General features: G+C 33.7%; 2 protein-coding genes across 2 annotated transcripts; both read left to right on the top strand.

The window, feature by feature from the left end:
- Window positions 1-12688: 12688 nt before the first annotated feature.
- On the top strand, window positions 12689-15872 carry LOC139885820 (ABC transporter G family member 1-like). Its single transcript, XM_071869573.1, has 7 exons — window positions 12689-12880; window positions 13038-13117; window positions 13191-13655; window positions 13738-13824; window positions 13931-14044; window positions 14143-14337; window positions 15020-15872. The coding sequence occupies exons 1-7, from the start codon at window positions 12820-12822 to the stop codon at window positions 15764-15766; spliced, it is 1749 nt and encodes a 582-aa protein (XP_071725674.1). The 5' UTR covers window positions 12689-12819; the 3' UTR covers window positions 15767-15872.
- A 30181-nt stretch (window positions 15873-46053) lies between these two features.
- On the top strand, window positions 46054-46509 carry LOC139850043 (uncharacterized). Its single transcript, XM_071839641.1, has one exon. The coding sequence runs from the start codon at window positions 46054-46056 to the stop codon at window positions 46507-46509; it is 456 nt and encodes a 151-aa protein (XP_071695742.1).
- The last annotated feature ends 25580 nt before the right edge of the window (window positions 46510-72089 follow it).

The following is a 72089-nucleotide window of genomic DNA, read 5'->3' on the forward strand; positions in this document are numbered from 1 at the left end:
CACTTGTTGCAAAATTTGGTGCAGAACCCCGAGTGATACTTTTCACACCTTTGGCATAGCTGCTTCTGATTGTTGTTGCTGTTGCGGTTGTTATTGTTGTTGGGATGAATGTTGTAGTTGCTGTTGTTGTTGTTGTTGTTGTTGTTGTTGTTATTGTTGTTGTTGTTGTTGTTGTTGTTGTTGTTGTTGTTGTTGTTGTTGTTGTTGTTGTTGGGCCGTTTGTTGTAGTTGCGATTGATGTTGCGATTGTTGGGATAATTGTTGCGATTATTGTTGTAATTGTTGTTGTTGTTGTATTGGTGATTCTTATCACCGTTTTCCTCCCACTTTCTTTTGACTTGCTTTACATTGGCCTCTTCAGCAGTCTGTTCTTTAATTCTTTCTTCAATCTGGTTCACTAGTTTGTGAGCCATTCTACATGCCTGTTGTATGGAGGCGGGCTCGTGTGAACTTATATCTTCTTGGATTCTTTCCGGTAATCCTTTTACAAACGCGTCGATCTTCTCTTCCTCATCTTCGAACGCTCCCGGACACAATAGGCATAATCTTGTGAATCGTCTTTCGTACGTGGTAATATCAAATCTTTGGGTTCGTAACCCTCTAAGTTCTATCTTGAGCTTATTGACCTCGGTTCTGGGACGGTACTTCTCGTTCATCAAGTGCTTGAATGCTGACCACGGTAGTGCGTAAGCATCATCTTGTCCCACTTGCTCTAGATAGGTATTCCACCATGTTAACGCAGAACCTGTGAAGGTATGTGTAGCGTACTTCACTTTGTCCTCTTCAGTACACTTACTTATGTCAAACACCGATTCGACCTTCTCGGTCCACCGTTTCAATCCGATCGGTCCTTCGGTTCCATCAAATTCTAAAGGTTTGCAGGCAGTGAATTCTTTGTAGGTGCATCCTACACGATTTCCTGTACTGCTAGATCCAAGGTTATTGTTGGTATGTAGCGCAGCCTGTACTGCGGCTATGTTTGAAGCTATAAAAGTACAGAATTCCTCTTCATTCATATTCACGGTGTGTCGAGTAGTCGGTGCCATTTCCTTCAAAATAGTCAAATGGAACAAGTTAATCATACAGAATATTAAGAGTAGTTAATAGTATTTCATAGCATAATATGAACTCATTTATAAAAGCTTTTTCTTCATATTAGCGTTTTATAAGTTTAAATTCGGGTAGTACCTACCCGTTAAGTTCATACTTAGTAGCTAATATACAATTCAACTACTACAATTCTATATGAAAAACTGATTATAATAATATTTCGCGTTCAAACTTTTATACAATATTTTACAAACTTACAATACCGCTTATTTTACATAAAGCATGAAATATAGCACACAATAACTTTGATACAAGATAGTTGTGAAGATAATTCTAGCTAGTACACAAGTCGTTCAGCAAAGGCAATAAAGACACGTAATTCATACGTCCAGAAACAAGTCATGCATTCTGGTTTTACTAGGACTACTTCCCATCCTTGGTCTTGTGGAACATAACCGTTATGGTCGTTGATAAGACAGCGTGTTGTAACGTCGTCAAAGGGACGAGGGTTACGTAATGTCCAACAGTCCCGTAACAATCTAAAAACCTTGTTTCTCACCCCAACTACTGAGTCCGTTACTTGTGGAAATGTTTTGTTTAATAGTTGTAGCCCGATGTTCTTGTTCTCACTTTGGTGAGAAGCGAACACTACTAACCCGTAAGCATAACTTGCTTCTTTATGTTGCATGTTAGCCGCTTTTTCTAAATCATGACGTCCTATGTTCGGATACATTGAGTCAAAATAATTTCTTAACCCATTGCGTAAAATAGCACTTGGGTTCCCCGCAATATATGCGTCAAAGTAAACACATCGTAACTTATGGGTTTCCCAATGTGATATCCCCCATCTTTCAAACGAAAGTCTCTTATAAACCAAGGCATCCTTGGAACGCTCTTCGAATGTCTTACAAACTGATTTCACCGTAAATAGTTGTGCCGAAGAATTCTGACAGACTCTAGACAAGATTTCATCAATCATGTCTCCGGGTAGGTCTCTTAAAATATTGGGTTGTCTACCCATTTTGTGTTTTTATACTGTAAAATAGACAAGAGTTAGATTCATAAAAAAAATACTTATTAATACAAGCAATTTTTACATATATCATAAAGCATAAGCACACTATATTACATATATTACACCATACGAATACAACTATCTTATTCCGACTCACTCGTTTCTTCTTCTTCGGTTTTAGTTCGTTTTGCCAAGTTTCTAGGGATATATGATGTTCCCCTAATACTAGCTGTCGTTTTCCACAACGGTTTAGAAAAACCTGGTGGTTTAGAGGTTCCTGGGTCATTGTTACAACTTAAGGACTTCGGGGGTTGACGATACATATAAAGTTCATCAGGGTTGGAATTAGATTTCTCTATTTTTATGCCCTTTCCCTTATTATTTTCTTTTTCCTTTTTAAATTCAGTTGGGGTAATTTCTATAACATCATCGAAATTCTCGTCGGAATCCGATTCATCGGAGAATTGGTAATCCTCCCAATATTTTGCTTCCTTGGCGGAAACACCATTGACCATAATTAACCTTGGTCAGTTGGTTGAGGATTTTCTTTTACTTAACCATTTTATTATTTCCCCCACCGGTTCTATTTCCTCCTCCGGTTCCTCCTCTTCCAGTTCTGATTCTTCTTCCGGTTCTGATTCTTCTTCCGGTTCCTCTTCGGAAACTTCTGAATCAGTCCAATATATATTCGACTCTTCGTTATTATTAGGTGAGTCAATGGGATTTGTGCTAGAGGTAGACATCTATCACACAATATCAAACATGTTAAGAGATTAATATATCACATAATATATACATGTTAATAATATATAGTTTCCAACAAAAATGTTAAGCAATCATTTTTAAAGAAAACACGGTCGAAGTCCAGACTCACTAATGCATCCTAACAAACTCGATAAAACACACTAATGCAAATTTTCTGGTTCTCTAAGACCAACGCTCGGATACCAACTGAAATGTCCCGTTCTTATTGATTAAAAACGTTCCATATTAATTGATTTCGTTGCGAGGTTTTGACCTCTATATCAGACGTTTTTCAAAGACTGCATTCATTTAAAAAAAACCATAATCTTTATTTCATAAATAAAGGTTTAAAAAGCTTTACGTAGATTATCAAATAATGATAATCTAAAATATCCTGTTTACACACGACCATTACATAATGGTTTACAATACAAATATGTTACATCGAAATCAGTTTCTTGAATGCAGTTTTTACACAATATCATACAAACATGGACTCCAAATCTTGTCCTTATTTTAGTATGCAACAGCGGAAGCTCTTAGTATTCACCTGAGAATAAACATGCTTTAAACGTCAACAAAAATGTTGGAGAGTTATAGGTTTAACCTATATATATCAAATCGTAACAATACACCACAAGATTTCATATTTCAATACACATCCCATACATAGAGATAAAAATCATTCATATGGTGAACACCTGGTAACCGACATTAACAAGATGCATATATAAGAATATCCCCATCATTCCGGGACACCCTTCGGATATGATATAAATTTCGAAGTACTAAAGCATCCAGTACTTTGGATGGGGTTTATTAGGCCCAATAGATCTATCAACAGGATTCGCGTTTACACTACCCCATGTAAATAGTAGTTACCAAGTATAAAGAAATATGTCATAGTACAACTCAACGTAGAATGTATTTTTAAGTACTTGTGTCTATTTCGTAAAACATTTATAAAAGCAGCGCATGTATTCTCAGTCCCAAAAATATATATTGCAAAAGCAATTAAAAAGGGAGCAAATGAAACTCACTTTCATAGATTTTTACTTCGTCAGGAAGTAAGACTTGGCCACTGGTTGATTCACGAACCTATAACAATATATACATATATATCAAAGTATGTTCAAAATATATTTACAATACTTTTAATACATTTTGATGTTTTAAGTTTATTAAGTCAGCTGTCCTCGTTAGTAACCTACAACTAGTTGTTCACAGTTAGATGTACAGAAATAAATCGATAAATATTATCTTAAATCAATCCACGACCCAGTGTATACGTATCTCAGTATTGATCACAACTCAAACTATATATATATTTTGGAATCAACCTCAACCCTGTATAGCTAAGTCCAATATTCACATATAGAGTGTCTATGGTTGTTCCACAATATATATATATATATATGGGTCGACATGATAGGTCGAAACATTGTATACGTGTCTATGGTATCTCAAGATTACATAATATACAATATAAGTTGATTAGGTTATGGTTGGAATAGATTTATTACTAACTTTCACGTAGGTAAAATGAGTAGTTTTTATCAATCTTGTTTTACTCGCCATTTCTTCGTTCCTAATCCGTTTTGAGTGATTCCAGTGGCCACGGTTTCGTATTGAACTTAAATTTATGAATCTAAATAGAAAAAGTATAAGTTTATAGTCAGAAATACAAGTTACAAGTCGTTTTTGAAAGAGGTAGTCATTTCCGTCGAAAGAACGACATCTTGATGACCATTTTGAAAAACATACTTTCACTTTGAGTTTAACCATGATTTTTGGATATAGTTTCATATTCATAAGAAAAATCATTTTTACAGAAGTATAGCTTTTAAATCAAAGTTCTTCTTAGCTTTTAATTATCCCAACCAAAACAGCCCCCGGTTTTACTACGACGGCGTATATCCAGTTTTATGGTGTTTATCGTGTTTTCGGGTTTTAAATCATTAAGTTAGAATATCATATAGATATAGAACATGTGTTTAGTTGATTTTAAAAGTCTATTTAGAAGGATTAACTTTTTTTGCGAAAAAGTTTAGAATTAACTAAACTATGTTCTAGTGATTACAAGTATATAACGTTGAATAAGACAGCTTTTTATGTATGAATCGAATGATGTTATGAACATCATTACTACCTCAAGTTCCTTGGATAAACCTACTGGAAATGAGAAAAATGGATCTAGCTTCAAAGGATCCTTGGATGGCTTGAAAGTTCTTGAAGCAGAATCATGACACGAAAACAATTTCAAGTAAGATTTCCACTCGAAATAAGATTGTTATAGTTATAGAAATTGAATTAAAGTTTGAATATGATTCTTACCTCGTATTAGAAAGATAACCTATTGTAAGTAACAAAGGTTTCTTGATCTTGGATGATTACTTGGAATGGATTTAGAAAACTTGGAAGTAAACTTGCAATCTTGGAAGTATTCTTGATTTTATGAAACTAGAACTTTTGGAATTTATGAAGAACACTTAGAACTTGAAGATAGAACTTGAGAGAGATCAATTAGATGAAGAAAATTGAAGAATGAAAGTGTTTGTAGGTGTTTTTGGTCGTTGGTGTATGGATTAGATATAAAGGATATGTAATTTTGTTTTCATATAAATAAGTCATGAATGATTACTCATATTTTTGTAATTTTATGAGATATTTCATGCTAGTTGCCAAATGATGGTTCCCACATGTGTTAGGTGACTCACATGGGCTACTAAGAGCTGATCATTGGAGTGTATATACCAATAGTACATACATCTAAAAGCTGTGTATTGTACGAGTACGAATACGGGTGCATACGAGTAGAATTGTTGATGAAACTGAACGAGGATGTAATTGTAAGCATTTTTGTTAAGTAGAAGTATTTTGATAAGTGTCTTGAAGTCTTTCAAAAGTGTATGAATACATATTAAAACACTACATGTATATACATTTTAACTGAGTCGTTAAGTCATCGTTAGTCGTTACATGTAAGTGTTGTTTTGAAACCTTTAGGTTAACGACCTTGTTAAGTGTTGTTAACCCAATGTTTATAATATCAAATGAGATTTTAAATTATTATATTATTATGATATTATGATGTATAAATATATCTTAATATGATATATATACATTAAATGTCGTTACAACGATAATCGTTACATATATGTCTCGTTTCAAAATCATTAAGTTAGTAGTCTTGTTTTTACATATGTAGTTCATTGTTAATATACTTAATGATATGTTTACTTATCATAATATCATGTTAACTATATATATATCCATATATATGTCATCATATAGTTTTTACAAGTTTTAACGTTCGTGAATCACCGATCAACTTTGGTGGTCAATTGTCTATATGAAACCTATTTCAATTAATCAAGTCTTAACAAGTTTGATTGCTTAACATGTTGGAAACACTTAATCATGTAAATAACAATTTCATTTAATATATATATAAACATGGAAAAGTTCGGGTCACTACAAATTACACATTTCCCATTGTTTAATTAAAACTTCATTTGGTTTATCCTTTTTAACAGCACCATCAACAAAACCAAACTTATTTTTAGTTTTTAAAGCAAGAGTCATAGCACATTTCCAAACTCTAAAATTTTCAGTTTCAAGTAATTTGAAAGTAATAATAGGTGTACTAGTTATATCACTTGGATGTAAAAATAATGGATCATTGAAATCTATCTGATGTACTTACAGTACCCCCTCAATCACCCATTGAATAACAAACAAACAGAGATTATAAGAATTTAAAAAATAGAAAGATTCCTAATACACAACTGTGCTTGATCAGGTATTCACCAGTTTCAAGTACTGGGATCAAGAGTTGGGCACAGTTGATGTCTCTTCTACAAAGAAAACAAGTTAGTTCAATTCAATAGATAAAGAAGGGATAGAAGTAACTGAAGAAGCCTGAAGATTGTACACAAGAAAAGAAAAGAAGAAGCAGCAGTGTATCCAAACCCTAATTGTCGACTAGGGTTTTCAAATCCACCAACTATTCTATCCAGAAACACCTTCGAATCCACAAGAATACCACCCCAATCAACAAGAAGACTACAGAAAAGTAGAAAACCCCAATTTGTTGAAACCCTAACTTCAGATTTCAATAAACTCGCTAATCGATTTAGAAGAACAATTAGTAGATTCGATTCCGCTCTGATACCATGTACAAAATAACAATCTGATTACCGAATCTAGAAACAGAAACTTAACAAATTATATTAAACCAAGAATCAGTCGAATACACAGCAATCAATTGTTCAAGTTATGTTAAACAATTGTTGAGATTACACACAAGAACAAACAGATTGACAGTAGAATGGATTCAAGATGATTGAATCTATAAAATACAGAGATAATATGAAAACCCTAATTGTAAGATCAAGAATAGCAGATGTATGTGTGTATTTTAGAATGCTTCTAATGACTGAATGATCATCTGCTCTTGATAAGGGCCTTTTATACTCCTTTTATTACTTGAGCACCAATCTTGGGCTTTAACCTTGATAGACCATAGCTTTAAGCCCAAATGACCTTCAATCCAAAGCTTCAATCCAAGTGCAGAAGTCCAAATAATAAAAGCTTTAAGCCCAACACCAACATAGAACAATACATGCACTTTAATCTACAAATCTGCACAAAACTAAAATAAGTTACAAATAAGATTGAAAATATAATCATGCCTTTCAACATAGCAGTCAATTATACTAATAAATTTAAAATTTAGAGTGTTAATATATAATAAACACATAAACACGTGTTTCATGAAATGTCTTAATGACTTGTAATTATAATATGTTTGATGTTTGATTGTTCCAAATAGCTCAATCCGAATTTACATTATTGAAGTGGATAAGAAATTGGTTTCGTGTGAGATTTAGTGATTCATTGATGTCAAAATGTTTTAATTTATTAGAAAATAATAACATCCCAATAATGAATGATAACTGTTCTTTATAAATGATAAATATATCCCATGACTGATAACTATTTTAATAAATAATGAGTTTTATGAATGATAATTATTTTTTCATAGTTAGCGTGTTTTCAAGATATCGTGCTTATATCAAGTTCCAAACAACTTTTGTATTAAATAATTAGTATTTTTTAAATCTGTTAATCTATTTTTTAAGGTATCGTGCTTATTTTAAGTTCCAATTAAGGATATGTTGGTTTATTTTGGCTAGTAGAAGATATGTTTATCCCACATTGGTGGGAGGAAGATGTGAGGGGTGAGTGACTTGATTATATAAGAGGGGCTAAGTCTTCATTCCAAATCGCACCAATCAATACACTTTAAGTATTTGATTATTTCTTTCTTTCTTATCCTTGTTTGAGAGTTGTATTAGTTAAATATTTTGGAGAGTGTAGTTGGCTTAAGAGAGTCGTCTATATCATTGTAACAATTTGTGATATAGTGTATTTCTCTCTTTGGGGGCCGGTGGTTTTTTTCCTGTTTTGGAGTTTTCACGTTAAATCTTGTGTTGTGTATTGTTCTTATTTCTTTACTATTATTGTTGGGCTGGGTGGTGGGAATTAGTGAGGCCGTAATTTCCCAACAACTGGTATCAGAGCGTCAGGTTTGACGAGGGTCTCGGTTATAGGAGTCGGAGTATGCTCTGTGGTTGCCACGGGAGTGGATCGTCCACATCAGAAACGAGTTCTATCGATCGTATAGGGTATCTGGTTAGACAATATTTTTTCTGATTCGTAGTAATAGTTGGATTTGTTAGTGGCGAGTTGTGGATTTCCGATTTAAAGGGTCCTGGCTACCTGCTACATCTTTTGGCTATTCGAAACGTAAGCAAAATCAGAGAAAGTGTTGTTTATAGGATACGGATACGATGTCGAAGTTCAGTCCAATGAGGTTTGATGTAGAGAAATTTGATGGGAGGATCAATTTTGGCTTATGGCAGGTTCAAGTCAAGGATGTGTTGATTCAGTCCGGTTTACACAAGGCTTTGAAGGGTAAACCCACCCTTGTTCCTGGCAGTGATTCTAGCAGTAAGTTTGATGAAGAAGAATGGGATGATATGGATTTGAGGGCAGCAAGTGCGATTCGTTTGTGTCTTGCAAAGAACGTGCTTGCAAATGTGCACGGGTTATCAACGGCAAAGGAGCTTTGGGTTAAACTAGAGCAGTTGTACCAGGGCAAGGGCATCTCAAATCGGTTGTATCTTAAAGAACAATTTCATACTCTGCGTATGGATGGGGGTTCAAAGATTTCAGATCATCTAAGTATTCTTAACGGTATTGTTTCGGAACTGGAGGCTATTGGAGTTAAAACGGATGATGAAGATAAAGCTTTGAGGTTGATATTATCTTTATCATCGTCCTATGAGCACATGAAACCTATTCTAATGTACGGGAAAGAAACGTTGAAGTTTGAAGATGTTACTAGTAAGCTCCTATCCGAGGAGAAAAGATTGGAAGGTAACGGAGTCTCGTCATCAGAAGCTACGGTACTGTTGTGTTCGGATAGGTAGAAGAGAAACTCTAGAAAGAATCTGACATGCTGGAAGTGCGGGAAGACTGGACATGTAAGGGTTAATTGTCCCGGTGGAGCTAATCCGGCAAATGGCTCCAAAGACGCTAACATTGTCTCCGTTGTTACGGAGAGTGACGAATTCCTCTGAAGTCACGTCATCCTCATGGTGTGTCCGCGCCACCGTGGAAAGGGATGTTCGTTAGCGGTTCCACAATTACACATGGGCATTGGTTTGGCGTTGATGCAGGCTGTGTGGTGGAAACTGATGTTGTAGCTGATGGGACTTTCGGGAAAGTCAAACAGGGAAGTTGCACCATAAAGTTTCAGCTGGTTGTTCAACAACATGTGCCGAGGTGAAATGCTTGGAATGTGATATTCTAAGTGCTATACTCTTAATGGTGGAGTATGATAATTCTTGTTAAGAGTTATGATTGTCTGTGATGACAATGATTGTCGGTTTAGACGATGTTCGATGAAGATGCAAGTTTTGTCTCTTGGGAGATAATGTCAACGGCATGAAGATGAGGATCTTGAAGTTGTCGTCGAGGAAGCGTCTACATCGGTTATCCTTGCAATGTGGAAGCATGGTTATCTTCTTCTATCCAAAAGGTGGAGATTTGTTGGTTTATTTTGGCTAGTAGAAGATATGTTTATCCCACATTGGTGGGAGGAAGATGTGAGGGGTGAGTGACTTGGTTATATAAGAGGGGCTAAGTCTTCATTCCAAATCGCACCAATCAATACACTTTAAGTATTTGATTATTTCTTTCTTTCTTATCCTTGTTTGAGAGTTGTATTAGTTAAATATTTTGGAGAGTGTAGTTGGCTTAAGAGAGTCGTCTATATCATTGTAACAATTTGTGATATAGTGTATTTCTCTCTTTGGGGGCCGGTGGTTTTTCTCCTGTTTTGGAGTTTCCACGTTAAATCTTGTGTTGTGTATTGTTCTTATTTCTTTACTATTATTGTTGGGCTGGGTGGTGGGAATTAGTGAGACCGTAATTTCCCAACAGGATATACCTCATTTGTGGCCATATACTATCATGAACTTAATGATTTTTTTATAAATGTTTCGTCCTGATGAGGATGTCAAAAATTTAAGTATGGAAGTTTGTAACAAGTAATCTCACATCGGATATGAAAGAAGTTGTGAGTTCCTTATAAGCTGGGAGTAACTTATATCTCTTACCACGGCTTTTAGTTGAAACTTAGAGATTCTTGATTAGTTCACTGCTTTAGCTTGTGAGGGGCGACTATCTCTCTGATTGTGACGGGAACACGATTCGTGCATCTCTTGAGGCCGATTTGATGGTCACTTCAGACTTCGTAATGAGATCTACAAAATCTCATATCTTAATTTCTTCATTTATCATCCGATCGAAAATCAAAAATGTTGGTATTAATCATGAAAATCAAAATTCGAATCAATTTCTTGCTCTCTGAGACCTGAAATCAATTGGTGAGGGTTAGGAATAATATTTGGAACAATTCTAAAGTTTACATCCTTGCATGATGAAAACATCAATATTTTGATTTTAAGTTTTAAATCTAAAATCATGTAGATTGTGATGAATGTTATGAATGATAGCTCTTGATTACTAATTTCAGTTAATTCGTGCAATTAGTGTGAATGCATAGATTGGGGTTCATTCAAGTTATTGGACGTATTCGGAATTAATTAGATTGATTAACTTGAAATTTAGACTAATTAATCTATAATACACATTTAAGTTGTTTGATGAAATGTCTCAATGACTTTATAATTATATATGTTTTGAGTGTTCTAGATGACTAGATATTGAAGCCTCAATCCGAATTGACATTATTGTAGTGGATAAGAAATTAGTTCAGTGTGAGATTTGGTGATTCCTTGATATAATAATAATAATTAATGTTATGTTTCATAGAAAAATAATAACGTCCCGATGATGAATTATAATCATTTTTATGAATGATATCCGTTCTATAAATGATAGCTTATTTCAATGATAATTGTTTTCTTTATTTGCTTATTTTAGGTTTCGAATAACCTTTGTATTACTGTAATTTGTTAGTATTTTTTTCTTAGTTGTTACTCAATTTTTTTTTTTTTTTTTTTTTTTTTTTTTTTTTTTTGGTATTATGCTTATTTTAAGTTATAATTAATTATAGCTAATTTGTGGCCATATACTACCATGAACTTTTAGATATATAGCTTTTAGATTTGTTTGATAGAGTTGTAATCCATTAAATCCAATAATTTGCTTGAAATTCAAATGACCAATCAGAGCGCGACAATCACATGTGATTGAAAAAAAAAATTCAAAAAAAAAAAGTTTGTTTCGAAAAAAAAAATTAGTAATTTTTTTTTTGAAAAATATTTTTGTTTTCAATTTTTTTTAATCATATATGATTGGATTTGACATGCAGTAAATCACATGTGATTTTGCATGTCAAAACCAATCACATGTGATTGAAAAAAAATTCAAAATTTTTTTTCAAAAAGAACTTTTAACCGGAAACAGACTTTACTTCGGTGATTTGATCAAGTTTGTTAGCGTTTCGTGATCATATCCTCAAAATTTCATACTTTGATTCGGTGATTTGATTAAGTTTTGATCAAAAACTTGGTGTTTGAAGATTTTAGCACAAACTTACTGAAATTCGTCATTTTACTGATTTTTTTTAATCAAATGTGATTGAATTTGACATGCAGAATCACATGTGATTGGGTTTACAATCACATTTGATTGACATGCAGAATCACATGTGATTTACTGCATGTCAAACCCAATCACATGTGATTGAAAAAAAATTGAAAATTTTATTAATTTTTTTTTTTCCAATCATATGTGATTATCGCGCCGCGTGTCGCACTCTGATTGGTCATCTCAATTTAAAAATTGATTTCATTTAAATATTTATCTTATTTGATATCCTAACTTTTATTTATACTCCTTGAAGATATAATCAAAGTTATTACTCCGTATTTCTATGTAACAAGATAAACAAAATTAAATATTTAGCGACCGACACTGCATTCAATAACTATATGGTGTCCTCGATCCGTTCTTTGTTTGAGGAAAGGAACCTATATGGCAAGAACACGCAGTCATTGCTATAAGTGATGAATGAACACGTCAAGTGATGACATTTAATACATATTAAGGTTGACCTTTTCAATTCCTTTTGTTCTTTAGTTTCCTGACATCTATTTAATGAAAATCAAGCATTAGTCAATACGTAGTAATCTACCAACAACACTCTCTTTGCATTGTATGTGTATACTTATAATAATTACAGTAATATGGAACCTTATGCTTTTTCAATATCAATACAAAATCCACAAGAAGTGGAAAACATCACATCCCATCCATATGCACCATCGATATCATATCATACTAAGGCTCAAACCAATAATGATGGTGTATCCTTGACATGGAAAGACTTGTGGGCTGAGGTGCCCGATAAGAAAACGGGTGGTACCCGATCCATACTTGAAGGTGTTACCGGGTGTGCAAGGCCCGGGGAGATGTTAGCTATCATGGGTCCTTCTGGCTCTGGCAAATCCACACTCCTTGACGCTTTAGCAGGTTTGATCAATTTAAACATACTATTCTCATCTTTTAAATTATTACTCATTTTTTTACTACTAGCCAATTTACAAATGAAGAAACGTATTTTTAGTGTGAATTTACAAACTAAAACAATCCCTTTTACCCGATAAACATTCTGACTAATTTCGTGCAGGGAGACTAAACTCCAACGTTAAGCAGAGTGGTGATATTTTGGTTAATGGATTCAAGAAAACTCTAGCCTACGGAACATCAGTATGTTGATGAATTTCTTTAATTTCACCAATTTATTCATTAAATGACTTAATAACTGAAACATGTATGATAGGCTTATGTAACTCAAGATGACACACTGATTTCGTCACTTACGGCTCGAGAAAGTGTCTATTATTCCGCACAACTCCAACTACCAAATTCTATGTCAAAAGCCGAGAAGAAAGAGAGAGCGGAAACGACCTTAAGGGAGATGGGCCTTCAAGATTGCATGGACACAACGGTCGAAGGATGGGGATCGAAAGGCCTAAGTGGAGGCCAAAAGAGACGAGTTAGCATCTGTATCGAGATCCTAACTCATCCTAAACTTTTGTTCCTTGATGAACCAACAAGTGGCCTTGATAGTGCGGCCTCATACTACGTGATGAGTAGAATCGCAAAGCTTGATCGCCATGAAGGAAGGACCATCATTGCGTCCATTCACCAGCCTAGCGTCGAAGTGTTTGCTCTTTTTCATAATCTTTGCCTTCTTTCTTCTGGAAAAACAGTTTATTTTGGACACATCAGTTATGTGAATCAGGTCAGTCACTCATGTATCTAGTTAAAAAAAAATAAAAAAATCCTATGGATGATCATCTAAGTATGATCTTGTTTTTACGCAGTTTTTTGCTTCGAATGGCTTCCCTTGCCCCGCTTTTCAGAATCCATCTGATCACTATCTGCAAATAATAAACAAGGATTTTGATGAGGTAGAAACTTTTGCAAACTAAAACTAATTAACATCTATTTTTTACGTATTAGCTTCTTTGTTATATATGTAATTCTTATAAGATCTTCATTAATATTCATATGTAGCATATGGAAGGCTCAAGACCAACTGAAGAAGTGATAAGTATTTTAACTGATTCTTACATGTCATCAGCAATTTTTCAAGAAGTTCAAGATACAGTTGGTGAAATATGCAAGAAGGTGGGCTAATAGAATGACATATATCTTTGAATATATACTCGGATGATATATTGTAAAAGCTATGTACAAAGATAAATACTTTCATGGCATTTTTTCAGGAAGATGGAATACATGATAAAAAGAAAAATCATGCTAGTTTTTTAACTCAATGTTTTGTACTCACAAAGCGGTCTTCTGTCAATATGCATCGTGATCTTGGCTACTACTGGTTGCGCCTTGCTATCTATATCGCATTGTCCTTATGTATCGGAACACTTTTTTTCGATGTTGGCACAAATTTCACCTCGGTTCAGGTAAAAAACTAGATTCCATCATTATGGAACCATTGATTTAATAATAACATATAGATTGTTAGTGATTGTAGTGTCATTTAACAATCATTTTAGGTATAGTAATTGAGATTTACTTGAAAATAAAAGTTATCTAGTTATACTTAACAACGGTTTTGAAAGAGTGCGAACTACATGTCCATAAGAGATTATTACACATTGTCGCAAAAATAGTGGGGGTCAAGGGGCTCGCCCCCTTGTGGGGTTTAAGGGCAGCGGCATCGCACCGGCCCGAAAATTTTAGGTACTGTACATATATTACATATCGAAAAATTGCATCCCAACATATATTCCCGCCAAAAGCTACGACTTTCGTTAACAGTTTCCCTGCCAAAATGAAAGGTTACACATATTGACCGCCAAAGTTAACCGTTTCACCAATTCAAATTTGGCAATTTTGCTTTAATAACGAACTAACGGAAAATGCACATTCTTTAATACACCTTGAATTTGAATCTTCTTGCATGGAATTATATCTCATTTTTGTCTTATCTCAATTAGTATATCGTAAAATACGAGGCTTGTAGGGTCGAAATACTTTATTGAGAAAGTTATTTTACAATTCAATAACCAATTGGATTATCAGTTACAACTCTGTTTTCATACATGGATGATTCTTAATGTGTTTATTTAATCAATATTGCAGGCAAGAAGTTCAATACTTATGTTTGTGGTCACATTCTTAACATTCATGACAATTGGTGGCTTCCCCTCATTTGTGGAGGACATGAAAGTATTCGAACGTGAAAGATTAAATGGGCATTACTCAATCGGGGCTTTCATGATTTCCAACACGTTATCTTCAACGCCATATTTGTTTTTAGTTTCCGTGATTCCAGCAGTAATAACATATTACCTCACAGGACTCCGTGGAGGATTTGATCACTTTGCGTATTTCACAACCGTACTCTTTTCATGTATGATGTTGGTTGAGAGTTTAATGATGGTTGTTGCTAGTATCGTACCTAACTACTTAATGGGAATCATCGTTGGTGCGGGGATTCAAGGGATGATGATATTAGCTAGCGGTTACTTTCGATTACCTAATGATTTACCTAAACCGTTTTGGCGATACCCAATGTTTCACATTGCATTTCATAGGTATGCATTTCAAGGTTTCTACAAAAATGAGTTTCAAGGACAAGTTTATATGTATAATGAAGGGGGTGTGAGAAATGTAGAGTATGGGAATAATATATTAAGAGAGAAATGGCAAGTTGAAATGGGTCACTCAAAGTGGGTTGATTTGGGGACCCTATTAGGGATGGTGGTGGTTTATAGAGTTTTGTTTTGGGTTATAATCAAGATTGTTGAAACGGTTAAATCTGGTATGAAAAGTTTGAATTGCAAAGAGACCAATCATGTGATGGTGAATCCATTTTGCACACCTTAACTATGTCAAAATCTTTATAATTCTCGTTAAAGAATGTAAATAGTTTTATTGGCTAATTTCTATATGGGTGTAACTTTTATGTACGTTTGCAATTTCATTTGTAAGGTGTGAGTGTTTAATGTAAGTATTCGTTTCCGCTTTCATATTAAGTCGTGCACATAACAAACTGTATTCAAATTTATTTACCTTCACGATCTTACGTATTGTAGTTGTATTGTATGATAATTGATGACCCACGGTGTCCTTGTTGTCCATGTGGCCCATATAAAAAGGCCGGCCCTGTTGATGAGTAATGAAACCTTTTCGGATTTGGTCCAGAAAAAATTATTTAGCCCAGAACTTAAACCAAGCGAACCAACATTGGTCCGTCTAACATAACCTATTCAGTCGTTTTGATTTTTTTTTTCTACCGGTACTTTTCTCTTCAAATACTCTCATTTGCGACCCACACATGTTAGGTAGGAAACTCCAAAGATCATCCCGGGTTGCTCGGCAACTAATCGCGGGAACTGGGTTGCTTAGCAACTAATCGCAGTAAATCCTGGAGAAAACCACCCCCTCCTCGGAATCGAACCCGAGTTGCTAGGCAACTAATCGCGGGCCCGCCTTACTAAGGCATTGGATACCTTTGAAGCAATGCTTCGTTGGTTATTCAGCCATTTTGATTGATAATTGGACACATTATCGAAGTAACATAGGCAAACTATTTTTTCATACTTTTTCAATATGGACGGGACCATTTCTCAGTATTTTATCACTCATGAACTGAATAGTAAGTGGGGCTCAAAGATCCGGCCCACAAGAATAGCATAAAGATATACGGGTATATTTGCGTTTTAGTGAAAAATGATCCTGACAATCTTAATTTAACACCATCGAAACATTGTTTGCCATGGTGGTTAGAAAGAGATCTGAGGAAAATGTAAGTTTTTATATTGAGGAGCGAATTTATTTGTGGTGTTAAGTTGATTATAGCATAAATACCTGAATACCCGAAGAAAGGCATAACTTGGTTTGGAGTTATAAAGTCTAGATTTTTGGACTAGAATTAAAGTCCTCTTACCGTATCAGTCATCTGGTAAGAAATGATTTTTGGTTTAACAAGTAAAGGAACCTCGTGCATTGCGGCGAAGGTAGTAAGTTTTCTTTCGCATTTACCAAATTAACTCTCATAAATTAAATCTAAATTAATTGTCATAAATTAAATTCAAATTAATTGTCAAATGTAACAATAAAATAATAAATAGTTACAATACAGCTATAGCCAAAAATGGTGGTTAAAAAGTAATTTCTAAATCAGATGATTTAATAATGGTGTATAATAAATATCATATGATCGATATTTATTTTTGTAAAAAAAAAAAGTTATCTACTAAACAAAAAACAAATATGAAATATGTAATAAAAATGTCAAATCACACTATTAATAAAAAAAAAGTTCTTAAGTAAAATATATGTTACATTTTTTTAAAAAAATGGCAAAAAAAAATGTAAAATAAATATTAAAAAACAACAAGAAAACCAAAAAAAATATGTAACGATTAGAAAAGAAGTTAACCCAAAACAAAAGTTACATCAAATTGTATTCCAAAAATAAATAATAAAATAGCGGATTGAGATTCTCTAAGTTATATTATAACTTGATTCATGAAGTTGTGATTGTTCCATGAGTGATGAGATAAAAAAAAAAAAAAAAAATTGAATAAATTAAAATTAAAACAATTGCCCCTTATAATTTTCTTTAACGAAAATCATAAAATGACCTATCAAGTTATCTTATAAGATAACTTCAAAGGATTCTAATCTTTACATGTCCCACTATTGATATGATTGGTTAACAAAATAGAGGTGAAATTACTAAATGCTAATATATATATATATATATATGTATATGTTATAATTTTCAACTTATAACTACCAAATACAATTATATTTGTTTATGAAATATTAGTAAAGAGAGAATAAGTGTATTTCATATAATTCTATGAAATGGTGCAAGTTTACAAACATACCATCATGGTGTATTTATACTACTAAGAAATACTATGCAAGTGGTACAAAATTGACTATCCATATATGCATTATTATTTTAATTATCATAACACTCCCCCTTGGATAGAAATTTTGTTTTGGAGATCAACTATAAGTTACTACCTCGTTAAAAACCTTTGCTAAAGAAAATCCAGTGAAAAAAACTTTAGCTAAGGGAAAAAGAGTGCAGTATAGAGTTGTCTCCCCCTCAAGTAGACATCGTTGATCTTTTACATCTTTTGAACATGTCTCATTCCAATATTGTGAACGTGTGTTCTGAAAACAGCGGTTGACAGTGCTTTGGTATAAAGATCAGCAGAGTTGTTGATTGAACGTATCTAATTTTAATCTGGTTGTCTTTTATGAGATCTTGAGTATATGAGAAGAATCTGAGGTTTTCATATGAAACTGTATCATCTAAATCTTTTATGTACAAGTTTAGCCCTTGTGATTTGTCTACAGTCTCCTTCATGGTTTGCTCAAACCCTTTTTCCAATTCCTATTCCCTTTTAGTCTTTTCTGACCCTTACCAACATACCATTCTTTTCCATCAAACTTATGACCGTTAAGACCGTCTATGGCTTTGGCGCATCGTCAGCATTTATATTTTGTTCTGTCACTTTTGATACTCTTCTTTCATTTGTAATAAGCAAGCTGCATTATCTTCATATATAGTTGTTGGTGAAGATAGTTGTTGGTCTTTTATAGCGTTCTAGTCCATAAGAATCAATAATGATTTGTGTCATTGATCTCAACCAAACACATTTCCAAGTAGTTTCATATAATGCAATCACTTCGTCGTGATTTGATGATGTTGCAACAAGTGTTTGTTTAAAGAACGCCATGATTTTGTGGTACCTCCATTTAGGAATACATATCGAGTTTGAGATTTAGCTTTATGTGGATCAGATAAATAACCTGCATCTGCATAACCAACCAAATCTTGTTTTGATTCGTTAGAATAAAATAATCCTAAATTAGTAGTTCCTTGAAGGTATCGAAATATGTGTTTGATCCCATTCCAGTGTCTTTTGGTAGGAGCTGAGCTGAACCTTGCCAACAAATTAACTGTAAAAGAAATGTCCGGTCTTGTACAATTTGTAAGATACATAAGAGCTCCAATTGCACTAAGATATGGTACTTCTGGTCCCAGGATATCTTCATGATCTTCACATGGACGAAATGAATCAGTGTCAACATTAAGTGATCTAACAACCATAGGAGTACTTAATGGTTTTGCCTTGTCCATATTGAAACGTTTTAAAATATTTTCTGTATAAGTCGTTTGATGTACAAGTAAACCATTAGGCATATGCTCAATCTGCAAACCAAGGCAATACTTGGTTTTTCCGAGATCTTTCATTTCAAATTCTTTCTTTAGAAGTTGAATGGCTTCATGGATCTCTTTATTTGTACCTATGATGTTAAGATCATCGACATAAACGGCTATGATCACATATCCGGACGTTGTTTTCTTAATAAGAACACATGTTCAAATAAGATTATTTGTATACCCATTTTCTTATTAAGTAATCACTTAATTAGTTATACTATTGTATCAACCCATATAAAAATCTTTGTGATTCAATGGAATACATTTCTTTGGGTTTTGCATTAGATGCTTCTGATACCTTAAACCCTTCATGGATATTCATGTATATATCACTATCAAGTGATTCATTTGAATAAGTAGTAATAACATCCATGAGATGCATTTCTAATTTTTTAGAAACTGTTAGGCTGATTAAGTATCTAAAAGTAATTGCATCCATAACAGGAGAATAAGTTTTCCTCATAATCTATTCATGGTCTTTGAGAGAAATCTTGAGTTACAAGTCTAGCTTTACCTTGTAACTTCATTTTTTTCTTATTTCTTTTTCGGATAAAATTTCATTTTATATCTCATACGTTTCACATCTTTAAAAGTGATAACGATTGATCCGAAAACTTTTCTTTTATTGAGCGATTCTAATTCAGCTCGTATTGCTCCTTTCCATTGAGTCCAATCATGTCTATTTTGACATGCAGTGACAGATTTTGGTTCCAGATCATCATCTTTATTCATGATGTCATTGTAAGATTATATGAAAAATCAATATTTGTCATTTTGTTTCGGCTCCATAATATTGCATAATTTATTGCAATTTATGTATTTACATCGTCAATATTCTCTGCAGAAGGAATATTGATTTGTGGTTCTTCTTGAACACGTTCTTTTACCTCATTATTAGCTGATTTTCTTTTTCGAGGATTTTTATCTTTTGAACCAATTGGTCTCCCACGTTTCTGGCGTGGCAAAGACTCAAGAGTGACATTATTGCCAGCTTTTGGAATTTCAATTCGAGCTGGAGCATTTGGTGCTGGTATATATGATTTAGTCACTCTTTTTGTATCCGTAAATGCATCAGGCAATTTATTCGCAAGTTCTTGCATATGCATTATTTTTTGAACTTCGGTCTCGCATTCTTTTGTGCGAGGATCAAGATACATTAATTGAGGTTCACACCATGAAACATTATTTTCTTTCTTTTTTATTTCTCCCCCTAATCTAGGGAACAATATTTTATTAAAATGACAATCAGCAAAACGTGCTGTATAAACATCACCCGTCATGGGTTCAATATATCTTATGATTAAAGATGTTTCATATCTAACATATATTCTCATCCTTCTTTGAGGACCCATTTTAGTGCGTTGTGGTGGTGCGATAAGAACATAAATCGCACAACCAAATGTTCTAAGATGGAAAATATTTGGCTCTCGACCAAAATTAAGTTGGTAATGGAGAATACTTATGACTTGCACTTGGTTTAATGCGAATTAATATCGCATCATGTAAATTTACATGTCCCCATATAAATATTGAGAGTTTTGTACTCATTACCAATTGTCTAGTTATTAGCTGCAAGCGTTTATCTATTGATTCAGCTAAACCAATTTTGTGTATGCACATGAGCAACTGGATGTTCAACAACAATCCCTGTAGACATATAATAATCATTAAATGCTTGAGATGTTAACTCACCAGCATTATCAAGTCTCATCCTTTTAATAGTGTAATCAGAATAATGTGTTCTCAATTTAATAATTTGTGCAAGAAACTTTGCAAATGCCATATTATGGCTTGATAACACACAAACATGAGACCATCCGCTAGATGCGTCTATTAGAACCATGAAATATCAAAATGGTCCACATGGTGGATGAATTGGACCATATATATAACCTTGAATTCTTTCAAGAAACATTGGTGATTCTTTCTCAATATTCTTTTCATTAATCACCATATGTGCTTTTCATTAATCACCATATGTGCTTTTCATTAATCACCATATGTGCTTTTTCATTAATCACCATATGCGCTTTTCATCATATATCCTTTTTACCATATGCGCTTTTAATCATATGCGCTGTGCTTTTCATCATATGCACTTTTCATCATATGCGCTTTTAATCATATGCGCTGCGCTTTTCATCATATGCGCTTTTCATCATATGCGCTTTTAATCATATGCGCTGCGCTTTTCATCATATGCGCTTTTTGGTGCTACATAGATATTTCTCATTTTCGGTTATCATTGACTGATAATCATATCCATTATGATATATATCAGAGAAACTTAACAAATTTCTCTTTGATTTGTGAAACATCCCAACCCGTATTCCATACGATAAATTTTTTTTTTTTTTTTGTAAAGATACACATTTACGCGCCAATAAAATATGTAAACCAAACCACAAGTTCCATTTAAACGTTCAACAATTTAAATGTTTACAAAAGGCACGAAGGCCATTAATTAAGTTCAATACAAGTTTGACCCACTAGAACGATAGTTTATAATCCAAATGACCCTTTGAGCATGGTTTGAGACTAAACTACCCAAAACATTAGGCCAACTTTCAAACTTCAATAAAACATCATCAAAGGCCACCTAGTGCCCGATAACCTCTTTGCCCTTATCCGCACCTGCAACTAAAAAGATAAACAACGAGAGGGGTAAGCTAATGCTTAGTGAATGCAATAATTATACATGTTCATATATAACCTACTTACTTGCAATCACTTACACAATACCGCATACAAGCTAGCTATTCGACAAACATGCAAACATCATGCATAAACTACAATCCACAATCCACAAGGAGCTAGCAACCGACAATAGCATATAGTTCATAATTTAATATGCTAATTACACAATCACACAACCATGGTTAACCAATAGCAAAAAGGAATGGTACTCAAAATTCCCATCGGTGTTCATAACAATCGTTAGTGCACAACACATATATCACCAACCCTTGGACAACACATATCCGTTCATAAGATCATTAGTGTACAACACATATAACACCAATTTGGACAACACATATCCATTTAATAAACCGTTAGCATACAACACATATATTGCTAAATTAGACAACACATATCCGTTCATAAATCGTTAGTGTACAACACATATATCACTAACTAGGACAACACATATCCTTACGTATAAATAAGCACATCATATACGTACAAGTATACTTATTCCACTCACCTTGTCACAAGGATGGTGATTTAGCACTTCCGAGCTTCAATGCAATGTACCTAAATCATTAAGTGCACATTCAATTTCACAACTAGTGGGATTAACCACAATACTCCCACTTGAGCATTTAATGACCCAACTTGCATTAAATGACTCAACTACTCACAACCGCCCATAAATGGCCAAGACTCAACTTTAATCACTAAGACTAGTGAATTAAAGTCTATTAACTTCAATTAACACAAAACTTAGGGTAATCCATACCTATTTCATCTAATTAGGTCAACTAGTACATTTTGACCCATTTTATATTACTTAGACTCACAATCAAGTCAAACTTACCCATTTACACTTCTTTCATAAATCTTAAAGTGCATTCGTGACTAACAACACCAATTGACACTTACAACCTCAAATCACAAGGCCAAAACCCTAAATAGTGGCTATTAGGGTTTCCTTACAACAACATAACCCAAACTCACCCATTTTACCCTCAAATGGGTCATACAAATCTCAAGTAACCCAAACCCTAGCCATTAACCAATTAAAACTTAAAACATAAAGTTAGAACTTACCAAGACTATCTTCTTGTAGCTAGGAACAAGGAGAACAACTTTAAATCTCGCTCCTAGGTTTGATTCTCAAATCTCCAACTCCAAATCTCAAGATTAAACTAAGTGGGTTTTGTGTTTTGGGAGAGAAATTGGAAAGAAAATAGAAAAGGAAATGAAATAAATGAAGTAGTGGTGGAGGTTTAATGCACCCATCAGATCCACATATTAAATTACCAATTTGCCCCTTAAATTTATTTAATTTGAGCTAAAATCGGAGTCGGAACTGCAGAGGTGCCACGGCGCGGCCCATTTGTCGCGGCGCGACCTAACGAAGGAAAAATGACCCCTTTTAACTTGACTTCTGATCTGGAATTGCTTTATATGCCGCGGCGCGGACCCAATTGTCGCGACGCGGCCTAAGGCTGTAACTGGACAGTTCGACCGATTTAAACAATTTTCGATTTTATTTGATTTGTACATTCCAAACCCGCTTCCTATATTCACCTAGCCTTCAACAATGGTCTCACAAGACTTAACGCTAACCAAACCCATGATTAAACTTATACATGCACACATTATCAAGTATACATATATGTATGTATGTATGTATATATATATATATATATATATATATATATATATATATATATATTGTAACATCCCGCCTTTTTCCGTTTACTTTTCCGTTTAACTATTTTAAACTCCGTTATATGTTTTTAACATCTCCCGTTAATACGCGTTTTAAATTATCATGTCTAGGTAATTTAACGCACCCGCAACCGAACTCGAGGGACTAGTTCCGCCACAAAGCCAAAGAGGTGACTAGCTTTTGACTAGTCAACCCCCTTATCCTCCCCATTTTCATTTTCTTTCTTCTTTTCTTTTCATACTTCTCCATTTTTCTCAAATTCTCCAAAAAGCAAATCATCATCTAAAATCATTCAAGAAGGATTCATTCCAAACCGTTTACATATTTGAACTCCTCGTGATCTCCTCTTCGATTCCATACCAACCTCATCAAATTTGGGTAACTTTCTAAAATCACTAATCTTTGTGTTCTTGAGATTTTTAAGTTATAAGTTTGTTAATTAGTGTCTATGGCTCAAGTTTAGTTTGTTTATGTGATTTGTATGCTTGATTTCGATATTTTGAAGTAACTAGTTCATATGGAAAGTTAACATGTTTAATCTTGAATTTTAAGTGTTCATATGTTGTTAGATGCTAAGACTTCATGTTTTAATCATGTTCCTAGTGTTACTAGCTTCATTATGATGTAAAGATTGACCAAGGAAACCCCTTAAACTTGATTATGAAATTTGGTGATTTTTGGTTGGGGTTTCATGATCTAAGAATGAATCTTTGATGCATTAAATGACATGAATGTAAATTGTAAGTGTTAGGTTGTGTTGTATGCTTAATTACCTACGAAACGGCATATCGTTCATGTAATTTGGTTACCGAATCATTTAATTTCAATATTGACTTGAATGCATTGATTATGGAACATTAAATGCGATTTTTGTTTGTCATAAGTGCAAGCTTGATTGATGATATGTGTTTAGTTGCATTCCTTGTCAAAATACCTTTCCAACGATGTATGATAGGCGTTATAAGCGTTTGCGGGTCAAGAATTGTGTTAGAATTGGTTTTGGTTCGTGCACATTTAAAAAGCAGAAAAATAGCTGAAGCAGCAGGGTGGCGCGGCGCGCCATACCCCCCGCGCGGCGCGCCGATTGGGTCTGTCCAATTTGGTCAATTTTCGAATAATGTTTGGCATGCTACGCACCTCCGATTAACATGTAACTTGGCCAACATGCTCATATATGATTTCTAAGATTAGAAAAATAGTTCGGAACCCGACCCGAACGTGTTGACTTTCGTTGACTTTGACCGACCAAAGTTTGACTTTTTGTCAAACTTAACCAAATGATTATGCAACCTTCCTAACTTATTTATATACTTGTATCTTGCATGAAACTTGGCAATTTGATTTCACATGCTAAATAATCGAGTCGTAACGAGCCATAGGACTAATTGAACATCTTTGACCTATCGTGTTTACCGTTATTGATACAACCTATTGTTTAGGTCAAGACTAGCATTGTTCTTTGCACACGTTTACTTGTTGAAGTACTTTACTACTCGTGCACTCAAGGTGAGATCATAGTCCCACTTTTACTCTTTTTGAACTTATATTTGGGATGAGAAAACATAAACGATTCTTTTGAACTAAGTGAACACAAGTACAGGAAAACAAACATTCTACATACGAGTTTAGAACAAAATCCTCAATTCGATTATCATTAGTTACACTTGCCGGGTGTAAGCGAGAACTTATGTTGTATGGATCCATATGGGTTTGACAAACCCTCATTCAAACGGTTCGCTACCGTTTACGAATGAAATATATTTTCGAGAAACAGTGTATGTTCTAGCACTAAGTGATGGGGTTCAATGGAAGGAAACGTTAAGCATTGATAATTGGGTGCTCGTGAAACAAACTTTTGGAATGTATTACTATTATTTCATTGATGCAAATCTTGTGGTTCACTTGTACTTATTTACGTAAACCTATGATTTCACCAACGTTTTCGTTGACAGATTTCTATGTTTTTCTCAAGTCCTTGAACGATACATGATACATGCTTCCGCTCATTATTTGATACTTGCATTGGATGTCGAGTATATGTGCATTTCATGGAGCGTCTTTTGACTTTACTTTAAACCGTGTCGCCTAGATTTCATTCGTATTATAACGTTGTAACTTAACTATTGGTTGAACAATTCTTGTAAACTTTGGGAACAATCTTTATTTTGAAATGAAGGCGACATATCTTTTGGTCAAACGTTGTTTTAAAGACTTATGACCACGTAACGGGACCTAAGTAGACGGCGCCGTCAATGACGATTTGGGCGGGTCGCTACAGATGGTATCAGAGCGTTGGTTGTAGGGATTTAGAGTTCATTAGTGTCAACCCCGAGTCATAGGGTACATTGGTGAGTCTAGACTACAACCGGCATATAGACTTGAAGTAGGAATTACTTGACTACTTGTGCATTTATACTCGAACGTTTCTACTCATATCTACTCTTAGTTCATCTTAATCTCACGTTGTTTAATTTGATTGACACGCCACCTTGACTATATGAAATGATGTCGAATGCACATATGAATCAGGGTAATATAATTTCCGGGATTATATTACGGTGACTCGTATGAACGTTCCGACATTATGACATAAAGAATTTAAGGCGAGTCGAAAAAAAAAAAAAAAAAAAAAAAAAAAAAAAAAAAAAAAAACTTCTCTTTATCTTTATTCTATATCACGGTTAGTATTATTGAGAATACTAATCAATGATATTCTTGTGTCTTGAAGGAACAATGGCTCCTCGTCGTGTACGCCGCAATGAAACTCCCGAACAAGCTCTCGAACGGATGATAGCTACCGCCGTAGATGCGGCCATGGCCGGTCACTCATCCAACAACAATAATAATAACAACCACAACAACAACAACAACAACAACAATGGAGCCGGAAACTCAAACGAGGGATGCTCCTATAAAGCTTTCATGGGGTGCAAACCTCACACTTTTGATGGAACCGGGGGACCGGTCGTGCTCACCCGATGGTTTGAGCAAACGGAAGCCGTCTTTAGCATAAGCGGTTGTCGGGACCAAGACAAGGTCAAATACTCCACTCACACTTTCTCCGGAATTGCTCTAACATGGTGGAACACCTATGTTCAATCGGTGGGTACCGATGAAGCTCATGCCCTCTCTTGGGCCGACCTAAAGGAAAAGATGATTGTTGAATATTTTCCGCGCGAAGAAACCCGAAAGCTTGAGGAAGAACTAAGAGCTTTGAAAGCGGTCGGAAACGACCTTAAAGCTTATAATCAACGCTTCGCCGAACTATCCTTGATGTGTCCTAATCTTGTTAACCCCGAATCTCAAAGGATTGAGCTCTACATGCTCGGTCTTCCAAAAAGCATCAAACAAGGGGTGATGTCATCCAAACCCACTACTCATCAAGCCGCTATGAACATGGCTCGCCAACTAATTGAAACGGTTGACGAAATCGTAGTTCCGGCACCTAAGGCCGAGGATAAATCGGGCGGCAACAAAAGAAAGTGGGAACCCTCCCAATCAAGCAACAACAACTTTGCTAAGAAGCCTTACACCTCCGACGGCAAGAAAGGTTATGCCGGGAACCTACCTCTTTGCAACAAATGCAACAAACATCACTTTGGCGAATGTAGTAAGATAATTTGCCACCGGTGCCAAGGAGTTGGTCATAAGGCCAACGATTGTAAAAGTGCCACTCCCGTCGCTCGAAAGTGGCCCAATGCACCAAAGACGGGCACTTGTTACGAATGTGGCCAAACGGGTCATTATAGAAATGCATGCCCGAAAAGGAAAGATAACACCAATACGCGCGGCCGAGCTTTCAACATCAACACCGAGGAAGCCCGGGATGACACTGAACTAGTCACGGGTACGTTTCTTCTCAACAATTCTTATGTCTCTTGCTTATTCGATTCGGGTGCCGATAAATGCTTTGTATCCAAGACTTTGACTCATTCTTTTAGCACTCCACCTCTTCCATTAGATACCACTTATACCATTGAAGTAGCTAATGGAAAACTATTAAGTGCCGACACATATTACCGGGGGTGTACGTTAAACATTTTGGGTAAGGAATTTGAAATTGACTTGATACCCATGGAACTAGGAAGCTTTGATGTAATAATCGGTATGAATTGGTTAGTCAAAACGAAATCTCACATTCTTTGTGATCTTAACGCAATCCGAATTCCTATCGAGAATGGTGAACCTTTGATTGTTTATGGCGATAAGAGTTGCACCAGACTCAACCTCGTTTCGTGCCTTAAAGTTAGAAAACTACTTCGTAAGGGTTGTTTTGCGATCCTTGCCCACGTTAAGAAAGTCGAGTCCGATGAGAAGCACATCGATGATGTGCCAATTGTTAGTGACTATTCCGATGTATTTCCCGATGAATTGCCGGGTCTTCCGCCTCATCGACCGGTTGAATTCCAAATCGATCTTATTCCGGGAGCCGCACCCGTAGCGCGTGCACCATATAGACTCGCTCCATCTGAAATGCAAGAATTGCAAAGTCAAATCCAAGAACTACTTGATCGTGGTTTTATCCAACCTAGCCATTCACCTTGGGGCGCTCCGATTTTGTTTGTTAAAAAGAAAGACGGATCCCTACGAATGTGCATTGATTATCGCGAACTAAATAAATTGACGGTTAAGAACCGATATCCTCTTCCTCGCATCGATGACCTCTTTGATCAACTACAAGGGTCTTGTGTATATTCGAAAATCGATCTCCGCTCGGGTTATCATCAATTGAGGGTTAAGGGGGAAGATGTCTCCAAAACCGCTTTCCGAACTCGTTATGGTAGTTATGAATTCCTTGTCATGCCATTTGGTCTCACTAACGCACCGGCGGTATTCATGGATCTTATGAACCGCGTGTGCAAACCGTATCTCGATAAATTCGTTATTGTGTTCATCGATGACATATTGATCTATTCTAAAAATGAAGAAGAGCACGAACAACATCTCCGACTTGTGCTTGAACTTTTAAGACAAGAACAACTCTATGCCAAATTCTCCAAGTGTGAATTTTGGTTAAAGGAAGTTCAGTTTCTTGGTCATGTTGTAAGTGACCAAGGTATTAAAGTCGATCCAACGAAAATCGAAGCCATTAGCAAATGGGAGACTCCTACTACTCCTACTCACATTCGTCAATTTTTGGGTCTCGCCGGGTACTATCGTAGATTCATCGAGAATTTCTCTTTGGTTGCACGTCCTCTAACCGCATTGACTCACAAGGGAAAGAAATTCATTTGGGCGACCGAACATGAATCCGCATTCCAAATCTTGAAAACGAAGCTAACCACCGCTCCTATCTTGTCACTTCCCGAAGGCAATGATGACTTTGTTGTATATTGCGATGCCTCAAAACATGGTTTTGGGTGTGTATTGATGCAACGAACGAAAGTCATTGCTTATGCTTCTCGACAACTTAAAATTCATGAACGAAACTATACGACACATGATCTCGAACTCGGAGCCGTTGTCTTTGCACTTAAAATGTGGAGACACTATCTTTATGGAACCAAGAGTACTATCTTTACCGACCACAAAAGTCTCCAACACATTTTCGATCAAAAGCAACTAAACATGAGACAACGACGGTGGATTGAAACTTTGAACGATTACGATTGCGAGCTTCGTTACCATCCCGGGAAGGCAAATGTAGTAGCCGATGCCTTAAGTCGAAAAGAAAGAGTGGTGCCTCTCCGTGTCCGAGCTTTAAACATCACCATTCACACCAACCTTAATAGCCAAATTCGGGTAGCCCAAGATGAGGCTCTTAAGGATGAAAACATCTCTCTCGAACACTTGAACATCCTCACCTCTCGATTCGAAGTTAAAGAAACCGGACTCCGATATTTCGCCGGAAGAATTTGGGTGCCTAGTTATGGGGACCTACGAAGCCTTATTTTAGATGAAGCCCATAAGTCACGATACTCGATTCACCCCGGTGCCAATAAGATGTACCACGACCTTAAACAGCTATATTGGTGGCCGAATATCAAAAGGGAAGTAGCTACTTATGTTTCCAAGTGTTTGACATGTTCCAAAGTCAAAGCCGAACACCAAAGACCGTCCGGACTACTTCGACAACCCGAGATCCCGCAATGGAAGTGGGAAGGGATAACGATGGATTTTATCACCAAACTACCAAAAACGACGGGCGGTTATGATACCATTTGGGTTATTGTTGACCGTCTCACCAAATCCGCACACTTCCTTGCCATGAAAGAAACGGACAAAATGGAGAAACTTGCACAACTTTACATTAAGGAGATCGTAGCCCGACACGGTGTACCTTTATCGATTATCTCCGACCGAGATGGCCGTTTCGTTTCTAGATTTTGGCGTACATTGCAAGAAGCGTTGGGAACGCGTTTAGACATGAGCACCGCATATCATCCTCAAACCGATGGACAAAGCGAACGTACAATTCAAACCTTAGAGGACATGTTACGAGCTTGCGTGGTTGACTTCGGAAAAGCTTGGGACAAGCACTTACCTCTCGCCGAGTTCTCTTACAACAATAGTTATCACGCGAGTATTAAAGCCGCACCTTTTGAAGCGCTATATGGCCGCAAATGTCGTTCACCTCTTTGTTGGGCCGAGGTAGGCGACGTGCAAATCACCGGACCCGAACTCATTCACGAAACCACCGAGAAAATCGTTCAAATCCGAGATGGGCTTAGGACGGCCCGAAGTCGTCAAAAGAGCTATACCGACAAACGACGCAACGATCTTGAATTTCAAGTCGGTGACCGAGTAATGTTAAAAGTCGCACCTTGGAAGGGTGTAATCCGTTTTGGGAAACGCGGGAAGCTAAATCCGCGGTATATTGGTCCTTTCGAAATCTTGGAGCGTATTGGAACCGTTGCTTATCGTTTGGATCTTCCGCCTCAATTGAGCTCCGTTCATCCTACTTTCCATGTATCCAACTTGAAAAAGTGTCTTGCCGAACCCGATATCGTCATTCCTCTCGAGGAGCTTACCATTGATGACAAACTTCATTTTGTGGAGGAACCGGTTGAAATTGTGGACACCTCCGTCAAGACATTGAAACAAAGCCGAATCCCGATTGTCAAGGTTCGTTGGAATGCCAAAAGAGGACCCGAGTTTACTTGGGAAAGACAAGATCAAATGCAAAGGAAGTATCCTCATCTATTCGTGAATTCGGAAACGCAAGATCTCGAGGAAGAAACAACGACTACTACGCCTACTTAAATTTCGGGACGAAATTTCTTTTAAGGAGTAGGTAATGTAACATCCCGCCTTTTTCCGTTTACTTTTCCGTTTAACTATTTTAAACTCCGTTATATGTTTTTAACATCTCCCGTTAATACGCGTTTTAAATTATCATGTCTAGGTAATTTAACGCACCCGCAACCGAACTCGAGGGACTAGTTCCGCCACAAAGCCAAAGAGGTGACTAGCTTTTGACTAGTCAACCCCCTTATCCTCCCCATTTTCATTTTCTTTCTTCTTTTCTTTTCATACTTCTCCATTTTTCTCAAATTCTCCAAAAAGCAAATCATCATCTAAAATCATTCAAGAAGGATTCATTCCAAACCGTTTACATATTTGAACTCCTCGTGATCTCCTCTTCGATTCCATACCAACCTCATCAAATTTGGGTAACTTTCTAAAATCACTAATCTTTGTGTTCTTGAGATTTTTAAGTTATAAGTTTGTTAATTAGTGTCTATGGCTCAAGTTTAGTTTGTTTATGTGATTTGTATGCTTGATTTCGATATTTTGAAGTAACTAGTTCATATGGAAAGTTAACATGTTTAATCTTGAATTTTAAGTGTTCATATGTTGTTAGATGCTAAGACTTCATGTTTTAATCATGTTCCTAGTGTTACTAGCTTCATTATGATGTAAAGATTGACCAAGGAAACCCCTTAAACTTGATTATGAAATTTGGTGATTTTTGGTTGGGGTTTCATGATCTAAGAATGAATCTTTGATGCATTAAATGACATGAATGTAAATTGTAAGTGTTAGGTTGTGTTGTATGCTTAATTACCTACGAAACGGCATATCGTTCATGTAATTTGGTTACCGAATCATTTAATTTCAATATTGACTTGAATGCATTGATTATGGAACATTAAATGCGATTTTTGTTTGTCATAAGTGCAAGCTTGATTGATGATATGTGTTTAGTTGCATTCCTTGTCAAAATACCTTTCCAACGATGTATGATAGGCGTTATAAGCGTTTGCGGGTCAAGAATTGTGTTAGAATTGGTTTTGGTTCGTGCACATTTAAAAAGCAGAAAAATAGCTGAAGCAGCAGGGTGGCGCGGCGCGCCATACCCCCCGCGCGGCGCGCCGATTGGGTCTGTCCAATTTGGTCAATTTTCGAATAATGTTTGGCATGCTACGCACCTCCGATTAACATGTAACTTGGCCAACATGCTCATATATGATTTCTAAGATTAGAAAAATAGTTCGGAACCCGACCCGAACGTGTTGACTTTCGTTGACTTTGACCGACCAAAGTTTGACTTTTTGTCAAACTTAACCAAATGATTATGCAACCTTCCTAACTTATTTATATACTTGTATCTTGCATGAAACTTGGCAATTTGATTTCACATGCTAAATAATCGAGTCGTAACGAGCCATAGGACTAATTGAACATCTTTGACCTATCGTGTTTACCGTTATTGATACAACCTATTGTTTAGGTCAAGACTAGCATTGTTCTTTGCACACGTTTACTTGTTGAAGTACTTTACTACTCGTGCACTCAAGGTGAGATCATAGTCCCACTTTTACTCTTTTTGAACTTATATTTGGGATGAGAAAACATAAACGATTCTTTTGAACTAAGTGAACACAAGTACAGGAAAACAAACATTCTACATACGAGTTTAGAACAAAATCCTCAATTCGATTATCATTAGTTACACTTGCCGGGTGTAAGCGAGAACTTATGTTGTATGGATCCATATGGGTTTGACAAACCCTCATTCAAACGGTTCGCTACCGTTTACGAATGAAATATATTTTCGAGAAACAGTGTATGTTCTAGCACTAAGTGATGGGGTTCAATGGAAGGAAACGTTAAGCATTGATAATTGGGTGCTCGTGAAACAAACTTTTGGAATGTATTACTATTATTTCATTGATGCAAATCTTGTGGTTCACTTGTACTTATTTACGTAAACCTATGATTTCACCAACGTTTTCGTTGACAGATTTCTATGTTTTTCTCAGGTCCTTGAACGATACATGATACATGCTTCCGCTCATTATTTGATACTTGCATTGGATGTCGAGTATATGTGCATTTCATGGAGCGTCTTTTGACTTTACTTTAAACCGTGTCGCCTAGATTTCATTCGTATTATAACGTTGTAACTTAACTATTGGTTGAACAATTCTTGTAAACTTTGGGAACAATCTTTATTTTGAAATGAAGGCGACATATCTTTTGGTCAAACGTTGTTTTAAAGACTTATGACCACGTAACGGGACCTAAGTAGACGGCGCCGTCAATGACGATTTGGGCGGGTCGCTACATATATATATATATATCTGCGCATATATTCATACATTTGTGCATAAGCTAACGAGTTATAAACGTACAAATGATTAAGTGAGCACCTTTCGATACGTACGGGAAAATGGGATGTTACAACTCTCCCCCACTTGAATCGGAGCGCGTCCTCGCGATCCAAGCCGCATGACAAGAAGGAAGATAAACCAGCACAAACTCTTCGGGCTCCCAAGTAAACTCGGAACCCTTACTACGACGCCATTGAACTTTAAAAGTCCTAACCTCTTTATGTCTCAACCTTTTGACTTTCTCATCAAGTATGGCAATCGGTTCCTCAATATACTCTAACCTATTATTTAGCTCAATCTCGTCTAATGGCACCCAAGATGAATCATCCGCAAGAAACTTACGGAGATGGGAAACATGAAATGTATTATGGATCCCCGCAAGCTCTTCGGGTAATTCCAAACGATACACGACTTCACCAACACGAGCTAAAACCTTAAATGGTCCAATAAACCGAGGAGCTAACTTTCCTCGTTTCCGGAATCGAATAATACCTTTCCATGGCGAAACCTTAAGCATCACCATGTCACCTTCTTGAAATTCAATCGTTCGTCTACGCTTTTCGGCATACGACTTTTGTCTATCTTGAGCCTTTTTCAAATGCTCTCGAATCACATCAATCTTGCTATTCGTCTCTAAAACCAAATCGGTACACCCGATTTCCTTTTGTCCCACTTCACCCCAACAAATCAGGGTTCGACACCTACGCCCATAAAGCATCTCATAAGGTGGCATCCCAACACTAGTATGATAACTATTATTGTACGAGAATTCCCCCAAAGGCAAATGCTCGTCCCAACTACCACCAAAATCGATAATACATGCTCGTAACATATCCTCCAAAGTTTGATTCGTACGTTCGGTTTGACCATCCGTTTGAGGATGATACACCGTGCTCAACTTCAATTGCGTACCCATATCTTCATGAAACTTTTCCCAAAATCGAGATGTAAAACGAGTATCTCGATCCGAAATAATAGATATAGGAACACCGTGTCAAGAGATGACTTCCTTGATAAACAACTTAGCCAAGGTCTCCGATGATATCGCTTCCTTAATGGGAAGAAACAAAGCACTCTTCGTCAGTCGATCAACTATAACCCAAATCGAATCAAACTGGGTTCTCGCCGTTTTAGGTAACTTTGTGATGAAGTCCATGGTAATGTGCTCCCATTTCCATTTCGGGATTTCTAACGGTTGTAACTTACCATACGGCTTTTGGTGCTCGGCTTTAACTTGCAAACACATGACGCATTGCTCAACATACTTCACAACATCACGTTTCATGCTCGGCCACCAATAATCTTTCTTTAAATCAATATACATTTTCGTTGCGCCCGGATGAATGGAATACTTTGACTTATGTGCTTCATCAAGTAGCACTTTTCGGTTACCACCCATCTTAGGTACCCACACTCTTCCTTGAAACGACAACAAACCACGCGAGCCCATAGTAATGAACTCCGATTGTCCCACAATTCGCTCCGCATGCTTGTTGTGAACGTAAGCCTCTATTTGAATCACGTCGAGTTTTTCAAGAAAATCGTTAGTAATAATCATACGTAACAATCCCAATCGTAACGCTGGGTGATGACTCTTTCGACTTAACGCATCCGCGACCACATTCGCCTTGCCCGGATGATAAAGTATCTCACAATCATAGTCTTTTACCACATCCATCCACCTACGTTGACGATAATTCAAATCTCGTTGATTAAAGAGATGTTTCAAACTCTTATGATCCGAATAAATCGTACACTTGACACCATACAAGTAATGGCGCCAAATTTTCAACGCATGAACCACCGCCGCCAATTCAAGATCGTGAGTCGGGTATCTCTTTTCGTGTTCCTTTAATTGTCGAGTGGCGTAAGCGATGACTTTACCTCTTTGCATCAAAACACACCCGAGCCCATTTAAAGAAGCATCACAATAAACCGTCATGTCTTCTACCCCTTCCGGCAACACTAACACCGGAGCTTGACACAATTTCTCTTTTAACGATTGAAAAGCAATTTCTTGCTCATTCTCCCAAACAAACCTCGCGTTCTTCCTCGTCAATTTCGTCAACGAAGAAGCGATTTTAGAAAAGTCTTGGATAAACCGACGATAATAACCGGACAATCCGAGAAAACTTCGGATTTTCGTAGGCGTACTCAGTTGTCTCCAACTCTTCACCGTCTCTATCTTCCCCGGATCTACTTGAATACCGTCTTTGTTCACAATGTGGCCAAGGAATTGAACCTCCCTTAGCCAAAATTCACATTTGGAGAACTTATCATACAACTTCTCCTTTCGTAATGTCTTCAATACCTCACACAATTGACGTTCATGTTCGTTCATACTTTTCGAGTAGACTAGTATGTCGTCAATGAACACAATCACCGACTTGTCCAACATAGGTTGGCACACTCGGTTCATAAGATCCATGAATGCCGCCGGTGCATTCGTAAGACCAAAAGGCATAACTACAAACTCGAAATGCCCATAAAGTGTTCGAAAAGCCGTTTTCTCAATATCTTCCTCACGGACCCGTATTTGGTGATAGCCAGACCGTAGGTCGATCTTAGAGAAATACATTGCACCTTGGAGTTGGTCAAACAAATCGTCGATCCTAGGTAATGGATAGCGATTCTTGATCGTCACTTTGTTCAACTCCCGATAATCGATGCACATCCGCATACTTCCATCTTTCTTTTTCACAAACAAGACCGGAGCACCCCATGGCGAGGAGCTCGGTCGAATGAAACCCTTTTCAAGCAACTCTTGGGTTTGATTTAACAACTCTTGCATTTTCGTCGGTGCTAAACGATAAGGAGTTTTAGCAATGGGGGTAGCCCCCGGAACCAACTCAATGCGAAATTCTACTTGTCTTTCCGCCGGAACACCCGGTAACTCGTCCGGAAAAACGTCTTCGAATTCACTAACTACCGGAATTTCACGAATGGGTGGTCTCATCACGAGTATCCACAACATGGGCAAGATAAGCCATGCCACCACTAACAAGAAAACGACGTGCCCGTGCAAAAGAACATATCGGCACAAGTCTTCTTCGTTTATCACCATGAATAATTAACTCTCCCCCACTTGGGGCCTTTACACGAATAAATTTTTCTTGACATGCAATATCGGCTCTATTATGATCAAGCCAATCCATACCCACAACGATATCAAAATCGCCCAAAGTCATAGGAATGAGGTCAAGTTTAAAGTTTTCGGCACCAAATACAACATCACAATTTTTACATACGTCAACCACTAGCACCGTCTTGTCGTCCGCTATATCGACTTCTACCGGAAGACTTAACTTAGCTAATAGGTTATTAAGTTTAGGTACAAATTGAGGTGACACAAAAGATAAATTTGCACCACTATCAGATAGAATCCTTGCCGGATTAGAGTTAACCATGAAAGTACCTGAGACAACTTCGTTCGATTGTTTGGCTTCATCATTGGTCATCAAATAATTTCGACCCCTAGCCGTACCCACCGCCTTTTCTAACCGCTTAACATTATCATTGCGCAACTCGGGACACTCGGGCCTCTTGTGCCCTTCTTTACCACAATTGAAACAAGTAAATTTGGGTGTGGAAGGTGAGTTGGGGCAATCACGAGAGATGTGACCTTTTTGCCCACAAGTATAGCAAGTGGGTACATGACCACCGGAGCCACCTTTCTTCACACTGTTAACACTTTCGGAGCCCTTCTTGTTCTTTTTGTTGGAAAAGCTCGATTGACTCGAATTCTCGAACTTCCTCTTTCCAAAAGTAAAACTACTCTTTCTCAACACAAGCGCTTCAAAACCCTTCGCCATATTGAACAATTCATCAAAGCTCTTCAATACGTTCACACTAATTTTCTCTTGATAATTATCATTCAAGATCCTATAAAAATCTTCCTTCAACATCTTATCGTTCCCGACATACTCCGGGCAAAATTGGGTCTTGGACAAAAACACGGATTTGAGAGTGTTCAAATCCATTGGCCCTTGCCTCAAGGAACGTAACTTGTCCTTAAGCCTAGTTAGATCGGCCGAAGTTCGGTACTCATCGAAAAACTCTACCTTGAATTCATCCCAAGTAAAATCCATGCATTGTTCTTCACCATAGCTTGGCGTCACCCCTTAACATGCTACAACCATACCTTGTCTTCTTATCAAGAGGACATTCACAAGTACGGAAAGCCCCCTCCATATCAGAGATCCATCGGGCACTCTTGAGAGGGTCTCGTTCACCTTCAAAGGTGGGAGGTTGAAAATCCTTAAAATTCTTATAAAAGAAGTCCCTTCTCCCCACATTATCCTCTTGATGAACGGCCTTCACTTGCTCCTTGACTACATTGACTAAATGCTCGTCAATCGTATCTAGAAACATTTTCTTAACATCCTCGAGGAATTCCGCCTTTTGACGTTTAAAGATGGCCTCAACTTTGGCCGTAAACTCAACGTCCTCACTCGTACCCCATTTTCGGTGTCGTGTCCATTTCTCATCTTCATTCTATAAAACGGAAAAGATTAAACAACGAACGAAACAAAATGACATAACACGTATGCATATACGTATACCCCACACTACTCCATCTTACTCAACAATCGTCGTACATTACTTGTTTGACACGATTTGCACCCGTAACAATGATAGCTAATCATTGTTACGCGAACACGTCACATTAACTTGCTAGTACAACGTCCGTCTTGCTTGATGATTGCTTAACACAACACAAAACAATTAGCACCAGGTTAGTTCACATAAACCAAAGCACTAACAATTCCCGATTAGACCCAAAGTCCTACAAGTCCCGCATAAAGCGCTCACACAATAAAGTTCAAGTCTAGGCACCTATCTCAAGTCGCCTAAATCCCTTAGACCATGCTCTGATACCACTTGAAACATCCCAACCCGTATTCCATACGATAATTTTTTGTTGTTGTAAAGATACACATTTACGCGCCAATAAAATATGTAAACCAAATCACAAGTTCCATTTAAACATTCAACAATTTAAATGTTTACAAAAGGCACGAAGGCCATTAATTAAGTTCAATACAAGTTTGACCCACTATAACGATAGTTTATAATCCAAACGACCCTTTGAGCATGGTTTGGGACTAAACTACCCAAAACGTTAGGCCAACTTTCAAACTTCAATAAAACATCATCAAAGGCCACCTAGTGCCCGATAACCCCTTTGCCCTTATCCGCACCTGCAACTAAAAAGATAAACAATGAGAGAGGTAAGCTAATGCTTAGTGAATGCAATAATTATACATGTTCATATATAACCTACTTACTTGCAATCACTTACACAATACCGCATACAAGCTAGCTATTCGACAAACATGCAAACATCATGCATAAACTAAAATCCACAATCCACAAGGAGCTAGCAACAGACAATAGCATATAGTTCATAATTTAATATGCTAATTACACAATCACACAACCATGGTTAACCAATAGCAAAAAGGAATGGTACTCAAAATTCCCATCGGTGTTCATAACAACCGTTAGTGCACAACACATATATCACCAACCCTTGGACAACACATATCCGTTCATAAGATCATTAGTGTACAACACATATAACACCAATTTGGACAACACATATCCATTTAATAAACCGTTAGCATACAACACATATATTGCTTAATTAGATAACACATATCCGTTCATAAATCGTTAGTGTACAACACATATATCACTAACTAGGACAACACATATCCTTACGTACAAATAAGCACATCATATACGTACAAGTATACTTATTCCACTAACCTTGTCACAAGGATGGTGATTTAGCACTTACGAGCTTCAATGCAATGTACCTAAATCATTAAGTGCACATTCAATTTCACAACTAGTGGGATTAACCACAATACTCCCACTTGAGCATTTAATGACCCAACTTGCATTAAATGACTCAACTACTCACAACCGCCCATAAATGGCCAAGACTCGACTTTAATCACTAAGACTAGTGAATTAAAGTCTATTAACTTCAATTAACACAAAACTTAGGGTAATCCATACCCATTTCATCTAATTAGGTCAACTAGTACATTTTGACCCATTTTATATTACTTAGACTCACAATCAAGTCAAACTTACCCATTTACACTTCTTTCATAAATCTTAAAGTGCATTAGTGACTAACAACACCAATTGACACTTACAACCTCAAATCATAAGGCCAAAACCCTAAATAGTGGCTATTAGGGTTTCCTTACAACAACATAACCCAAACTCACCCATTTTACCCTCAAATGGGTCATACAAATCTCTAGTAACCCAAACCCTAGCCATTAACCAATTAAAACTTAAAACATAAAGTTAGAACTTACCAAGACTATCTTCTTGTAGCTAGTAACAAGGAGAACAACTTTAAATCTCGCTCCTAGGTTTGATTCACAAATCTCCAACTCCAAATCTCAAGATTAAACTAAGTGGGTTTTGTGTTTTGGGAGAGAATTTGGAAAGAAAATAGAAAAGGAAATGAAATAAATGAACTAGTGGTGGAGGTTTAATGCTCCCATCAGATCCACATGTTAAATTACCAATTTGCCCCTTAAATTTATTTAATTTGAGCTAAAATCAGAGTCAGAACTGCAGAGGTGCCGCGGCACGGCCCATTTGTCGCGGCGCGACGTAACGAAGGAAAAATGACCCCTTTTAACTTGACTTCTGATCTAGAATTGCTTTATATGCCGCGGCGTGGACCCAATTGTCGCTGCGCGGCCTAAGGCTGTAACTGGACAGTTCGACCGATTTAAACAATTTTTGATTTTATTTGATTTGTACATTCCAAACCCACTTCGTATATTCACCTAGCCTTCAACAATAGTCTCACAAGACTTAACGCTAACCAAAACCATGATTAAACTTATACATGCACACATTATCAAGTATACATATATGTATGTATGTATATATATATATATATATATATATATATATATATATATATATATATATATATATATATATATATATATATATATATATATATATATATATATATATATATATATCTATGCATATATTCATACATTTGTGCATAAGCTAACGAGTTATAAACGTACAAATGATTAAGTGAGCACCTTTCGATACGTACGGGAAAACGGGATGTTACAATTTGGGAGAAAACAAAGCATTGTTTATCAGAAATTCGTACCATTTGGTAATATGAATTTTTGCCTTTTTCGTTCCTTATATCAAGTTTGCAAGACCTGATATAGTATTTATAATTCCTTCATTTGATTTAAATCAATGAAATATTTCTTAGATTTGATCATAGTGTGTATGTTACAACTACCTGCAATACATTGGTCTTTACCATTTAATTAATGTTGTATTTCAGCAGGATTCATACTAAAACTTCAAATAAGATAAGCAAATAATGAGTTATATTTTAGCAAGATAATCAAATTATATTACCTGGAAACAAGTTACAATCTGAAGTACATAAAAGATAACACTTAATAAACATATGCGTTATGGTCTAAAACCATTTATTTATGAGTGATACATAACAAGCTAGGCATCTTAGAAAATTCAAACCATTCAAGTCTCAAGGTAGCTCAGGATTTATTTAATCAAGATTTTTCAACAGATTCACTCTCATTTTCTTTTATTTTTGGGACTTATTTGTAGAGCTAAATAAGATATTTATGTATTCAAGAAATACTAGACTAATGATCCACGTTACCAGATCATTAATAAGAATCTCCGGGATTCTTATAAGAGCGTCTACTAACATCTTCAATTTTATTCTTTCATGGATCACCATTATTTCTTGATAATTAATATCGTATCTATCTTTGAGTATTTTCCATAATACACTTGGATCTTCGATCATATAATATGTAGATTCTAAGGACTCGTCAATATGTTTGCTAAGAAAAATACTTGCTATTGCTTTCTCTTATTCGGAACAATTGTTATTTTCATTCAGGGTTTTTAAAATACCGATTGATTCGAGATGTTTTTCTACATTCATAACCCATGTTTAGTAGTTGTTCCCACTTGATTCTAAAGGAGCAAATTTAAGCCTTTTCAAATTCGATATTTTCTATTATCAAAAGATGAACAACATAAATCATAATCATAATCAACTTCTATTCATAGACAAATAATAAAATGAAATTAGAATCATTTTAAATTCATAAGTAGCAAACAACAGAATAATGGCATGATTACAAATGATAAAACCACAAGAGCAGGATAGAATATAGGTTCACCCCGTGGTATATTAGAAACAATAATGATAGTTAGTATGACCAATACAATAGGAAAAATCATCCTTGTGTGAATCATCTTTACAAAAAACTTTTTGAGAGTGGTAATCTGAGAAAATGAAGATTGATTTGTGAAAATGTGAAAACGGAGATGTTTATTTTATATTTGAAAAATATAGTCGTTGTAATATCGTCAGTTGACGTTAACAACCATTATTTATATATGACCGTTGTAACGTCGTTAGTTGACGTTAACGACTGTTATGTACTCGTTGTATTAATAATAATTTTAATAAAAGAATTTTATTAAGTCAAATACGATTACTATAAATACATTTAGTATAAATACGTTTAGTATAAATACGAAGATTAAGAGAATAATATTATGTATAAATAATAAATTTTAAGAATAAACATTAGTATGCATGAAATAAATAATGATTAATTGCATAAGTAATCATAAATGTTAGATAACATAAATATAAATGTTAGTGAAGTTAAGAGTTAGATTACAGAAATATAATTCAGGCGGTATAACCGACCATATATAACTTAAATAACATAAATATAAATGTAAGTGAAGTTAATAAAAGTTAGATTACATAAATATAATTCAGGCGGTATAACCGACCATATATAACTTAAATAACATAAATATAAATGTAAGTGAAGTTAATAAAAGTTAGATTACATAAATATAATTCAGGCGGTATAACCGACCATATATAACTTAAATAACATAAATATAAATGTTATTGAAGTTAATAAAAGTTAGATTACATAAATATAATTCAGGCGGTATAACCGACCATATATAACTTAAATAACATAAATATAAATGTTAGTGAAGTTAATAAAAGTTAGATTACATAAATATAATTCAGGCGGTATAACCGACCATATATATAACTTAAATAACATAAATATAAATGTTAGTGAAGTTAATAAAAGTTAGATTACAGAAATATAATTTTACTTATGATGATAATAATATTTACCTTACTAATAAATAATAAAAGATATCGTTAAAGAATTTCTTACCTTGATTAGTGACTTGTGCTTGCTTAGATAAACCTTGATTATACGGAGCACTTCGTGCTGATAACATGTTATAATTTTCAACTTATAACTACCAAATACAATTATATTTGTTTATGAAATATTAGTAAAGAGAGAATAAGTGTGTATTTTATATAATTCTATGAAATGGTGCAAGTTTACAAGCATACCATCATGATGTATTTATACTACTAAGAAATACTATGCAAGTGGTACAAAATTGACTATCCATATATGCATTATTATTTTAATTATCATAATAGTATATATATATATATATATATACATACATATAAACGAAAAAGTTATTCTTGATTGTGGTTGAAAGTTATTTATGGATGTTTATATATATGTATTATATATATGTATTATATATATATATATATATATATATATATATATATATATATATATATATATATATATATATATATATATATATATATATATATATATATATATAGGATCAAGAGGGAAGTAACCAATCGGGGGGAAGCGGGGGGAAGCAAAAACTTTTTTTTTCGTTTTTTGAAAAAACTTTATTCACGAATATTATAGATGAGATGAAAATATGAACATTTAGTAGAGACACTTTGTGATAAATGTTTTTATTTTGGTGGGAAAACGCTCGAAGAAGTAATATATAACAATTATCGTGTTTTTCGAGCGTATATTGAGGTTTAGCTATTAGGGTTTAGATATTAGGGTTTAGATATTAGGGTTTATAGGGTTTAGATATTATGGTTTAGAAATTTAGGGTTTAGGGTTTAGATTTAGGGTTTAGATTTAGGATTTAGATTGAGTTTTTAACACGAACGGTTTAGAGTTTAGGGTTTAGGGTTTAGGGTTTAGGGTTTAGGGTTTAGGGTTTGGTGTTTTGGGTTTATGGAATAAACCTAAAACACCAAACCCTAAACCCTAAACCCTAAACCCTACACTCTAATAACCACGTATATTACATTTAATCGGATTTCAAATATGTAATTGGAATAGATACATATCAATTGATTTGGCGTATTATTTTTATAATATATCCCTATAGTTTAGTTTGTTACAATTTATTTATATTTGTAAAAAGTTTGACCAAATTATATATTAACTATTATGTATATTATATCTCGATTGACTTATCTAATCATTTACGGCTAATAATGATTAAGAAAGGGTCTAATTACAAAGGATAAGTAATAGCAATAGATATGAAAATAATTTAAATTTACAGTTTAAGTTGTTAAAATATTTATGAATAAGCAAATATAATTATTATAATATTAATTCTACATGACTCCTCCTCCGAGTACCATTATTTTGCTGCAATGACTAACAACGTTTCTAAAAGTAAACTCGCGAGTTACACTTTTATTCAAAAAGTAATTATATATAATAATTCTAATATAATATAACATATACTTTACTAATGGTAAGTTCCATGATAAATTTTAATTGTACTATAAATATTACGTACTACATAATTTATATATTAAAAAGATATTAATGGTGAGAAAAAAAATTGTAGACATTAAGTTACTAACACCATCCAAAATCACTTTTAAAATTTGCCAACACCATGAGTTCTTAAACTCAAAAGAACTTTTAAAATTCGTCAGCACCATAGGCTCTTAAACTCAACAGAAAATTTTAAAATTTGTCAACACCACGGGCTCTTAAACTCAAAAGATTTTTTAAAATTTATTAAAACCGCGGGCTCTTAGATAATTTTATCATTTTTCCTATTTTTTTTAATTGTTATTTACATATCAGTATGAACTGCAATTACTATATATATATATATATATATATATATATATATATATATATATATATATATATATATATATATATATATATATATATATATATATATATATATATATAGTAATTACCATTACCAAACTTTATATGTGTATATAATACTAGTGAAATTACCCGTGAAATCATAGGTTTGCTTAAACGAAACAGTTTAATAATATGTTTTAGGTATTAAGTGAACGTAAATGCTAAAGTCATTTAGTTTAATGACCCGTGAAACCACATATTCCAACTAAGAAACTTGTCGTTGTTTTTACAAACATATTGATATACTTAACTTAGTCAGAATAAATGAACTACATTTATTCTCTCACCACTTTTTTCCAATTTTCATTACAATTATTATTTTTCTTATCATAAAAGTTATATTACAACATTTATTGAGACATGTATTTCGCGTACATATGTAACGTAATTAATCCCGTAAAGAAAACCTATATTTGAATAATAATAATAATAATAATAATATAATAATACTACCTCTGTTCCAGTACAAGTGGCCACTTACTTTTTTCACAAAGTTTTAGAAAATTTCACTAACTTCATTCTCCACCAATCAGAAATCTTCTCTCTTTAAAATAACCTCTTTTGATTGATTGAAACATCAATGTGGATACTTGGACAACCTAAAATAGAAAGGTGGACACTTAAGATGAGACGGAGGTAATAATAAAGTTTGCTCTAAAATTAAGTATTTATATTTTTAATGATTATTATTAGTAATAAAAAATGTCTCTTTATTTAAAAAAAAAAAAATTTAAAAACCGTTATTATATGAAGGTTGTCATGTTTCAAAGTTTGTACATGTGTTAATGGTGTGTTTTGTAAAAGATTGTACAATTTGTTTTAAAGTTTGTACATATGATCATGGGATGTTTTACCATAAAGTTGTACATAATGCTTCAAATATTGTACATATGGTCATAGGTTATTTTATCATAAGGATTCATAATGCTTCATATATTATACAATTAACATGTATTTTAATAACATTATCATGAAGGGTTTAGAAATTTTTTCTTTCTTTTTTAAATTTTTTTAAACTTGAATAATCCTTATTTATGACATTATCATTTTAAAGATTTATATTATACTATAAAATAGATATTATACGTACAATTGAATAAGAGTTAAATGTAATGATTTTTTAAATAATTATTAAAATCAATTTTTATGTAATGAAACCTTCACTAAACATGCCTTTAAAATCATTGGTATTATTCATTCCATCGTGAATTCCATAAACTGATTATAGTGAGAATCACTTTATATTTTTTAAAGCTAGTCCATATCGTTTTATGATAATATTTAGAGTGTTGCCAAATTTATAAGCATGAATTGTTAACTAACAATATAGCATTAAATTAAATTATGGATAACAATACATCTTTATTATTAACTAGTGAAATGACTCGTGAAATCACGGGTTTGTTTAAACGAAAAAAATTTAATAATTTGTTTAAGATATTAAGTGAATGTAAATGCTAAAGTCATTTAGTTTAATGACCCGTGAAATTACAGATCCCGACTAAACAACTTGAAAAACATATTGATGTCTTTAACTTGGTTAGAATAAATGAACTATATTTATTCTCCCACCATCTTCTTTCAATTTTCATCACACTTACTATTTTCCTTGTCATAAAAATTTACACGACAACATTTTATTGAGACATGTATTTTGCATACATATGTATCGTGATTATTGAGACATTTTATATTTGTACAATTTTAATAACCACACTTAATAACCACCACACTAACATAATGTTCCATCCTTTAAAACATATAACATTTTCTGAAGTATAGCACTGTCACTTAGGACTATCTCTATCTCTCATTTATTTTATGCAGATGATGCGATTTTTATGGCTCCCTGGAATAGAGATAATCTTAATGCTATGTTTGGTATTCTCGAATCTTTTTTTGCGTGTTCGTGTTTGACCATCAACATAGCCAAATCGTCTTTATTTGGTATTGGAGTCGGCGATTTGGAAATAGATGAAATGGTGGCTTCGATTGGTTGCTCTAAAGGCAATCTTCCTCTTACTTACTTGGGGTTCCCTATGGGTGCGAATATGGGGCATGTAGCTAATTGGAACTCCTTTATAGACCGTTTTAAGAAAAGACTGGCGGGGTGGCAAACGAATCTTCTTTCGATTGGTGGACGTGCTACACTTGGCAAATCAGTCCTTGGGTCCATGGGTATTTATTACTTATCTTTATTTAAATGTCCGGAAAAGGTGATTCATGAACTTGAAAGTATTAGAGCCTCTTTCTTTTGGGGTAGCACGGAGGATAAGAGAAAAATTGCATTGGATTAAATGGGACCAAGTATTGGTTTCGAAAGAAAATGGGGGTCTGGGTATTGGTAGTTTACGAGCGCTTAATTATGCGCTACTTCTAAAATGGATTTGGCGGTTTGAGTTGCAACCGGAGTCTATTTGCGCCACCTTTATCCGTGCAATTTATGGGGTTAACGGAGGTTTAGATGGTGACATAAAAGTACCTCCCACTGACTAGTGGCCACTTAAGCAAAGTAGTGGTTAAAAAACCATATACGTTTACTTGTTTATCTAATGTTAATTTTCAATTGAAAGTTTAAGTTCCACGTAATTAGTAGCTTTATATATAAATATAAATATAAATTTTTACATGAGAAAAGTTTTTTTTTTTTTTTTTTTTTTTTTTTTTTTTTTTTTTGCGAGGAACCCCTAGCGACGAGCCATAATGGCTCCCCTCTAGTTGGTAAACCCCAGGTAAAAGGCAGAAGGTTTTTCTTGTTTGGACTATCCGGGATAACGAGTTATCCGTCCTCATACTCTGATGTACACACTCCAGCATGATTACCCTCTGGCTGTTTTCAACTCATTCCTGACCACCACAAATTATTCGTCCTGGACAGAATTCGAATCTGACCTCTTACTAGGAACTCAAGGCCCCAACCACTAGAGTATCTTGTTATGCAATTATTGGTGATGTGAAATTGATTTGCCACAAGTAATGAAAGCATAATTAATACTCTCTCCGTCCCACTATAAGTGTCTACATTTGATTTTCAAAGTCTTTCTATGTCAACTTTGATCGTAAATATTTTTAACTGAATTTTATATTATTTGATATAGATTATATAAATAAAATTGCGTTTAAAATCTAGTTCATTCATATAAATTTTATTAAATATTATATAACACAAATAAAGATATTTACGGTCAAAGTTGACAAAAAAAAAAAACTTTAAAAGTCAAATGTGGATACCTATAGTAAGACGGAATGAGTACTTACCAATGTAGCAATATCTCGGTAGTACTCGATACCTTTGAAGCTTGAACCCGCCATGTGGAAGTTTTGACATAAAATAGGCGCAAGTTCATTCCCCACTCGCGGCAAGAATTTACAACTCTTGTGACAGTGAGATGATGATTGCTCTTGTCACATATGTGGTGACCCGATGGAGGTACTTTTCTGGCATCCGACTCTTTTGAGGCGGGTCTAGTGAGTTTCCAAAGAAACACAGGGACTGTCCCTGCCAAACGTACACTTTTTTACATAACTAATACTCGTAACTATCGAAAATTGATTTGTTTGTTCTTTCCAATTCCAATTCCAATTTCAATTCCAATTCCTCGGCGGATATGAATGCCCCGGGACCTTCGGAGGGGCTTTCTTCGCGTTGTGCTATAGATCCAGGAAAGTTGATTATTATCAAGAATAATTATAACTTTTTAACGGAAGGGGGTAGTTTTATCAACGGTCTTAGACAATACGAATAACCTTCAAAAAGGATAAGTACGTCTTGAGTGTCTCCTCGGTTTTCAAAAGGCTTAAATATTGTCGCGATTGATGAATTGTATTTGTTGGTTCTTTGATCGTTACTACGTTGATGGCTTATAGTTTTTGTTGGTTGTTTTTGGATGTATTTTGATCTTTTAGTTTTAGGTGTTGTTGGTTAGCATTTTTGTTATTCAGTAGATGCCTGAATATTAGCGCCTTTGATCGATTTGTTTTCGGGTATTCAATCTAGCTTTTGTATGTGTACTACCTGTTAGCTTGTTTCATGGTAGCCATTGATTACGTTGTACTTCGATGACTTATTCCAATATATATCCATTTAATTTATGCAGAGGTGATAGAATCATCATCATCGTCTATCATGATAAAAGGATGTGACCCACTGTTTGAAAGAAAATAAGAGTGATGTGCATAGACTATATATATATATATATATATATATATATATATATATATATATATATAAATCGGTAAGCTTTTGTCCAAATGTCATTCACCCCTTTATTTAAAGGCCATGTAGGAGAGAAGTTTGTCTCACAAAAAACCTATACATATACACTATTTGTTGCTATTTTTTTTAACTCACACCAAACATATACATACAATACATACATCACATCACCATCCCACATGACATCTCACATGGCATTAGAAAATCTGATCCCACAGGTCTAAGTGCATTGGTAGGTACCATGACTTACTTTTTATGACACACCATGTGATCAAAGAGCATCTTTTAAAAATTTGAAATTTGAAATCAAATATTTCCAATTCTCTCTCCGTAAATATTTCAAAATCAAATGTTTAGATCAAAAAACTCTGCTCAATCTCTCTCTTTTTTCCTCATCTTTTTTTTTGCTCCCATCTTTTTTCAATTAGCTTTTGACTCGATTCTTTATGAAGGTATGTTTTTATCATCAATTGAAATCAAAGAAACCTAATTCTTCTCTCTGTAAATCTCTCCCTGTTTAAGGTATGCAGTTTATGGTTTGTTTAATATACGTATTAATTCGACCAACTTTACCTAACGCCGTCTCCATGTCTCAGGTTATAATTGTAATTAATCACAAATACAATTTCAGCTAAATTCGAATGTGTTATTAATCGATCTGCTTTTATACACTTAAATCGTTGTTATCATTCATCTCTGTTACTTCTTTCGTTGATCCGTCATGAAATACGCTTTAATTAATTTATTTTTAATCTGAAAACGCACTTTGCTGACAGTCAATTTATGTGTTTTTATTATAAATTGTAAGTATACATTGTTTGTTATATACGCTCGATTCGTTAATTGGTTGATCTGTTTTAGTTTTATTATTTTGTAGAATATAAATAATAAATAATATATAATATGCAAAATTAGGGTTTTCATATATTGTTATTAATACTTTGTGTTATTTGTGGTTTTAGCTTGATAACAGGAACTCCTCTGCAGTCAAACGTGCCAGGACCGATGGTATGTTCAGCTACTTAATTCATACTGTAATATTTTGATGATTGTTGCTGTTAGAAAAATTTTGTAAATTTGTATGCACAATGATGTGGCTTAACTGCATAAAAGTTTGTAATTTTTGGGTTACATCACTATGTCTATTAAAGTTTGAAATTTTTTAGTAACCTCATATTTATGCTTTCTTAGCCATGGTAGTTAATTCTATGTTGATTTCTTTGTGTTAATGTTTATTGTATGTATTGTATACTGGAAAGTGGAATTGGAGTAATTGTTGCTTGATTTAATCTGTGCCTACATGAAACCATTAGTTTCTATTAACTCAACTTGTGGTTTAATCTAATTTGGGTATTTTGATGATGATATTTAGTGTTTATGAAGAGCTCTGCACTCAATTAGCCTCTGTCAGGTAAACATCTTAATTTTTCTCTCCATTAATGGATGTCGAATTTGTATATTTTAGTTACACCAATGAAATTTGTAACTTGATTAATACTAATTATGTTGGCTAATTGACATGTTCTTTGTAGATGGTTTAGATGCCTCGAAAAGTTGTCAAGCTGGTGAATTTCAGGTTAGTTTATCCGTCCGTTATGTCCCAGTTAGCATTTTTAGATCTAACTCGAGTTTGTTTAGCAAAACGATATTGCTTTGATTGGTGTTACAATCATCGTAATATTTACTAAGTTATACTGGAACCAAACTACTACATAAATGTGAAATAAATGCAGTTTCTGGTTACTCGAAATGGGTTACTTTTATTTTCTTTCTTAAAAGTGTTAAAGTTGGCCTTTTAGGAACCGAAAAGGTACTCCTTCTCTTATTTAGTTCTTTTAGGCGTGAGCAACTGATATTATCTTAATTGTTTTTTTGTTTATTATAGAAAAGCATTGGTGTTAGTAGACAAAAGGTACTCATTATTCAATGTCTAATTATCCGATGCAACCGAGTCCATACTCTGCGCAGCTTATTAACGATGCTAAGCAAGCGGTTCCTATCAGCATGAGCAACCCATTCTTCAGGACTCAATTTGGTGGTACACCCATCAAGCAACATGGAGTTTCGGTTTCATCTATTGGTTCGTTTCTTGCTGGAACCACTGAACCATGGTACGGTTGTTTCTTTTTTCACCTTTGAGATGAATAAGGGTGTGTTTCTCCGAAACAGTTTCGGTTTGCCTACTGAAACTGAATATCTGATTAAGTCGGAGTAGTCTTTTTTTTTGTGATGTCATAAAAGGGTACTCACATTGATGAAACTACTATATTAATTTTGGATTTAGATTTCTTTATACAAATTAAGGCATCTAAGTAGTTTTAATTATCACCATATTAATTTTGAAATATAAGGTATTTAAGTTTTTGGGATTTTAAAAAAGGGAATTTTAGTTGATTTCATGATGCTTCTATAGGTAACTACTCAGAGATTTCTGTAAGCTATATTATTTTTTTCTAACATGTATTTCTTTTGAAATATACTATGATCCAAGAGTATACCCATCACAAGATAAGTTTTCAACCAAGTCAAAATTATTCATAGTGGATTGAAACAATTATCTACGATGGTGAAGTGAGGCAAATCTGTGTTTTTAGAAATTATTTTTCTTAGTTGTTTCGGTTGGTCACTTTAGATATTTAATTATTAGAATAATGAAATTTATATGATCTTATATACTTGTACTTGCAGATCTTTCAATTTAATGGATCGGACTCGAATATGCAAGAAAGGGCAAAAGCACTTGAAGTGATTCAGTTTTTGAAGGAGAAATATCATAATGGGACATGTGATGTTGCAATTGTTGATATGTCATATGCTATATCGATTGAGCTTAAACTTATAATAATGTCACTTTGCAATTTAGCATGTTGCTTGAACAACTATTGCTTATTACAAGTAAAAAAAACATCTTTCACCAAGAAATAATTTATTTAAATTGAATTGCTTTACTTGCTAATTCATTGTATACATATCATACTAGCACGGTCCAAATTTGACCGGGTCGGGTTGACATGCAAGCACTTTCTTAGTTTAGAAATTTAGTTCTATATCAGTTATATAGTTGTATATCAGTTGCTCACTTTCGTTATTAGTGTCCAATTCCTAATTGTCTATGTTGCACATACTATAAGGATTCAATGCACTTGCATACATTAGGGTTTAGGAAATTTTTTTTTGAAGACTTTGCTGACTTTTTGGGTTCTACTCGGAGATTTACTACATTTATGTCATGCTACATCATTTTAGGTTGAGGATTACTCTGTATACCTGCATACATTAAGTTTGGCTGAAAAATAAGTAAGAAACCTTTATTGACATTTTACATTGTTATTATAGGATCTCTTTAGCGATGGCTTCCAAGCGGATCTTGAAAGAGCTTAAGGATTTCAAAAAGATCCTCCTACCTCTTTGATGTGCGAGCGGAGGTGTACGAAATAGTATTATTTTTAATATGAAATACGGCGAAATATGATACATGTTTTATTTATTTATATAGATGTGATATACCTAAACCTTGCTACAACACTATAAGCAGTGTACCTAATTGTAGAGTAGTGTAGTTTTTAGTAAGTCCGGTTCATTCCACAGGGAGCTAGTGATTACGTACTATATTTTTAACAACTATATTTATATAAAATATATATAATTATATATAGTAATATTATTATAAAAGGGGGTTTTTACCGTTTAATGACCGGTTTGTCGATTTTATATTTAAGCGTAAAGATAAATGACGATAATATAAATGATAGAATTTAAATTGCGATAAAGTAAATTGCAGTAATTAAAATGACAGTAAATAAAGGTACGATGAAATATGAAATAAAAGTATTATGCTTATTTAAACTTCCGTAATCATGATGTTTGGCGTTTTGATTTTAATTCATTACTCTGGGTTAATTGTCCTTTGTCCTGGATTTATTTGAAACCTATCTGGTTTTTGTCCATAATAGTTCATCGGTCATAATTATAAAATGCTCGACAAATTAACCTTATTCCCGAAGTTAAATATTTCAACTAATTAGGGATTTAAACTGTAACAAGGTTTTAATACTTTGTTAATAATTACACCAGGTTATCAACTGCGTGTAATCCAAGATTTTAATACTTTGTTAACAATTACACCAATTACCCTTGTATGTAATCCACCCCTGTTTTAATAAGATATGAACATTAATTTACCCACTTGATCAGTTTGAATAATCAATTACCCAACCCGAATAATTAATTAAATGATCGTAAAAGATGTCGTATAAACGTCACTAAATAGGACATGCATAATCATTTAATAATTATTAGATTAACTAATTTGAAGATAGGTTCGACAGATTCTAATGAGTTGTCATTCGATTAGACAATACCCCCCATCTATTAATAGTCCATAGTCCAATGTCCACAAGTGTCGGTCTTTTGTCCAAACCCTAATTATGGTACAAAATCCAATAACCCCGTCTTAATATTTAGCCCAACATTATGATTACTTCGGCTCAAATAAGCATAATAATAACTTAGTTACGAGACATTAATTTAAAAAGGAAGAACATAGCTTACAATGATTATTTATCGCGTAGCGTTGCACGGACAGAGTTTCGACTTTAAAACCCGTAAAATATTCCTTACAATAACCCAATTATTATTAAACTTAAATTAAAATTAAATTATAAATATAAATATTTATTATGATTACAGAAAGGAAAGAAAATAAGAGAGTGAAGGTATGTGTAATTCGGCCAGAAAATGTTCCAATTTATAGACTTGGCCATCATTTCAAGGCCATGCGATCGCATGGAATTTGTACTTCCAGGCCATACGATTGCATGGCTAGTTGGATCAGATATTTTGCTTTTCAAAACGTGAGCTGCTAGATTATTTTAATATATAATATAATATATATAATTTTATATAATTTTATATATTATATTATATTCTTGTGCATAGTTGACTTGTAATTTTAGCTCCGTTGAGTCGCGCGTTGATGCTCGGTTTATGTCTCGGCTCCAGATTTTCGAACGTCCTTTTGTACGCGTAGATATCTTGTACTTTGCGTTTTGCAATTTGTAATTTGCACAAAAATTATTTTCCTTAACTCCCAAAATCCGCGCAAGTCTTTAAATCACTTTTAGTGGCACTTTTGAGTGCACTATGACTTTAGTGGCACTTTTTCTTCAATTCTTTAATCTTCGTGCTTCGTCTTCACATTTATTTATTTAAACGATTACAACTTAAAAATAGAATAATTACAACTAAAAACTTTACATATTGGGATGATATTGCGACTAAATATATGTTCATTTGGAGCACTATCAAATATCCCCACACTTGAACGTTGCTTGTCCTCAAGCAATACAGAACTTGAAATTAAATCACACTTCACTCGAATCACTTTTTTATTCTCACACTTTATACATCAGTGATTTTGATACGGCGGTATAAACAATGACAGTAACGATGTGGTTTACAGTCCCACATGACTATGAAAATTTAGATCCTTAAGAAAATTGGATCTTTATGAAAACATTTGATCTTTTGAAAATTCAAGCTAGATTTTACTCTAGATAAGTTTTCCGGAATAACCCTTCACCGGTGTTTGCAAATTGTTTTTGTGGGTTTTGTGGGTTTCAGGTTTGAAAATTTTAGCTCAAAACTTGCGGTTGTGTCACCCACTTGCTAACCTTGTATTAGGAAAGCACACGTCCAGTATACTTGCTCCGTATATTACCTTTCGATAAACTACCGTCCGGTTGTAAAGGAAAGCGATGAACAAGCAACTGTTAAGGCAATGTCTCATGACATGCAGATAATTGTGGTCAAAAAAATGTCGGATGCAATTACTATCCTTTGTAGGAGAAATAGTAAAGATCACCCTATAATATTTCGGTCTGGCACAAGGTCCTGTCTTCGACAATGCTATGCAACCACCGTTCTTACAGTTGACACCCGATTTGGTTCAGGTGACCTAATGAATTTCGGTGAATTCTTAGGATTTTACGTTCAATAGTAATGAACGCAATGAAAATAGGGTTTCAGAAAACAAATCGGTTTTAATATTGATCAAAATATTTTCTCGTTCAAGCTCGAGTTTAGATATCATCGAATTCCATGAGTTTGTAATTCTCAATCTTTAAAGTCAATCTCAAGGATTGAGTAATATCAGGCTTAAAAGCTGATTTTTGATCTTTAAGGAGATTATCCTTTCTGGAGGTCTGATTCATTAGTCTTATCAAGCTAATTTGAACGGCGCCCTCCCTATTTTATGAGATAGATCCTCTCATGGTTTGGATAAGTCTGACTACTTGGCGACCATGTTTGATGCTGAGGTCCGTGGATTTCCTGCTGATTTTCGAGATGACTTCTCTAGATTTTTCGTCAATCTACAGCTGGTCCGGACGACAACTTTTTGACCTAAATCAAGAAGCGCGTGTCTTTTTCAGAAGACTTTACTTCCTTTTAATGATGGAATTGATTCATCGTGTAGATCCATCTTTCTTTCAAATATATTACAGCAAATCGGGTAAAACTGATTAGTTTAGTCCAAAGCAAAAGTACCTGCAATAATCTTGTACAAAAATATGTGATATCTGTTTTAAAGAACTTGGTAAATTCTTCTCACACTTAGCTTTTATTTATTCTTTTCTTTGCCTTTTTATTCTCCTTTATTCCATTTTAAATGAATTCAAGCGTTTTGGGTTGTTTCTCAATTTATGTTCTCTCCGAGGTAACAATAATTTCGGTATTAACACTTAGTTTTATCGTTCATAAATATGTATAAACACGATTTTGAGTTCATTTAGTTGAAATTTTTTCAAATTTTCACAAAATTTGGCAATTAAACTAAGTGTAAACCCGAGAGAATTTATAACCCTTCCCCACACTTGAGATCTTGCAATGCCCTCATTTGCAAGAAATCAGTAAAAATTTAAATTCATTAGGGTGTTTAGTGTAGAAAAATGATTAAAAATACCGAGTTTGCAAACATATTGTTTGTTCGAATGATAAATGGTGCACATCATTTGCTCATTCCTGCAGTTGTTATATCACATTTGATAGTTGCGTCTTGTCGTCAAAATTAGTAGCTTTTGCTGAACTTAATGCCAGTCTTTGAAAGTATGATGTTTTACCCTATTTTGTATATAACATAAAATACAAACATATATATACATAATATTTTTGAAGTTGGGTATATTACCCCACATTCATATAATATTTTTGGCATACTTTAGATCAATAATATTAAAATAATGATAATAAAATTTTTCGCCCCGCCCTCGGGTAAAGCAATTTTGGTTCCATGACCTAGTCTTTAACTTATGGCGAATTTTAGAAATCATTTTTTAAACTTAATGAAATAAAGTAAATTTTGTTTTTAAATTCACACAAAACTTAAATTTTAAAAAATGCATATTAATTTCATACAAAACCTACAGAACAAAAAAAAAAAAAAAAATTCAGAATGGGGGGAGAAAACTAGTTTTTTAGTGTCTGCTAGTGGAAAAGACCAATCGAATTCCATTCTCGGAACTACACGAGAACAGAACAAAAAACTCTAGACAGCATTTTCTTTTTAGAACATTTGAATCTCCTCACACTTAGGTAGTTGTGGTGTCAAAATTGTGATTAACTTCATCGTCAATTTCTTTTGGACCATAATCAACTTGCATATCTGTGACTTTTGCTTTAAGCCATTGGTTGGATTCCTGTGTAATATCCACAAATTCAACTAGTTTCGCCTTTTCTTTAGGCGATAGATTGGATACTAACCGGTTACATAACTTAAAGTTCCCCTTGGTTCTAGCATCGCGAATCCATTTAATAAGTTGCTTCATTGAACTGTTAATAAAGGAGTCATTTAATTTTGTATCAATAACGGGTTTCTTTGTTATCAGGTCATCATTAGGTGTTACTTCATCTTCCCCACACTTAGGCATTTTATTATTGTTAAGCACTACCGTTGGAGTTGGTAAAACAATATGGTTCTTATCGATCATTTTTATTGGTTCAACGGTTTTGGTTAGTGGAGATTTAGACTTTCGAATCACAAAGGTGATTGATTTTTCACCATTACTCAGTGTCATTCTACCCTCTCTTACATCAAATAATGCCCCGGTGGACGCTAAGAATGGTCGACCTAAAATTAGAGGAATGTTTGAGTCCTCTTCTATGTCAATGACAATAAATTCGACTAGAAATGTTAAATTACCCACTTGAACGGGTAGGTTGTCAGCAATTCTAACTGGGTGCTTAATGGTTTGATCAAGGAGTTGAACACTCATTTTCATTGGACTTAGCTCGCCTACTCCTAATATGTTATATAATGAAAGAGGTATAACACTCACACTCGCACCTAAATCTGCTAGTGCATCATACATGACACAATCACTAAGTAGGCAAGGAACAATAAATTCACCCGGATCACCCAACCTTGGTGGAAGTTTTGGTGGAACTGTCTTCACTGGGTTTACTTCTAAGGTTTTTGTTTCTTGCACTTTCTTATTTTTCTTCTTCTTTCCAAAGGTATCACAAACTTTATTACCTATCACTTGCTCATACTCAACTCCTTTTCTTGGAAACAGGATGGGTGGTCTGTATGGTGCCACCACTGGCTTTACATACTCGGGTGGTTGTGGTGGTGTAACTTCTTCATCGTTACTCACATCTAAAACCTTCCCATCTTCTGGTGCTGGTTTTTCAGAATTTGTTGACACCATATTAACATTCTCATTTCGAGGATTTACTTCAGTATCACTCGGTAGCTTTCCTTGTTCCCTCTCACTCATCATGCTAGCAAGAGTACCTACGAGTTTTTCTAGATTCAAAATGGAAGCTTGTTGAGTTCTTAATGACTGATCAAACCTCTCATTTATTTGGGTTTGAGATGTAATAAATTGTGTTTGAGATTCCATTAGCTTTGCCATCATTTCTTCTAGATTAGACTTTTTCTCTTCGGTTTATTGTGGTGGTTTATACAAGCTAGGTGTTTGTTGATTGAAAGTGTTGTTTTGAGTTGGTTGGTTATTAGGACCTTGTTGGTTGTACGAGTTATTGTTGGGTCCATTTGGATTGTAAAGAATGTTTTGATTTCGATTGAAGGCCTTGGCGGTTGATAATTATTTTGATAATTATTTCCCGGCCTTTGGTTCATGTAGGAAACATTCTCACGTCGTTCCATCGTTTGCTCAATGTGACAATCTTTTGTTAAGTGTGGTCAACCGCATTGCTCACAACTGATTCGTATTGCGTGAATATCTTTAGTCATCTTTTCCATTCGTCTCTCGAAAGCATCTATTTTTGCGGAAATGGAATTAAAGTCATGGCTAGAATCGACTCTAGCCGCTTTAGATGAACGAAAAATATCTTTTTCTTGGTGCCACTCATGTGAGTGAGATGCTGTGTTATCAATAATTTTGTGAACTTCGGTAGCGGTTTTCTTCATAATGGAACCACCAGCTGCTGTGTCGATGTCTTTTCGTGAAGCAACGTCAACACCTTGGTAGAATATATGTACTATTTGATAAGTGTCTAAACCGTGTTGAGGACATCCTCTCAACAACTTTCCGAATCTTGTCCACGCCTCATATAATATTTCATTTGGCTTTTGCGCGAACGTAACAATTTCTCCTTGAAGTCTCACGGCTTTAGATGCCGGAAAGAATCTTTTAAGAATATTTTCAACTAAGACATCCCATGTGTCAATCGCTCCTTCGGGTAACGATTCTAACCAATCTTTGGCTTCTCCCTTTAAAGTCCAGGGAAAGAACATGAGATAGATCTGTTCATCCTCAACTTCTCTGATTTTGAATAGAGTACAAATCCTATTAAAGGTTCGAAGATGTTCGTTTGGATCTTCTTTTGGCGTACCACTATATTGGCATTGATTACTTACCATGTGTAGGACTTGTCCTTTGATTTCATAATCTGGCGCATTAATGTCTGGTCGCGTAATTGCGTGACCTTGGCCCGTGCGTGTAGCTCTCATTCGATCTTCCATACTTAGAGGTTCCGTTACTTTCATAATTGAATTTGTTGAATACGAATCACTAGAAGATTCTGATTTAACGGTTTGTAGTTTAGGAGGAATGATTATTGGTTCAGGATCTTGGAATTGTCCTTGAATATCCTCCGGGTTCTCAATTGTGAAGTCGGGTTCAAAAAATGGATTATCAGAAATTTGAGTTGGAGTACTTGTTTGACTAGATGACGATTCTAAAGAAAAATCAACGGCGACGATATTGGCTAGATGTCTTGACCTGGTTACAGGTGGTGAACGTATGAAAGGTGGTGAACGTTTTGCTCGGTGCATTCACTGAATATCCTATTAGTTATAAAAATAAAAATTATATAAGTTATCAAATTAATAGACTTTTCTGATTTTGCCTACGTTTCGAATAGCCAATAGATGCAGCAGGTAGCCAGGACCCTTTAAATCGGAAATCCACAACTCGCCGCTAACAAATCCAACTATTACTACGAACCAGAAAATTTTGAATGTCTATCAATTTAATCGCTTACAATAATTTTTCTTCGAAAATTTAAAAATTTGAAAAGTTCTATGTCCTAATAACTAGAGCGTAAAATGAGAAAGAAAAAGAGTGCGTCGAAAAACGTCAAAAAATAAAAAGTCGAAAAATAATAATAAGAAAACAAAGCGTCGAAACTTAAAAGAACTAAAAACTAAAAATTAAAAAGTTGCGCCTAAAGATATTAAAGCTTAAAAGGAATTCTAAAGGAAAAACGACAATTGCTTAAAAAGGCACTAAAATTTATTAAAACTAAAGCGATAAGCGACGTCGTAAAATTCTAAAGTGCCTAAATCTTAATCTAAAGAAAAAGCACTTAAGGAATTTTACGGCAAAGCTTAAAAACTAGAAATATAAAAATAACTACGGCAAAAACTAACTTAAAACTAAATACGAACGACAAATATTACGAAATAAACGATAAAAATACAAATTACAACTAAAATGATAAAAATACAAATTTTATAAAAATATTATTTTTATATTATTTATTAAAAAGGTAATAATTTATAAATTAATAAAACTAATTAAAACTTAAAATACAAAATTAATTAAAACTAAAACTAATTATTATTAAATTAAAACCCTAATTAATATTTAATTTATTATAATTATTATTAATTACGAAACCCTAATTGTGTCGGCAGAGGATTCAGAGCTATCACCTAAGCTCATGCGATCGCATGAGTTGAGGGTTAAATTTCCTTGCGGTCGCATGGACTGCAGGTTCAGATTCTATGCAGGTTCGAAATTCGCAGGCTCATATTTCTTTTTTTTTTTACAATGTAAAAGATAGATAATTTAATAAAAATAAATTTATATTAAAAAAAATACTTTTTATCTTAAATATATATATATATATATATATATATATATATATATATATATATATATATATATATATATATATATATATATATATATATATATATATATATATATATATATATATATATATATATATATGTTTTTTATTTTTTTAACACTTATTACTCACACAATTATATTAAAAATTATATATTTTTACAAAAATATACTTTAAAAAAATGTAGCGTTTTTTTTAGCTTCCCCGGCAGCGGCGCCAAAAACTTGATGTGCGAGCGGAGGTGTACGTAATAGTATTATTTTTAATATGAAATACGGCGAAATATGATACAAGTTTTATTTATTTATATAGATGGGATATACCTAAACCTTGCTACAACACTATAGGCAGTGTACCTAATCGTAGAGTAGTGTAGTTTTTAGTAAGTCCGGTTCGTTCCACAGGGAGCTAGTGATTACGTACTATATTTTTAACAACTATATTTATATAAAATATATATAATTATATATAGTAATATTATTATAAAAGGGGGGGTTTTTACCGTTTAATGACCGGTTTGTCGATTTTATATTTTAAGCGTACAGATAAATGACGATAATATAAATGACAGAATTTAAATTGCGATAAAGTAAATTGCAGTAATTAAAATGACAGTAAATAAAGGTACGATGAAATATGAAATAAAAGTATTATGCTTATTTAAACTTCCGTAATCACGATGTTTGACGTTTTGATTTTAATTCATTACTCTGAGTTAATTGTCCTTTGTCCTGGATTTATTTGAAACCTATCTGGTTTTTGTCCATAATAGTTCATCGGTCATAATTATAAAATGCTCGACCAATTAACCTTATTCCCGAAGTCAAATATTCCAACTAATTAGGGATTTAAACTGTAACAAGGTTTTAATACTTTATTAATAATTACACCAGGTTATCGACTGCGTGTAATCCAAGATTTTAATACTTTGTTAACAATTACACCAATTACCCTTGTATGTAATCCACCCCTGTTTTAATAAGATATGAACATTAATTTACCCACTTGATCAGTTTGAATAATCAATTACCCAACCCGAATAATTAATTAAATGATCGTAAAAGATGTCGTATAAACGTCACTAAATAGAACATGCATAATCATTTAATAATTATTAGATTAACTAATTTGAAGATAGGTTCGACAGATTCTAATGAGTTGTCATTCGATTAGACAATACCCCCATCTATTAATAGTCCATAGTCCAATGTCCACAAGTGTCGGTCTTTTGTCCAAACCCTAATTATGGTACAAAATCCAATAACCCCGTCTTAATATTTAGCTCAACATCATGATTACTTCGGCTCAAATAAGCATAATAATAACTTAGTTACGAGACATTAATTTAAAAAGGAAGAATATAGCTTACAGTGATTATTTATCGCGTAGCGTTACACGGACAGAGTTTCGACTTTAAAACCCGTAAAACATTCCTTACAATAACCCAATTATTATTAAACTTAAATTAAAATTAAAATTATAAATATAAATATTTATTATGATTACAGAAAGGAAAGAAAATAAGAGAGTGAAGGTGTGTGTAATTCGGCCAGAAAATGTTCCAATTTATAGACTTGGCCATCATTTCAAGGCCATGCGATCGCATGGAATTTGTGCTTTCAGGCCATGCGATGGCATGGCTAGCTGGATCAGATATTTTGCTTTTCAAAACGTGGGCTGCTAGATTATTTTAATATATAATATAATATATATAACTTTATATAATTATATATATATATTATATTATATTCTTGTGCATAGTTAAGTTGTAATTTTAGCTCCGTTGAGTCGCGCATTGATGCTCGGTTTATGTCTCGGTTTCGGAATTTCGAACGTCCTTTTGTACGCGTAGATATCTTGTACTTTGCGTTTTGCAATTTGTAATTTGCACAAAAATTATTTTCCTTAACTCCCAAAATCTGCGCAAGTCTTTAAATCACTTTTAATGGCACCTTTGAGTGCACTATGGCTTTAGTGGCACTTTTTCTTCAATTCTTTAATCTTCGTGCTTCGTCTTCACATTTATTTATTTAAACGATTACAACTTAAAAATAGAATAATTACAACTAAAAACTTTACATATTGGGATGATATTGCGACTAAATATATGTTCATTTGGAGCACTATCACTCTTGCAGTCCAGGTATTATTTCATCCATTTCCATCTATTAAATCTTGATGTTTATTCTCTATTTTATTTTTTTAATTCTAATCGCTTATGTTTAGGTTACTTGAATTTGGCTTTGATTAGTTATAAAAAACTGAAATCTCGGTTATGTTTTTTAAATATGTAATATTTGTGGTCAATTAATTTTTTGGTATAACTATCTGCTCATTTATGTTGTGGATCATCGCTATTTTGAACAAGGCTTTGGTGTGTTATTTCACGAAAATATGCACTAAAGTCTTGTGTCAGGCATGTCCTATTAGCCTTTTGGATTAGATCATTTCAATATATTTTGGTTCGACATCGAAATAGAGATCTTACTGTTGTAAAATATAACTCTTTTCTTGATGCAAAGTGAAATGTCCCGTTCATATTGATTATAAACGTTCCATATTAATTGATTTCGTCGCGAGGTTTTGACCTCTATATGAGACGTTTTTCAAAGACTGCATTCATTTTTAAAACAACCATAACCTTTATTTTATCGATAAAGGTTTAAAAAGCATTACGTAGATTATCAAATAATGATAATCTAAAATATACTGTTTACACACGACCATTACATAATGGTTTACAATAAGAATATATTACATCAAAAATAAGTTTCTTGAATGCAGTTTTTACATAATATCATATAAGCATGGACTCCAAATCTTGTCCTTATTTTAGTATGCAACAGCGGAAGCTCTTAATAATCACCTGAGAATAAACATACTTAAAACGTCAACAAAAATGTTGGTGAGTTATAGGTTTAACCTATATATTATCAAATCATAATAATAGACCACAAGATTTCATATTTCAATATACATCCCATACATAGAGATAAAATTCATTCATATGGTGAACACCGGGTAACCGACATTAACAAGATGCATATAAGAATATCCCCTATCATTCCGGGAAATCCTTCGGACATGATAAAAACGAATTTGAAGTACTAAAGCATCCGGTACTTTGGATGGGGTTCGTTAGGCCCAATAGATCTATCTTTAGGATTCGCGTCAATTAGTAGATCGGTTTACTAATTCTTAGGCTACCAAGCAAAATGGGCATATTCGGCTTCGATCATTCACCTATATAATGTAGTTTCAATTACTTGTGTCTATTTCGTAAAACATTTATAAAACTGCATGTATTCTCATCCCAAAATATTAAATTTTAAAAGTGGGACTATAACTCACTTTCACAGATTTTTACTTCGTCGGGAAGTAAGACTTGGCCACTGGTCGATTCACAAACCTATAACAAATATGTACATATATATCAAAGTATATTCAAAATATATTTACAACACTTTTAATACATTTTGATGTTTTAAGTTTATTAAGTCAGCTGTCCTCGTTAGTAACCTACAACTAGTTGTCCAACGTTAGATGTATAGAAAAAAATTGATATATATTATCTTGAATCAATCCACGACCCAGTGTATATACGTCTCAGGCTAGATCACAACTCAAAGTATATATATATATTTGGAATCAACCTCAACCCTGTATAGCTAACTCCCACATTACTGCATATAGAGTGTCTATGGTTGTTCCAAATAATATATATACATGAGTCGATATGATATGTCAAAACATTTGCATACGTGTCTATGGTATCCCAAGATTACATAATATATTAGAATACATGTATAATACAATATAAGTTAGCTAGGATATGATTTTTGTAGAATGGTTAATATTTCCCGTAGCTACAACAAGAAAAATTATCCAATCTTGTTTTACCCATAACTTCTTCATTTTAAATCCGTTTTGAGTGAATCAAATTGCTATGGTTTCATATTGAACTCTATTTTATGAATATAAACAGAAAAGTATAGGTTTATAGTCGAAAATATAAGTTACAAGTCATTTTTGTAAGAGGTAGTCATTTCAGTCGAAAGAACGACGTCTTGATGACCATTTTGAAAAACATACTCCCACTTTGAGTTTAACCATGATTTTTGGATATAGTTTCATGTTCATAAGAAAAATCATTTTCCCAGAAGAAAAACTTTTAAATCAAAGTTTATCATAGTTTTTAATTATCAAACCCAAAACAGCCCGCGGTGTTACTACGACGGCGTATGTCCAGTTTTACGGTGTTTTTCGTGTTTCCAGTTTTTAAATCATTAAGTTAGCATATCATATATATATAGAACATGTGTTTAGTTGATTTTAAAAGTCAAGTTAGAAGGATTAACTTTTGTTTGCGAACAAGTTTAGAATTAACTAAACTATGTTCTAGTGATTTCAAGTTTAAACCTTCGAATAAGATAGCTTTATATGTATGAATCGAATGATGTTATGAACATAATTACTACCTCAAGTTTTGTGGATAAACCTACTGGAAAAGAGACAAATGGATCTAGCTTCAAAGGATCTTGGATGGCTTGAAAGTTCTTGAAGTAGAATCATGACACGAAAACAAGTTCAAGTAAGATTTCCACTCGAAATAAGATTGTTATAGTTATAGAAATTGAATCAAAGTTTGAATATGAGTATTACCTTGTATTAGAAAGATATCTTACTGTAAATAAGAAAGATTTATTGAGGTTGGATGATCACTCTACAAGATTGGAAGTAAGCTAGCAAACTTGGAAGTATTCCTGATTTTATGAAACTAGAACTTGTAGAATTTATGAAGAACACTTAGAACTTGAAGATAGAACTTGAGAGAGATCAATTAGATGAAGAAAATTGAAGAATGAAAGTGTTTGTAGGTGTTTTTGGTCGTTGGTGTATGGATTAGATATAAAGGTTATGTAATTTTTGTTTTCATGTAAATAAGTCATGAATGATTACTCATATTTTTGTAATTTTATGAGATATTTTATGCTAGTTGCCAAATTATGGTTCCCAAATGTGTTAGGTGACTCACATGGGCTCCTAAGAGATAATCATTGGAGTGTATATACCAATAGTACATACATCTAAAAGCTGTGTATTGTACGAATACGAATACGGGTGCATACGAGTAGAATTGTTGATGAAACTGAACGAGGATGTAATTGTAAGTATTTTTGTTAAGTAGAAGTATTTTGATAAGTGTCTTGAAGTCTTTTAAAAGTGTATGAATACATATTAAAACACTACATGTATATACATTTTAACTGAGTCGTTAAGTCATCGTTGGTCGTTACATGTAAGTGTTGTTTTGAAACCTTTAGGTTAACGATCTTGTTAAATATTGTTAACCCATTGTTTATTAAATCAAATGAGATGTTAAATTATTATATTATCATGATATCATGATGTATTAATATATCTTAATATGATATATATACATTAAATGTCGTTACAACGATAATCGTTACATATATGTCTCGTTTCAAAATCACTAAGTTAGTAGTCTTGTTTTTACATATGTAGTTCATTGTTAATATACTTAATGATATGTTTACTTATCATAATATCATATTAACTATATATATATATCCATATATATGTCATCATATAGTTTTTACAAGTTTTAACGTTCGTGAATCGCCGGTCAACTTGGGTGGTCAATTGTCTATATGAAACCTATTTCAATTAATCAAGTCTTAACAAGTTTGATTGCTTAACATGTTGAAAACACTTAATCATGTAAATAAAAATTTCATTTAATATATATATAAACATGGAAAAGTTCGGGTCACTACACAAAGAGCTAATACTGTGTAACCTCTTATGTAATAAGCATGTTACATGCTTACCGAATTGTTAACATGTGCTTTTTGAGGGATATCGAGTTAACAGTCCTGAATTATTCATGTAGCCCATTTGAAGCTCTGAATGATTGGAATTTAATAAGTGAATTTAACAGTCCTGTCTTTTTCATGTAGCCCATATGTAGTGTGTATTATGATATCTTTACTTTGGTTGTCTTAAAAGCCAAATTGTACAATGTAATTAATGTTTATGTTTGAATATAATCTATTATTGTATAATGATTTCATTTGTGATTTCAAAATTTATTTATGTTTCTGTAAATCTTGTTGTAACAGATTTATTTCTGTAAATTTATGAAAATATTCAAATGTTCATGCTTATGCGTTTTTGTAGTTGTAGTTGCTACAAATTCCGAGGTAGGTTTATTTGTAAAAACCAAGTTATAAAAACCGGTTCTAACTTATCGGACATGTCTCTAAAAGTACTATAAAGATCGGACTTTGGTAGTAAAACACATCTCTATTTTATATATTTAAATATTAGTTACATCTCAATTTGGGTTAAGGTTTTTGGACAGAACTAATTGTGTGGTGAAGAACAATTCGTTTTGTTTTCTTTCAAACATATTCGAGTTTGTTATTTATTTGATTTTGTGTATGCGGTGGTGGTAAAACAAGTTGTACTGCTTAACTTGCTATGAATGTTGCAAATAAACTGCGTTCCTATACGTTCTTCTATCTTAGTTATTGAATTTACACATATAGTAAAACATAAACTTATGGATAGTCGAGTACCACTTTTGTCCTTTTTTATAAAATTTATATTTAAGAAATCACAATTTCAATTAAATATATATATATATATGCATATAATATCACCACGGATCTTAAACTCAAAAGAATTTTTAAAATTTGTCAACACCAATTATTATAAAAACAAATTAACTACATCAAATTTTGTTTGAGATTTAATCACCTCACATATGTTATATGTTAGTGGTTTACTTGGATTTGAAAATGTTGTCAACACCACGGGCTCTTAAACTCAATATTTAAAATTTGTCAACATTACGGGCTTTCGTAATATTTCTTGTAGACTTAAGTCTTAAACAAGGACTCTTAAACATACATTATAGACTTAAGTTTTAAACATGTTTTAAATAATTTTCATTTGTATGATATCTATGAACTATAATGTTGCACTATCTCATGTTACTCAAAAGAATATTTAAAATTTGTCAACATTACGGGCTTTTAAATAATTCTTATAAACTTAAGTTTTAAACATGGGCTCTTAAACATACATTATAAACTTAAGTTTTAAACATGTTTTAAATAATTTTCATTTGTATGATATCTATGAATTATAATTTTGCACTATCTCGGGTTACTCAAAAGAATCTTTAAAATTTGTCAATATTACGAGCTTTTAAATAATTCTTATAGACTTAAGTTTTAAACACGAGCTCTTAAACATACATTATATACTTAAGTTTTAAATATGTTTTAAATAATTTTCATTTGTATGATATCTATGAACTATAATGTTGCACTATCTCGGATTACCAATCGGCAAGGAATAAAGATATTAATCTTAGACAAGGATAACAAACTATCCAACACAACAAAAAATGTTGTATACAAAGAAGTCTTGCAACACTTATAGACTTTATCAAAGAAATGTTTTAAATAATTTTCATTTGTATGATATCTATCAACTACTATGTATATTAAATGTTATTTTTTTTAAAAATTTTGAAGTATGTTTCCTTATTATGAGATCCATCACGTATAATCTGTTTTTTAAATATGTTTCATTCTTATCACGTGTAATGTTATGTTATGAATTATGTTACATTATTATGAGATCCATCAAGTATAATCTATTTTTTAAATATGTTTCATTCATATCAGATATATGAAACATAGTATATGTTTTAATGTTCATATAACATTGCAGCTTTGCTATTATCTGGAGGTCGAACGGCTCATTCACGTTTTCACATACCGCTTCATCCTACGGATGAGTCATTTTGTACTATTTCTCCAAGCAGCAAATTGGGTGACCTCATTAGGAGGACAAAACTCCTTATTTGGGATGAGGCCCCGATGGTTAACAAGATGTACGTTGAAGCATGGGATCATTCTATGCGTGATATATGTCATCAATCCAATTCTGATAGTATGGATACTCTCTTTGGGGGTAAAACAGTTATGTTTGGTGGTGACTTTAGACAAATATTACCTGTTATTCAAAAAGGTTAAAGAGAAGATATAGTAGATGCATCTCTAAATTATTTCTATTTGTGGGATTATGTTACTGTTTTAAAACTTACAGTTAACATGAGATTACGTGGTATTGAAACTGATGCCGATACTAGAAGTTTTGCTCAATAGATACTTGACATAGGCAACGGTGATGTCGGTGAATCTGAAGATGGAGTTTTTGATATTGAAATTTCACAAGATCTTTTGATAACAGATCTTGATGATCCAATTGGTTCTATCATCTCAACTATTTATCCAGATTATCTTCTTAATCTTGGCAATCCAGAATATTATCAGCAATGTTGAGTTTGGAAGGAGAAGAAATGTCATATTTAAGCTCAGACAGTATATGTGCGTCCCAGAGAGACGCTGACTTCAATAATGAACTATACACTACCGATTTCCTAAATAGTATTGAAGTTGGTGGCTTACCAAAGCACAATTTGAGGCTCAAAATTGGTGTACCAGTTATGTTACTTCGAAATATAGATCAAGCAGGAGGTTTGTGTAACGGTACACGTTTACAATTGTTCACTTACGAGATAAAATCATCAAAGCAAAAATTTTAACCGGGTCAAACGTGGGAAAGATTACAGCTTTATCACGTATGCTTATCATACCGACATACAAGAGAATACCTTTTAGATTCCAAAGAAGACAATATCCATTGTCGGTGTGCTTTGCAATGACAATAAATAAAAGTCAAGGACAACACTATCGCGTGTCGGTTTATTTCTTCCAAAACCGGTCTTTAGTCATGGACAACTATACGTTGCACTATCTCGGGTTACTAATCTCCAAGGAATCAAGATATTAATCATAGAAAAGGAAAACAAACTATCCAACACAACAAAAAATGTGGTATACAAAGAAGTCTTGCAACACTTATATACTTAATTGGAGAAACATTTTAATAAATTTTCATTTGTATGATATCTATGAACTATTATGTATGCGTAATGTTTTTTTTAAATATTTGAATTATGTTACATTATTATGAGTTCCACCAAGTATAATCTATTTTTTAAGTATGTTTCATTCGTATCAGATATATGAAAAATAGTATATGTTTTGATGTCATGTTACTAATATTATACATACGCTTACTTTGAAATAATATTAATTCTAACGTGCAACGCACGGGCTCAAAACCTAGTACATATATATATATATATATATATATACACTAGGTTTTTGAGCCCGTGCATTGCACGAGTGTGTAAAAAACCGTGCAAAAAATGTAAATTGCAGTTCATATTGCCATATTGCTATGCAAACATCGATACTAAAAAATAGAAAAAATATAAGAATTACCAATTGAAATTACTCATAAATCACAAGACCACATAGAGTAGAAAATTTAAGAAAAAAAATTAAAGTATACATGAAACGACCCGTCAAAGTACACATTACGACCATCGTTATCTTGGTCCTACTGCTTGATCATAACTCTATATGAATTTGATAAATAACCTTGCATTCTTTATTTAAAAATGATTTCCCATAAAGGAAACCTACCAAGATATGTAATTTTAGAAAAACCATACATTATTACTTAACCCAAAAGTTGACCAAAACAAAGTCAACTACATCCACTATTAAATGTATCAAAATAGAATGCAAGTTAATGTTTAACAAAAGCTGCCATCATAAATATGCAGACTCTCTAAGCACAGCAGAAGCAATCAATCATGAACCTGAGAATAAAACATGCGAGTAACTGTCCACAAAAATGTTGAGTGAATTATAGGTTTAATATTGCAAACAATATTTAATGTAAACCATAAAAATTTATGTTTGAAAACATAAAAACTCCTTTTTGAACCACAAAATTATATGTTAGAAAACATATAAAAACATTATTCCATTTTCTGTGAGCCACCTGGTAACCACTTAACCATTTATTTACCCTTGCCAAACACAATAAATAATATACACCGAACAAGTGTATCTTCAACTAAATATGAAGTACTAAACATTCAGATTATAAATTGTTAGCGCGACTAGCTCGAAATGGGGTTGTCAAACCCGATAGATCTATCCGTAGGATTCGCGTTTGTGACGACCCGGAAATTTCCGACCAAATTTAAACTTGATCTTTATATGGTTTCAACACGATAAGCAAAGTATGTAATGAGTTAGTCACAAAATTCTTGAACTGTTTGTATGGTTTCATTGTCCTTTGACTATTCCCGACGATTCACGAACAATTGATTGTAAATAAATATATAGATATAAATATAAACTTGATATATATAAATTGTTATAGTATTGTTTTTAGTAATATTATTATTATCATTAATAATATTAGTAAAATTAGTATTATTATTAATATTAATATCAGTACTACTAATATTATTATTTATTTGAAATACATAATTAAGTATTAAAAGTAATGATGCTAATATTATCATTTTCTTATTAAATCTATTATTATTCTTATTGTTATTAATATTAGTATTATTATTATAAGTGTAAATAATATTATTATCATTAATACATTAGTACTTATTAGTATTAGTTAAAGTTAATAAACAGATAATGTAACTAATGGTATATATATATATATATATATATATATATATATATATATATATATATATATATATATAAATATAGATAATTAAGCAATTTAAAAGTCATGGAATTAAATATATGTTAGACAGCTCAATCGAAACTATATCTAATCTGATTTTTATATTTCAAAGATCGTACAAATCAGAGGAGATAATCCAAATTCTGTTAGTCACTTTATTTTTTTCTTTGAATAATTCTGACAACATATTCTGTGTCGAGCAAATCAGACTACCAAACAAATGTTAATAAAGTCACATTAGCTGTAAACATGTCTATTAACATTTACCTAATACTCTGCAAATACAAATGGAGTTAAAAATAACGAAATCAAATCCTTTTTCTAATCCCAAATCTTCCAACACCGCCACTTACCAAACTCAGAAGCTGTAGACTGTTATATTTTTTTTGCTTTCGATTTACTTAAAAACACCAACAAACCATCAAGGTTCCATCATCAATAACCACATTAGAACCATCAGCAAGATAATCCACATATCATCACACCCATTTAAGCATCACCTTCACACCCACTTTATTCGCCATCCTCTCCACTCTACAAACCCATATAACCGCCACCTTATGTTTCATTTTTCTTCCAAATGTAAACAGAAGTCGACCATTTGATTTTGCTGATTAGATGCCTTCTCTTCGTGATTTAACAGGGTGGGCCGTAATATACCTATACCCACTCAATCCCTTTATGAGATATATTTAATTTAGCATATATCTAAAGTGTCGATCATCTATCTACTATGATTAAATTATGGAACATGAGGTGGATGTGGTAGGTTAAATAAAGATATATAAAGAATCGGAGGACCCCTCCATTACCTTCTGTGACTATGTTTCAATTGAGCTTCACCCATCGGCTACAATCATCAACCATCATGAGCCATCCTCCACCACCAGTTCCATTATATATATATATATATATATATATATATATATATATATATATATATATATATATATATATATATATATATATATATATATATATATATATATATATATATATATATATATATATATTTTGAAGACCATAAGAAACTTTAAGTACAAACCAACTCGTTAACCGTCTATTCTAGTGATAGTTCGATGATCAGATCAAACACACCTGCAACTATTCAAGGTATCCGTTCTATTCGATAAATGATTATTGTTTTCTTTTTTTGTTGATCTCACAACAAACCAAACCAACTTGCTGTGCTACCACATAATTCGTTCCTGTCAATACTTGAGCACCATCTCAAGAATACACCCTATCAACCAACATCAAGTTTTCCATTGCGAGAACCATTATGTATTATGTTTAGTTTTCGGTTCATCTCCTACAAGGACCACCACTACTTCCACATCCGTCACCTTCACTACACCGTACCACTATCACCTTGACCTCCAGTCTCGCCACCTTGTAAACAACCATTTACCATACGATTCCTATCTACTGTAGCCGCTATCTTGCTTTTATTTTCTGTTACAAGTGATGACTTGATGATTGATAAGAACAAAATACGTAAACAATGATGATGGAACATGTTAACAATAATATAATTGTGGTGGCAGGACTTAGAAGTTAAAGCCAAAAACAAGTGGGATGATGGAGACAAACATTAACTAATAAACCATT

The sequence above is a fragment of the Rutidosis leptorrhynchoides genome, chromosome 1 (genome assembly GCF_046630445.1).
Source record: "Rutidosis leptorrhynchoides isolate AG116_Rl617_1_P2 chromosome 1, CSIRO_AGI_Rlap_v1, whole genome shotgun sequence".
Lineage (NCBI taxonomy): Eukaryota > Viridiplantae > Streptophyta > Magnoliopsida > Asterales > Asteraceae > Rutidosis > Rutidosis leptorrhynchoides.

Coding starts and splice junctions, on each gene's coding strand:
- LOC139885820 (XM_071869573.1), top strand. CDS start 12,820: ATGTTAGCTATCATGGGTCCTTCTGGCTCTGGCAAATCCACACTCCTT. Junction 13,825..13,930: donor TAAACAAGGATTTTGATGAG/GTAGAAACTTTT, acceptor ATTCATATGTAG/CATATGGAAGGCTCAAGACC. Junction 14,045..14,142: donor TTGGTGAAATATGCAAGAAG/GTGGGCTAATAG, acceptor GCATTTTTTCAG/GAAGATGGAATACATGATAA.
- LOC139850043 (XM_071839641.1), top strand. CDS start 46,054: ATGGCTCCCTGGAATAGAGATAATCTTAATGCTATGTTTGGTATTCTC.